Genomic DNA, 72,089 nt, shown 5'->3' with positions numbered 1-72,089 from the left:
CCTCCGCCGGCGCTAGTGGTCAGGAGGCCCCGACACAACAGCAACGGGCCACCCGGACCCCACCCCCTGCAGAACAAGAACCACCCGCAAGAAAGGCCTGAGATCTAGGAAGAAGACAGAGTAGTATGTCAAGACCCCCGCCATGCACGGATCCCCCCGGATGTCATCCCACTGTCCCACTTGTTCACCCTGTCCAACCTTGAACTGCCCCTGCTCCACCTTCCACAGGCATATGGACAATGCACCTGTGCGAACGAGAGTCTGGACTCTGCCATGGACATCCCTCCACCATCACCCATCACCCTTTTTGAACTATACACCAATTTTTGCACTTCAATAAACACAATTATTGCACAAAAACCATCTGGAGTCTGCTATTTATTTTTTTAAACCAAATGTATTCGATATAACTAACCAAAAATGTCAGAGGGCACTCCGTGGGGACCAGATCACTGAAATAGGAAGGCAAATTCACAACTAAGTTACCATACATTGGGGTGAAAGGTCAGACAGTAGAGAGCCAGTACTGTTACAGATATAATAAAATGCAGGAGTAGATTCTTACCTGTGTGTTACTGGAAATACTGCAGTATCACTCTGTCCCTGTTGTCTGTGTCGTCCTCTTCGTCTTCCTCCTGTTCACTCTCCGCAGGCTCTACAGCGGCCACAACACCACCATCTGGACCATCCTCCTGCAGGAAAGGCACCTGGCGTCGCAAAGCCAGGTTGTGAAGCATGCAGCAGGCCACGATGATATGACACACCTTCTTTGGTGAGTACATCAGGGATCCACCTGTCATATGCAGGCACCTAAACCTGGCCTTCAGGAGGCCGAAGGTCCGCTCGATCACCCTCCTAGTACGACCATGGGCCTCATTGTACCGTTCCTCTGCCCTTGTCCTGGGATTCCTCACTGGGGTCAATAGCCAAGGCAGGTTGGGGTAACCAGAGTCACCAATTATCCACACACGCTGTCTCTGTAGCTGTTCCATCACATAAGGGATGCTGCTATTTCGCATGACGTACGCGTCATGCACTGACCCTGGGAACTTGGCATTTAAATGGGAGATGTACTGGTCAGCCAAACAGACCACCTGGACATTCATCGAATGATAACTTTTTCGGTTCCTGTACACCTGTTCATTGTCTTTTGGGGGGACCAAAGCCACATGGGTACCATCAATGGCACCAATGATATTGGGAATGTGTCCAAGGGCATAGAAATCACCCTTCACTGTAGGCAAGTCACCCACCTCAGGGAAAATGATGTAGCTCCGCATGTATTTCATCAGGACGACAACACTCTGGACAATACCCTTAAAAACATAGGCTGAGACATCCCAGATGAAATGGCCACTGTAGTTTGAAATGATCCACTAGCCAAAAAATGGAGTACTGACAGCACCTGCACTAGAGGCGGAATCCCTGTGGGTTGGCGGATGGGTGACATCAGGTCTGGCTCCAGCTGGGCACAGAGTTCCTGTATAGTGGCACTGTTGAGTCTGTAGGTGAGTATGACATGTCGTTCTTCCATTGTCGACAGGTCCACCAGCGATCTGTACACGGGAACATTCCTCCATCTCCTCGCAAGTCCCAGCGGACGGTGCCTAGGAAGGACAACATGGAGCACAGAGTCAATCAACCCACAGGTAAGTTCCCACAGCCTGCACAGTACACGAATCTCTCTGGATTGAATGGCTTGTATGAGTGTCGATGCAAGGCCTAGCCATGTGTGACGCAGTAGGAATTAAGCCATGTGGGCCCTTGAAATGGCGGCTGCCTGACCTGTGAAGTGTGACAATGTGAAGTGAGGTCATTGCGCTGGCGTGGCACACCGTGGCGGTAGGCGGTCGAAGACCGCGGCGCAAAGCAGCATTGGTTAACATTGAACCCTATGGGTTTCAGGAGCCAATGACGATGTGCGCCGGCGGTCGCGGTACGCACCGCCGCGGTACGCACCGCCACGGGCGTGATGGCGATTTTCTCTCTGCTTAATCACACGAGACCTGAGCATCCACAGGAGAGGACCTATACTGCAAGTGCTGCTGTGACCTCGGTCTGGAAGTGACAATGGCAGCTGCGACTGGGGAAAGGGCCCCCGCTTTCAGTTCCGAAGAGTTGGAGAAGCTCGTGGACGGGGTCCTCCCCCAGTATGCGCTACTCTACGGTCCTCCAGACCAACAGGTGAGTACACAGGGGCCAATGCATAGTGGGCAATGCCTGTGATGAGTGGGGTGGATGTACGATGGAGGGGAGGGGAGCGAATTACGAATGCATGGCACGACAGATGAGAGCATGTGCCACATGGCAAGTTTGGGGAGGGGGGGCCACTCACATCGAGCATGCAGAAAAGTGATGATGTTTCTTTTCCCCCCCTGTACATGTCACATAGGTCAGCGCCCATCAGAAGATCGATATTTGGCGTGCCATCGCCAAGGACGTCCGGGCCCTGGGGGTCCACAACAGACGGGGCACCCACTGCCGCAAGAGGTGGGAGGACATCCGCCGCGGGAGCAGGAAGACCGCCGAGGCTCTGCTGGGGATGGCCTCCCAACCTAGGAGGGGTGCCAGTCGTACCTTGACCCCCCTGATGTCCTGGATCCTGGCAGTGGCCTACCCCGATTTAGATGGGTGCTTGAGGACATCACAGCAGACACAAGGGGGTGAGTACCAGCACATTCAGCTATATTTGCGCGCAGTGGAGGTGCCTGGGTGGGGGAGGAGGGCTGTGGGTATCCCTAGGCCAGGGTGATTTCTGTAGGCTAGGCCCGTCCGTGAGGTATGGTCCTGTGCCCCCGCCCCCCACCTCTGTAGGGTGCCTAGTAACGCTATTCATGGACCTGTGTATTCTGTGTGGGCAGTTGTCGCCCATAGGCTTGTAGGGCATGTCCCAGTGAATGAGTAGTGTACCCCAAGTGCGCAGCGTAGTGCAGGGGGCTTCTGTGTCTGGCCTCTCCGCCAACAGTGTCCCCAATGCATGCACTCAACTTGTCTTTATTTCTCCACCCCCCCCATTTTCTTTGTTTTTCTGTGAATGTGTGCATTAGCATCATCAGGCGGAGGAGAAGTGGCATTGGCGCAAGAGGGAGCTGCATCTCACATGGCCCCGGAGGGCCATGCAACGGACTCCGACATGACCAGTGAGACGGAGGGCGAGGGGGACCCGTGCAGACGTCAGTGACACCGACACGTCCTCGGATGGGAGCTCCCTTGCGGTGGCGGCAACATCCGTGCCCACCGATACTACAGGTACAGCCGCCACCCAGCGCACCAGCTCCGCCTTCCCAGCAGCCCCTCGGCCTTCGGCCCGTGCCCGCACGGCCAGGAAGGCGGCCATCTCCTTCGCCCCGGCACCTCAGGCCCTGCCCCAGTCACCCCTGCTGCCCTCAGTGAGGAGGTCATTGACCTCCTGAGGACCATCATTGTTGGGCAGTCTACCCTTTTGAATGCCATCCAGGGTGTGGAGAGGGAGGTGCATCAAAGCAATGCATACCTGGAGGGCCTTCATTCGGGTCAGGCTGCCCAGCAGCGATCGTTCAACGCTCTGGCCTCAGCACTGACGGCAGCGATTGTCCCTGTCTCCAGCCTCCCTCTTCTAACTCCCTCCACCCAGTCCCACTCCCCTGTTCCTCTGCCTATCCCATCCACACCTACAGACCAGCCTGCACACACCTCAACACCCAAGGGAAGCTCATCCAGACATAAGCACCACAGAACACACAAGCATTCACCCAAGCAACATACAGATGCAGACATGCCAACAGCCACTACCTCCTCTGTGTCCCCCACCTCCTCGTCTCCCTCCTCCCTCCCTGTGACGTCTACACTCACACCTGCATGCACACCACCATCAGCCAGTACACCCATCACCAGCACACCCTCCAGACCAGTCCGCACACGTGCAGTCACCACCCCCACTGCCATGTACACGTCCCCTGTGTCCTCTCCCAGTGTGGCTGTCACCCCCGCTTCCAAACCACACAAACGCAGGCAGGCACCCAACCAACAGCCATCCACCTCACTACAGCCTCCAGCCCAAGCACCTGCACCCAAAGACACCAGACTTGACTCTCCTACAACCACATCCTCTTCCTCCACTCCCATACCCACTCCAGCTACCCTTCCCGTTGCTCCTAAAAAACTATTCCTCTCTAAACTGAACCTCTTTTCCTCACCTGACCCACCCCCTCCATCTCGTAAGAGTTCCAAAAACACCTCAGCCACCACCAGCCCAGCAACTCCCAAGAACGTCGTGCCTGGTTTTTGGAGTCCGCCCTTTCCTTGGGCAGGGACATCGGCCAGCAGCAAAGGCACAGCCAGCCCCTCCCCCTGGGAAGAGGAGCAAAAAACTGAAGTGCAGGCGCAACAGGCCTGATACGCCTGCCCCCAAGGAGGGTAGCCTTGCACCGTCACCTGCCACATCGGGTAAGGGAGCCAAGGGCCACGGAGAGTCTGCCAAGGAGGGCAAGGGCAGCAAAGCGCAAAAGGCAGGGAGCAGCCGACCTGGCCATGAGGGCCCCACCAGCCCCATTCCGGGGGTATCGGAGGAGACCCAGGGCCCCAGGACTCCATCACAGGAGGGCCCTGCAACGGAAAGGTCTGATGCTGACTGAGCGGGAAGTATTGGCCAGGTGTGGTTCACTCGAAACACAAGACAGGCACCGCTGACCAGGGGCCGCTGTGAGAAGCACCGCTGACCAGGGGCCGCTGTGAGAAGCACCGCTGAACAGGGCCCCGCCGTGAGGAGCACCGCTGAACAGGGCCCCGCCGTGAGAAGCACCGCTGAACAGGGCCCCGCCGTGAGGAGCACCGCTGAACAGGGCCCCGCTGTGAGAAGCACCGCTGAACAGGGCCCCGCCGTGAGGAGCACCGCTGAACAGGGCCCCGCCGTGAGGAGCACCGCTGACCAGGGGCCGCTGTGAGAAGCACCGCTGAACAGGGCCCCGCCGTGAGGAGCACCGCTGAACAGGGCCCCGCCGTGAGAAGCACCGCTGAACAGGGCCCCGCCGTGAGGAGCACCGCTGAACAGGGCCCCGCCGTGAGGAGCACTGCTGACCAGGGGCCGCTGTGAGAAGCACCGCTGAACAGGGCCCCGCCGTGAGGAGCACCGCTGACCAGGGGCCGCTGTGAGAAGCACCGCTGAACAGGGCCCCGCCGTGAGGAGCACCGCTAAACAGGGCCCCGCCATGAGGAGCACCGCTGACCAGGGACCGCTGTGAGAAGCACCGCTGAACAGGGCCCCGCCGTGAGGAGCACCGCTGAACAGGGCCCCGCCAAGACAGGCACCGGTGAACAGGGCCCCGCCCTGAGGAGCACCGCTGAACAGGGCCCCTCCTGTCAAGCACCACTCCGCTGGGCCCTCCTGTCAAGCACCGCTCCGCTGGGCCCTCATCTCAAGCACCGCTCCGCTGGGCCCTCCTGTCAAGCACCGCTCCGCTGGGCCCTCATCTCTAGCACCGCTCCGCTGGGCCCTCCTGTCAAGCACCGCTCCGCTGGGCCCTCATCTCAAGCACCGCTCCGCTGGGCCCTCCTGTCAAGCACCGCTCCGCTGGGCACTCATCTCAAGCACCGCTCCGCTGGGCCCTCCTGTCAAGCACCGCTCCGCTGGGCCCTCATCTCAAGCACCGCTCCGCTGGGCCCTCCTGTCAAGCACCGCTCTGCTGGGCCCTCCTATCAAGCACCGCTCCACTGGGCCCTCATCTCAAGCACCGCTCCGCTGGGCCCTCCTGTCAAGCACCGCTGGCCCATTGGCAGGCCCGGATCTGTGTCGGGCAGGGCTTCACGAGGCACTCTGCCCACCATGCCTCCTCCATGACCAGTGGACTCTGTAATCCACCTGATGGACTGTGGCTTTGCACCCCCCAGGATGGCACAGTGGGCATGGAGGCCCTTCGTGGATCTGGCGTCGTGGACTCATGTGGCTGAGGTGCCCCCCCTTCCCTTCCCCCTGAGGTGCCTGTATTTTATTTTTGTGATGCCCCAGCAGTGTTCTCTCCAATGGACTCGATCTCGTGTGTGGGCTTTGCCCATGTGTTGCTGCACATTGGCCCACGGACATTTGAACTTTGCAATACTGTGCCGGACTTTTGCTACTTGTATATATAGAGTTCTAGATGTGTAATAATTCTTTATATATTGCTAAGTTCGCTATACTTAATTATTGCTATAATATAGTTCTATTTTTACAATCATTGCCTTTTGTCTTTGCATTTTTGTTTTGGGGGTTTGGGGGTGTAACTCTGACTTTTTAATCTGCATTGGTGTGTAGGTATTTCGGTGGGGGTGAGGGTGGGGGTAGGTGTGTGGCGTATGTGTGTGCCCGTAACCTTTCCTCCTCCCCCCTCCCCTGTGTCGTAGGTGCAGTACTCACCGTTGTCGTCTGCGGCGACGTTCGTGATCCTGGAAGAAGAGCAGGAAGGCAATGGCTGGGAGCATGTGGAGTTCCGGTTCCATGCTGTCCCAATTCCGCGTGGAGTGTGTCGAGGTGAGCGTTTTCCATTTGAAATGTCTGTTTCCGCCGTGTTTTGATCGGCGGGGCTCCCGCCCCGGAAAAGGTGGCGGATTGGTGAGTCGTGATAGGGTGGGCGGTACATTGTCTGCCGCCTGGCTGTTGGCGGTGACCGCCGCGCCGTTTGTTTGAGCCGCCGTGGCGGTCGGAGTGTTAAAGCGGCGGCCTGTGTTGGCGGTTCCCGCCAGGGTCAGAATTCCATTTTTTGGACCGCCAGCGTGTTGGCGGGTTGGCCGCCGCTTTAACACTGACCGCCAGGGTCGGAATGACCCCCTAAGTCCCAGATCAGGTGACAGAATATCAGAACTAAGACAAATGGAAATCAAAATGATACTATTTTTAGAAACAGAGAACCCTTGGGGACATAATCTGGATGCTGAATTACATGTACAATTATAAACAATCAGTGATACACATTTGAATTATGGAACAGGATAGATTCATATTTAGCTGCTGTTATGTACATACTTCTTTTTAAATCCTTTGAGTTTTCCAGACGCTTGTCAGATTAAGCAAGGATTATTGGCAGTGCCTTATTATAGTATTGATGAGTTACAATGAAGAAACAAGGAGACAAAATCCCCCATGAGGGAGATAGGATATACAAGGGGGTTTTCTTCACAAAATTGTTTGCACTGTTAGGTCTGCTTAGTAACCATCTTGTGCTCTTTTAAATCACTTGTTTCACTCTTTGCACTTTCTGCACCTGATACTTTAGGGGTTTGCTTATCTCTACATGATACACAAAAAAAGTTCCTAACCCAGCCAATATAGGCCTTAGTTTTTCAATACAGCGTTTTGGAGGCTCACTATTGTTGATGTGAGGATCAACAATGAGCATATAATCTTTATGATATACAATAGGCTATTTTTAGTTGAATGCCATAAATCAATTGGGTGGACAGGATTCACTTGAATACAGACTTAGAAACATAATTGATTTCAATGGATATGGGATGTAATAATGTGAATATAGATAAACTTACATCTTTTTCTATAGATTAGATATATGTTAAGATATGAACTCCAAAATGTGAGTAGATGCTTATGTTGCACAAATACGCCATTGCCCGAATTGATTTTTTTCCCCTGTACTTTTTTATTTTTTTCATTCTTAGCCACTTATTGGAGTTTACAACTCTGAAAGATATGGGGAAATATAGAATAATATTTAGGTCATACATGTATATCATATGCCACAATGATGGAAATGTTTGAGAAACATTTTTAGAATTACAGCATATACTTGATAGTTGACAATTGAGACAACAAATCAACAAGGAAGTTATATGCGTACTTGTGCAGTATTTTACATAGAGGGTTTGCTGGTGTCCATGTACATACAAGTTTGAATAGAATCATGATATATCTTTCAAATTGTGATCAATATGTGTATATTTATGAGTAGTGCTACAGTTACCATTTTCATTAGCTGGGGGTCTCAATATATGTGGGTCATTTTATTCCGCATTCAGGATATATATATATGGAAAATTATGTTTATATACGTTTAACATAATAATGAAACACTTCTTTATTGATCCACACTTTTATATTCAAGAGTACTGCCACATTAACTATTTAAATCATTTTGAGGCTTGAAGATGCACATGTCACTTTAACAGAATGAGATATTTAGTTCAATAGTTTTAATATGATCATGACGTATTTGGACCTAATCAAGGCAGCGACATACCCCTCTCTTGGGCATTACACTACGCAGAATTGAATATTGAGATCAATATATCATTAGGATGACATTTTCCTTTTGGATAAAATTGAATTGATGTGGAATGTATGACATTTGATTATGCATCATAACATTTGAAACGTTAGAAGATGGCCGCCAATTGCATAGGTATCACTCAGTCACTAACATTGATGAGGGACTAGTGAGGGACTAGTAAATGTATTTGTAGAGATGGCATTGTGGGGTGGAAATGTCCAGTAGAAGGTGTTAGCTGAAACGCGTAGACATTTTCTGTTTTGACGGCAGAAACTCTGCATCACAACTTCATTAAACAGATGAGCACTTTTTGGATTGAGGCTATTTGCATTTTATAATTTTTCATTGGGCGGATTCCTTGATTATCTTGTTTGGTTTGATGCCCCCGAACGATGAGTAGGCTCTCATCGCTAAGGATTATATATATATATATATATATATATATATATATAGCTCTCTTCTGCTGCCGGTGACCATGACGAAGTGGACCACTCTCGACTTAATGTTTCAAATATGAAGAGATTCACTGCACACTCTATGAATGAGTTCGTTTTTTTAACCATTCGGAGGTCGGGAAGTTTTGGTGTATCGGCGATGGCAGCGTCTCCTGGCTATATTGCAGGCTATTGGGTCATGTGGTGATATTTGGGTGTTTGAAATTTTAAAAACGGATTACACCCCACGTTTAGGCGATTGTTATTCTTGAAAAAAGAGTTTGTTCCAGCCTAATGATGTAATGTTGAGAGCAGCCCTGGTGAGGAAAATTAAGGCTGGGCAAAATATATTAAAGCAAATTACACGAACCATATGGCGAGGAAAATTAAGGCTGAGCAAAATATATGAAAGCAAATTACACGGACCATATTTTGAATAGATGGACATCATTGTTATAGCTGGCACTGTATGCCACATTTAATTCCAACTGGAATATATGGAAATATGTGGAAAGAAAGGATGGCGGGAACATCAAATGTGTTTAGTAAATTGCTTTTGAACTTTGATGAGGTCATCAACCAAAGGAGATATAAGAATTTATATTTCAGTTTATTGAGACTTATGTTGGAGAATAATGCTGAGAGACTCCAATGAGTATATTATAAACTAAAGACTCTAATAAGCAAATGGTTGGAGAACATTGGATTAGGAAGTCTCATTATTTAGAATTTAAATTTGCAAGTATTGTATTTTGATGTAGTCGGCTTTGTGATGTTAGGATTTGAAATTGTTGTATCTGTTCTTTTATGTGAATTGTCCTTGAGTTTTTGAGTGGTGTCCCTGTTTTTTGTGTGTGTTTTTTATGTCTTATGTTGAAGTTATTAAGGGGGTGATTCTAATCCTGGCGGGCGGCGGAGGCCGCCCGCCAGAATTCCGCCCCCATAATACCGCTCCGCGGTCAGAAGACTGCGGAGGGTATTATGAGTTTTTCCCTGGGCTGGCGGGCGGTCTCCAAAAGACCGCCCGCCAGCCCAGGGAAAAACTCCCTTCCCACGAGGATGCCGGCTCGTAATCGAGCCGGCGGAGTGGGAAGGTGCGACGGGTGCAGTAGCACCCGTCGCGTATTTCAGTGTCTGCAAGGCAGACACTGAAATACCTTGCGGGGCCCTCTTACGGGGGCCCCTGCCGTGCCCATGCCATTGGCATGGGCACGGCAGGGGCCCCCAGGGGGCCCGCGACCCCCCCTACTGCCATCCTGCCATGGCGGTAGGGGGGGTCAGAATCCCCCATGGCGGCGCAGCAAGCTGCGCCGCCATGGGGGATTCTGAGGGCAGCGGTAAACCGGCGGGAGACCGCCGGTTTACCCTTTCTGACCGCGGCCAAAGCGCCGCGGTCAGAATGCCCTGCGGGGCACCGCCGGCCTGTCGGCGGTGCTCCCGCCGACCCTCGCCCCGGCGGTCGAAGACCGCCGGGGTTAGAATCAGGGCCTAAGTCTTTTGTATTATTTTCAATAAAAATAATTACAAGTACAAGGTATGTCTTTTGAGATGTATTTGTCTGTTGATTATGTATAGTTGGTTCAATATGTGACAAAAAAAAGAAAGAGAGGCATTTTGTATTAAGAATATATGAGATTCACCACACTCCAAAAGGCTCCCAAAATCCAGTCTTTATTCAGAAGGTTTATCAACTACCAAGTGTTTCAACTCTAAAAGAGTCTTGTTCACGGTCAGTGAGTCCTTCCACTATTTCCCTTAACTACTGATGATCCAAATTGCCCATAATGAGGCATTCTGGATATCGTAGTCAGTATGGACATAAAAGCTTTTACAAAAATAATGATTTGATTAAAAACGTACAATGGATATGTTTTAAATGCCAATTTTTGAATAGAAATGAATTCTTCCTATAACTATTTGTTTGTTCTTAAAACAGAAGAGAGAAAAAAGACAGCAACATTTGACATGAAAATGAATAAATAATTGTGATAAATTATTAAATAACAATATAAATGTATTTTAACTCATTGTGTTTAGCTTTCAGCCCTTTTTGGTGAACTGATATATTATTAGGATCAAGGCTAAGGGGGTCATTCCGACCCTGGCGGTCCATGACCGCCAGGGCCGGGGACCGCGGAAGCACCGCCAACAGGCTGGCGGTGCTTCCTGGGCCATTCTGACCGCGGCGGTAAAGCCGCGGTCAGAAAAGGGCAACCGGCGGTTTGCCGCCGGTTTCCCGCCGGTCTCCCGCCGGTTTCCCGCCGGTTTACCCCTGGCCCAGGGAATCCTCCATGGCGGCGCTGCTTGCAGCGCCGCCATGGGGAATCAGACCCCCTTCCCTCCATCCTGTTCCTGGCGGTTTTTACCGCCAGGAACAGGATGGCGGGAACCGGTGTTGTGGGGCCCCTGGGGGCCCCTGCACTGCCCATGCCACTGGCATGGGCAATGCAGGGGCCCCCTAAGAGGGCCCCATAAAGATTCTCAGTGTCTGCTTTGCAGACACTGAAAATCGCGATGGGTGCCACTGCACCCGTCGCACCCCTTCAACTCCGCCGGCTCCATTCGGAGCCGGCTTCATTGTTGAAGGGGGTTTCCCGCTGGGCCGGCGGGCGGCCTTCTGGCGGTCGCCCGCCGGCCCAGCGGGAAAGCCAGAATGGCCGCCGCGGTCTTTTGACCGCGGTGCGGTCATTCGGCGGTGACCGCATGGCGGGCGGCGGACCGCCTAAGTGCCTTATGATTTTATACCCATCATAGTTTATATTGAAATGTCTCATTGTCAAATCCTTTCTCTCAATATATAATCAAACTCAATTATCAGTTAATAATATAACAAATATATAATACAATGAGTTATGATCATATATATTCTATATCAGTGAGACTGGTTGTATTTTTATCATGCTAATGATAATGTCATTTCTACACTACTGACCCCCAATCAACCCTACTTCAACCAACCTCTACTGTATTAACTGTTATAAATTAACAAAAGGTTCTTCATCCATGTTCAATCCATAAAGCGTCTTTATTTGAAGCCAGATAATATATTTACTTTCCAATTGTCACAATTTTAGAGTTCTATCTCCACCTCATTCATCTTTATTTACCTGAGCTAGACAAAAGAATCTAATGCTCCTTCAATCACTAGTGTGGTGTTTATTATGATGTCTCACAATAGCATAACTTTGTTCCTGATGTTGAATTGCTCACACATGTTCTAGTATTCTTTTTTCAGGGGACAGGTTGTGCTACCTATAAATTGTAAGCCACACTCACATTCAATTAAATAGACAACATATTGGCTGTTGCATGTTATCCTTTGTGAGATACCTATTTCTCTCCCTTTGTAATCTTTTAGAGTTTTCACTTTTTTGGCTACTTGACAGGCCTTACAGTTATTACATTTGTAAAATCCCAATGATCCTTTCTCCAGCCAATTTTTTGTCAATCGTGAGGTGAAATGGCTTTTTACGAGTATATCCCTAATAAAACGTGATTTCCTGTACATTACTTGAGGTCTTTTACCTATCAGTTGTCCTATATCATGATCACTTCTTCATAATTTCCAATGTTTCTTGAAAATATTAACAATGTCCTTGCTTTCCTTACTATAAGTGAGTATTAATCGTGGACTCTCTTTGTCTTCCTGTAGGGTAATTGGTGTTTTGTCAATTAAAGTTTGATGGCAAGTTCTATTTCTTGCTTTTTGAGCTCCTAATGAGTTCTAGGATATCCTCTTTGAAAGAACCTTTGCCTCACATCCATGAACCGGATTTCCATTTCTTTTTCATCCGAACAATTTCTCCTTGTTCATAAAAAAAAAACAAATGGGATACTTTTGAGTAATGATTTAGGATGGAAACCTTGGCCATGTAAAATGTTATTTGTTGCAGTTTCTTTTCTATACATAGTTGTGTGTACTTGATTATTCTCCACATAAACTTTGAAGTCCAAAAACATTGATTTGTGTGGCATTGATGTTAAAGGTGCATTGCAACCCACTGTCATTATGATTTAACTTGTCAAAGTATGTTTTGAATTCTTAATTTGAACCATTCCATATGATGAATAAGTCATCAATATACCGGAGCCACAAAACAGTTTTCTCAAGGTACATATGATAATTTTCCTGCCAGGCAATTTCCCTCTCCCACCATCCCATAGTAAGGTTTGCATAACTTGGAGATGAAGAAACACCCATGGCAGTTCCGCAAAGTTGTTTGTAAATCTGATGGTTGAATAAAAGATATTATTTTGAAGAAACATTTCAACCACTGAGTGTTTTGTCTCTTCAATATTGTGTTGAATGGATGTATAAAGTGACAGTACATCTGTAGTCACTAGAAAATAGTTAGGTTGCCATGTTATATTTGAAATTATTCTCAAAAAGTCTCTAGTATCTTTAATGTATGAACTTAATGACATTACCATGGGGGAAAGGTAAAAATCCACGTACTTTGAGAAATTTTCAAACACTGAACCACAACCGGAAACAATTGGCCTACCAGGAGGTTTAGTAAGTGTTTTGTGATTTTGGGAAGAAAATATATATTGAGAATGGTAGGATGTTCTTTTTTTAAACATTTATATTCTTCTTCATTAATTAATGCTTCTTGATACCAGCCAATTAATGCTTCTTGATACCAGCCCTTCGATTTAACCTCAACATTATGTAGTATCTCATTAGTGGGATTATAGTTCAACTTCTGATAATTATGTGTGTTGTTGCTTCCCCAACATAATCCTCACGATTTTGAATAACTATATTCCCTCCTTTATCTGCTGGTTTTATAATGATCTTATCATTCAGAGTTAACTTGTTTAGTGTCCTTCTTTCTTCTAACGTCAGATTTTCCCTGTCTTTATGTTTTTGATATTTCACACTTTCCAGATCATTTGTAACGGCCTCATAAAACAAATCAATTTTATTATCTGGATTCAACACACGACAAAGGCCCTCATTAAAACCCTGGCGGTAAAGTCCACTGACCGCCGTGCTGACGGCCACCAACATACAGGGGATGATTCTAACCCTGGCGGTCAGTGTTAAAGCGGCGGCCAACCCGCCAACAGGCTGGCGGTAAAAAAAATGGGATTCTGAGCCTGGCGGGAACCGCCAACACAGACAGCCACCTTAACACTCCGACCGCCACGGCGGTACAAACAAACAGCGCGGCGGTCACCGCCAACAGACAGGCGGCAGACAATGTACCGCCCACACTATTCCAACTCACCAATACGCCACCTTTTCCGGGGCGGGAGCACCGCCGATAAAAACACGGCGGAAACAGACTACGGACGGGAAAACGCTCACCACTACGCACTCCAGGAGGAAGGAGGACAGCATGGAACCCGAATTAAACATCCTACCTGCTCTCGTCTACCTTCTCATCTACCACGAGTACGAAGTCCGGCGCAGACGACAACGGTGAGTACTGCACCTACGACACACGGGAGGGGGAGGACGAAAGGTTACGGGCACACACATATGCGACCCCCCCCCCCAACTATGTACTCACCAATGCAGAGCACCAAGTCACAGTGACACCACCCAAACACCCCTGAAAAATGCTACGACATAATCATATTTGGAATAAATATTTATGTACCAAAAAGCTCCAGAAAATTATTGTACAACCATGAAAAATATTCACAACAAAACTAATGACATACACATCAGTGTATAACTGAAGTACCAAGTCCTGCACATCCTACGAATTCAGCATGTCCGTGGGCCAAAGTCTTGAGAAATAAGGCCAAAGCCCACACAGGAGACCTGAGTCCTTTGGAGAGAACACTGCAGGGGCATCAGATGTAAAAACTACAGGCACCTCAGGGGGAAGGGAAGGGGGGGGCACCACAGCCACATGAGTCCACGACGCCAGATCCACGAGGAGCCACCATGCCCACTGGACCATCCTGGGGAGTGCAAAGCCACAGTCTCTCAATGTCTCTACAGTGGGTGGGCTGCCCACTGGACCATCCTGGGGAGTGCAAAGCCATAGTCTCTCAATGTCTCTACAGTGGGTGGGCTGCCCACTGGACCATCCTGGGGAGTGCAAAGCCACAGTCTCTCAATGTCTCTACAGTGGGTGGGCTGCCCACTGGACCATCCTGGGGAGTGCAAATCCACAGTCCATCAGGTGGATGACAGTCTCCACTGGTCAAGGAGGAGGCATGGTGGGCACAGTGAACCATAAACGGTGCTTGAGACGGCGGTGCCCAGCGGAGCGGTGCTTGAGATGGCGGTGCCCAGCGGAGCGGTGCTTGAGAGGAAGGGCCCAGCGGAGCGGTGCTTGAGATGAAGGGCCCAGCGGAGCGGTGCTTGAGACGGCGGTGCCCAGCGGAGCGGTGCTTGAGAGGAAGGGCCCAGCGGAGCGGTGCTTGAGAGGAAGGGCCCAGCGGAGCGGTGCTTGAGAGGAAGGGCCCAGCGGAGCGGTGCTTGAGAGGAAGGGCCCAGCGGAGCGGTGCTTGAGACGGCGGTGCCCAGCGGAGCGGTGCTTGAGAGGAAGGGCCCAGCGGAGCGGTGCTTGAGATGAAGGGCCCAGCGGAGCGGTGCTTGAGACGGCGGTGCCCAGCAGAGCGGTGCTTGAGAGGAATGGCCCAGCGTAGCGGTGCTTGAGAGGAAGGGCCCAGCGGAGCGGTGCTTGAGACGGCGGTGCCCAGCGGAGCAGTGCTTGAGAGGAAGGGCCCAGCGGAGCGGTGCTTGAGAGGAAGGGCCCAGCGGAGCGGTGCTTGAGAGGAAGGGCCCAGCGGAGCGGTGCTTGAGACGGCGGTGCCCAGAGGAGCGGTGCTTGAGAGGAAGGGCCCAGCGGAGCGGTGCTTGAGAGGAAGGGCCCAGCGGAGCAGTGCTTGAGATGAAGGGCCCAGCGGAGCGGTGCTTGAGACGGCGGTGCCCAGCATAGCGGTGCTTGAGAGGAATGGCCCAGCGGAGCGGTGCTTGAGACGGCGGTGCCCAGCAGAGCGGTGCTTGAGAGGAAGGGCCCAGCGGAGCGGTGCTTGAGACGGCGATGCCCAGCGGAGCGGTGCTTGAGAGGAAGGGCCCAGCGGAGCGGTGCTTGAGATGAAGGGCCCAGCGGAGCGGTGCTTGAGACGGCGGTGCCCAGCGTAGCGGTGCTTGAGAGGAATGGCCCAGCGGAGCGGTGCTTGAGACGGCGGTGCCCAGCGGAGTGGTGCTTGAGAGGAAGGGCCCAGCGGAGCGGTGCTTGAGAGGAAGGGCCCAGCGGAGCGGTGCTTGAGATGAAGGGCCCAGCGGAGCGGTGCTTGAGACGGCGGTGCCCAGCGTAGCGGTGCTTGAGAGGAATGGCCCAGCGGAGCGGTGCTTGAGACGGCGGTGCCCAGCGGAGCGGTGCTTGAGAGGAAGGGCCCAGCGGAGCGGTGCTTGAGACGGCGATGCCCAGCGGAGCGGTGCTTGAGAGGAAGGGCCCAGCGGAGCGGTGCTTGAGATGAAGGGCCCAGCGGAGCGGTGCTTGAGACGGCGGTGCCCAGCGTAGCGGTGCTTGAGAGGAATGGCCCAGCGGAGCGGTGCTTGAGACGGCAGTGCCCAGCGGAGCGGTGCTTGAGAGGAAGGGCCCAGCGGAGAGGTGCTTTAGACGGCGATGCCCAGCGGAGCGGTGCTTGAGAGGAAGGGCCCAGCGGAGCGGTGCTTGAGAGGAAGGGCCCAGCGGAGCGGTGCTCTTCTCCACGGCGGGGCCCTGTTCAGCGGTGCTCTTCTCCACGGCGGGGCCCTGTTCAGCGGTGCTCTTCTGCACCGCGGGCCCTGTTCAGCGGTGCCTATCTCCACGGCGGGCCCTGTTCAGCGGTGCTCTTCTGCACCGCAGGCCCTGTTCAGCGGTGCTCTTCTTCACGGCGGGCCCTGTTCAGCGGTGCTCTTCTGCACCGCGGGCCCTGTTCAGCGGTGCCTATCTCCACGGCGGGCCCTGTTCAGCGGTGCTCTTCTGCACCGCGGGCCCTGTTCAGCGGTGCCTATCTCCACGGCGGGCCCTGTTCAGCGGTGCTCTTCTGCACCGCGGGCCCTGTTCAGCGGTGCTCTTCTCCACGGCGGGCCCTGTTCAGCGGTGCTCTTCTGCACCGTGGGCCCTGTTCAGCGGTGCTCTACTCCACGGCGGGCCCTGTTCAGCGGTGCTCTTCTGCACCGCGGGCCCTGTTCAGCGGTGCCTATCTCCACGGCGGGCCCTGTTCAGCGGTGCTCTTCTGCACCGTGGGCCCTGTTCAGCGGTGCTCATCCAGCAGGTCAAGGGAGCCAGACCTGGCCTGGACTCCCTGCTCAGTCGCCCTCGGACCGTGACGTTTCTGGACCCTTCGGGGACGGACTCCTGGCCTCCTTAGTGTCCTCCTTCCCAGCTGGGATGTGGCATGTGGGGTCCACCTTCTCCGCGCTCCTGCTGCCCTTCCACTCCTTTGATGGGGCTCTCGGGCCCTTGCCTCCCCTAGATGGTGTGGGTGGTGAAGTGGCCGCACATTGCTCCTTGGGGGCAGCCCTGTCGGTCCTCGCACGGCGGCCCTTGTTTTTGCGGGTCCTCTTGCCGGGGGGGGGGCTGGACGTGTTCTTGCTGCTGATCGATGTGTCACTGCTGGCAAAGGGTGGGCTCCAGAACCCAGGCACAACAGTGACACCCGAAGCTGGGCTGGTGGTGGCTGCGGTGCTCTTGGGACTCTTTGAAGATGGATGGGGGAGCTCATCGGGGGGAAAGAGGTTAAGGTTAGCCAGGAAAAGTTTTTTAGGTCCAAGGTAAAGGGTAGGAGAAGTGGAGATGGAAGTGGAGGTAGAGGAGGTGGTTGTAGGAGAGTCAGGTGTGCTGTCATTGGGTGAAGGTGCTGGTGCTGTAGGCTGTCGTGAGGTGGATGGCTGTTGGGTGGGTGTCTGCCTGCCTTTGTGTGTCTTGGAAGAGGGGGTGACAGACACAGTGGGAGAGGACACAGGGGACGTGTAAATGGCAGTGGGGTGGTGACTGCACGAGTGTGGACTGTACTGGAGGGTGAGGTGGTGATGGAAGCACTGGCTGATGTTGGGGTGCATGCAGGTGTGAGTGTAGACGTCACAGGGAGGGAGGAGGGAGACGAGGAGGAGGGGGACACAGGGGTGGCAGTGGCTGTTGGCATGTCTGCATCTGGGTGTTGCTTGGGTGAGTGTTTGTGGGATCTGTGGTGCTTGTGTTTGGATGAGCTGCTCTTGGGTGTTGAGATGTGTGCAGGCTGGTCTGATGGTGTGGATGGGATAGGCTGAGGAACAGGAGACAGAGAAAGGCTGGAGGCAGTAAGAAGAGGGAGGCTGGAAACAGGGACAATGGCTGCCGTCAGTGCTGAGGCCAGAGCAGTGAACGCTCGTTGATGGGCAGCCTGACCCGAATGAATGCCCTCCAGGTACGCATTGCTCTGTTGCACCTCCCTTTGCACACCCTGGATGGCATTCAAAAGGGTCGTCTGCCCAACAATGAGCGTCCTTACCAGGTCAATGAGCTCCGCACTGAGGGCAGCAGGGGCAACAGGGGCAGGGGCTGAGGTGCCTGGGGCGAAGGAGACGCGCGCCTTCCTGGGCGAACCGGCACGGAGCGAAGACTGAGGGGCTGCTGGGAGGGCAGGGCTGGTGCGCTGGGTGGCGGCTGTACCTGTAGAGGCGGGGGGCACGGATGTTGCCGCCACCCCTAGGGAGCTCCCATCCGAGGACGTGTCGCTTTCGCTGCTCTCACCAGCGGTCCCCGTCGTGGTGCTCCCCTCGCCCTCCGGATCACTGGTGCCCTCGGTGTCTGTTCCTGGGCCCACCGGGGCCTTGTGTCCTGCAGCTCCCTCGTGCTCCGATGCCAAATCTCCTCCGCCTGATGATGCTAATGCACACATGCACAAGAAGATGAAGAGAAAGGGTGGGGGGAGAAAAAAGAAGACCAGGTTGAGTGCATGCAATGTCAACACCGTTGGCGGAGAGGACAGACACAGGTGCCTAATGCACTAAGCCGCGCATTCGGGGTACACTACTCAGTACTACTGACTAAGACAACAGGCCAAGAGACGTCAAACGCGCACATGGGAGATGCTGGACCTTCAATGGCTGTACTTGTCACCCTACCGAGGTGGGGGCCGGGGGCACAGGGCCATGCCTAAGGGAGAGGACTACACTACAGAAAGCGCCCTGGCCTAATGTCACCCACAGCCCTCCTCCCCCACCCAGACGCCTCCACTGCGCAGAAAGATAGGAGAATGTGCTGATACTCACCCCCTTGTGTCTGCTATGATGTCTTAAAGCGCCCATCCAATTCAGGGTAGGCCACCGCCAGGATCCGGGACATCAGGGGGGTCATGGTGCGACTGGCACCCCTCCTAGGTTGGGAGGCCATCCCCAGCAGTGTTTCTGCGGTCTTCCTTGTTCCGCGGCGGATGTCCTCCCACCTCTTGGGCAGTGGGTGCCCCGTCTGTTGTGGACCCCCAAGTTCCGGACTTCCTTGGCGATGGCACGCCAAATCTCGATCTTCTGATGGGCGCTGACCTATTTGACATGTACAGGGTGGAAAGGAGGAAATCATGAATGACCTGCATGTTAGATGTGATTGGACCCCCCCACCAACTTTGCCATATGGCACATGCTCTCATCTGTCGGGCGTTGCACTCCTCATTCGCCCCCCACCCCACCAACTTACATCCACCCCAATCCACACAGGCATAGCCCATTCCATGTGCACCCGGTGTACTCACTTGTTGGTCTGGAGGACCGTAGAGTAGCGCATACTGGGGGAGGACCCCATCCACGAGCTTCTCCAACTCTTCAGACGTGAAGGCAGGGGCCCTTTCCCCAGTCGCAGCAGCCATTGTATCTTCCAGACCGAGGTCACAGCAGCACTTGCAGTATAGGTCCTCTCCTGTGGATGATCAGGTCTCGAGTGATTAAGCAGATAGAAAATGGCGGTCAAGCCCGCGGCGGTGCGTACCGCGGCGGTGCGTACCGCGACCGCCGGCGCACTTCGTCATTGGCTCCTGAAACCCATAGGCTTCAATGTTAACCAATGCGGCTTTGCGCCGCGGTCTTCGACCGCCTACCGCCACGGTGTGCCCCGCCAGCGCATTGACCTCACATCCCATTGTCCCACTTCACAGGTCAGGCAGCCGCCATTTCAAGGGCCTACATGGCTTAATTTTGACTGCGACACACAGGCCTAGGCCTTGCATTGCCACACATACACGCCTTTCAACCCATTGCCATTCTTTAACTGTGCAAGCTGTCTGTACGTACCTGTGGTTTGGCTGACTCTCTGCTCCATGTTGTCCTTCCTAGGCACCGTCCGCTGGGACTTGCGATGAGAAGGAGGAATCCTCGCGTGTACCGACCGCTGGTGGACCTGTCGACAATGGAAGAACGCCATATATTACTTCGATACAGACTTGACCGTGCCACTATCCATGAACTGTGTGCCCAGCTGGAGCCAGCCCTGATGTCCCCCATCCGCCAACCCACAGGGTTTCCCCCTCTGGTGCAGGTTTTGTCAGTCCTCCATTTTTTGGCCAGTGGGTCATTCCAGACCACAGTGGCCATGTCATCTGGAATGTCTCAGCCTATGTTTTCTAAGATTTTGAGCAGAGTGTTGTCTGCCCTGATGAAACTCATGCGGAGCTACATCATTTTCCCAGAGGAGGGTGACTTGCCTACAGTGAAGGGTGATTTCTATGCCCTTGGACATATCCCCAACATCATTGGTGCCACTGATGGGACCCATGTGGCTTTGGTACCCCCAAAAGACGATGAGCAGGTGTACCGAAACAGAAAAAGTTATCATTCGATGAATGTCCAGGTGGTCTGTTTGGCTGACCAGTACATCTCCCATGTAAATGCCAAGTTCCCAGGGTCAGTGCATGACACGTATGTGATGCGAAATAGCAGCATCCCCTATGTGATGGAGCAGCTACAGAGACAACGTGTGTGGCTAATAGGTGACTCTGGTTACCCCAACCTGCCGTGGCTACTGACCCCAGTGAGGAATCCCCGGACAAGGGCAGAGGAACGGTACAATGAGGCCCATGGGCGTACTAGGAGGGTGATTGAGCGAACCTTTGGCCTCCTGAAGGCCAGGTTTAGGTGCCTGCATATGACAGGTGGATCCCTAATGTACTCACCAAAGAAGGTGTGCCATATCATCGTGGCGTGCTGTATGCTTCACAACCTGGCTTTGCGACGCCAGGTGCCTTTCCTGCAGGAGGATGGTCCAGATGGTGGTGTTGTAGAAGCCGTGGAGCCTGTGGAGAGTGAAGAGGAGGAAGACTCAGAGGACGACACAGACAATAGGGACAGAGTGATACAACAGTATTTCCAGTAACACCCAGGTAAGAATCACCCACGCCATTTCACAATTGGTTCTAGCCTCCTGCATCTGTACTTTCTGTAGTTCCCACCAGATCTTTTTGGGTAATTTTTGTTTTTCCCTTCCCTTCTCAGTGCTGTATGACTCAGTGCCTGACTTCTGCTTGGTTTGCCCATGAACTACAGCGTATTGACATTGGTATGTTGTCATCACTAATTGACAGAACAGATATTGAACAGTAATATGTAATACATTTGCTAATAATACAGCATGACTCCAAACTGATTTGTGTGCAATATGTGATTTATTTACAGGGCTAGATATTGGTACATGTGATTATAAGGGTGATGGGTGGGGGTGGAGTAATGTCCATGGCAGAGTCCAGTTCTCAGTCTCACAGGTGCATTGTCCTTTTGCCTGTGGAAGGATGGAGCAGAGGCAGTTCATGTTTGGACAGGGTGGCAATGTGGGACAGTGGGAAGAGTTCAGGGGGTATGTCCTGCTGGCGGGGGTCTTGACATCCTACTCTGTCTTTTTTTTGGATCTCAGGCTCCTCTTACGGGGTGGTTGTTCTTCAGCAGGAGGTGGGGTTCTGGTGGCCTGCCGTGGTGTTGGGGCCTCCTGTCCACTAGCGCCGGCGGAGGTGGTAGGCTGTTCCTGGTCCGGGCTAGTGACAGGGGCCCTGTGTGGTGCCACATGGTCCCGCAACGCGTCTTCTATCCTGTTGAGGGCCAGGACGATGGTCCCCATTGCGGTCCCGATGATTCTCAGCTCCTCCCTGAACCCCATGTAAGGTTCCTCCTGCTGTGCCTGGATCTCCGTGAACCTGGCCAGTACCGTCGCCATCGTCTCTTGGGAGTGGTGGTAGGCCCCCATGATGGTGGTGAGGGCCTCTTGGAGAGTTGGTTCCCTGGGCCTCTCCTCCCCCCCCTGTCGCACAGCAGCCCTCCGAGCTGCCTGGTTTCCCCCGGCCTCTGTCTCCTGGACGGTGTGCCCGCTCCCACTGCCCCCAGGTCCCTGTTGTTGTTGGGGTGTTGGGTTAGCCTGGGTGCCCTGTAGTGGCAGACACACCGCTGATTGACGTGTCCTAGAGACAGAGGCATGGGCCCGCTGGGTGGGAGCTGTGCTGGTGTTGGCAGAGGGGGTCGGGTCTGGTGTGGCCTGTGTCTGGGTGAGGGGAAGTGACTGCCCAGAGGTCCCCGATGGTCCGGGCTGGTCATCAGGTTCAGTGTCGACAGAGCTGCTGTCCTCACTGTGGGCCTGTTCCGGGGGTGGGATGGACATTTCTGGACCCTCCTGGCTGGTGTTTTGGCGTTCGGGTCCTGCATCGGGTAAGAGAGTTTGGTTATTGTTTCTGTGTGTGCAATAGCGTGCGTGTTATGGGTGCCCTCGTCCCCCAGTGCAGGCATTCCCTTGAGGGAGGTGTTGTGAGGGTAGTTAGTGGGGGGGGGGGTAAGTGCAGTGGTCATGCTTGGGTGATGGGTGTCCATGGATTGTGTTGGCATGCAGGAGTTGGTGTTGGGATGGGTGGGTTGTGCTGGTGAGACATTGTCAGGGAGGATGTGTGCTGGGGGGTTGGGGGTGAGGGTGGGGGTGTGGGTTGGCATGCTGGTGGGGTGAGGGGGATCTAGTAGTTGAGATTGGACTTACCAGAGTCCATTCCTCCGGCTACTCCTGCGAGGCCCTGAGGATGCAGGATGTTGAAGACCTCTTGCTCCCATGATGTAAATTCGGGAGGGGTGGGTGGGGGTCCGCCGCCAGTCTTCTGGACCGCGATGTTGTGCCTGGAGACCATCGATCGGACCTTCCAAGTAGGTCGTTTGCGGATGTCCTCCCTATTCCTGGGATGCTGTCCCACCGCGTTGACCCTGTCCACGATCCGCTGCCATAGCTCCGCCTTCCTAGCTATACTGGTGTGCTGCACCTGTGAGCCGAAGAGCTGGGGTTCCACTCTTAGGATTTCCTCCACCATGACCCGGAGTTCTTGGTCCGAAAAGCGTGGGTGCCTTTGGGGTGCCATGGGGTGGTGTGGGTGAGGTGTGGGGTGGTGTATGTGATGATGAGTATGTTGGTGTGTGGTGCTTTGTGCTACTATGTGGTGTGTGTGATGGTGTAGTGTGCCTCAGTGTGTATTGCTATGGATTGTCTGCTGTGTCTCTCTCTCCTTCTCTCAGTAATTGTGGTTGTAGGGGTTTGTGGGTGATGTGGGGGTGTGTTTTATAGTTGATTGATTGTGTGGGAGTGGGTTGTGTATGTGTATCAGGTGTGTGTATTTGTAATTGTCCAATGTGCCTGTGTTTTGGTGCTGTGTGTGTATTTTGACCGCGGCGGTGTGTACTGCCAATGGTATACCGCGTTGGAAAGCCCGCCGCGTTGATTCGTGGGTCGTAATGGCATGGGCGTTTTTCTGTTGGCGTGACGGTGGAGGTTTGGTCATCTCCAGTTTATCGCTGCCCGCTGATGTGGCGGCCTGCAGTGGAGGTCGGATTTTTGGAGGTTTGGCCGTTGTGGGTCAGAATGACCGTGGCGGCTTTCCGCGGCCTGCGGCGGTGTTATGGCGGTCTTCTGACCGGCGGTAAGCGCCTTTTACCGCCGAGGTCAGAATGACCCCCACAGTGTCCACGGCGGAAATCCGCTACAGGTATTATGACCCACACTTAGAAATCCTCCACAATACAGACACCCACACAAGTCCGCCACACCAAAGGTCAGTGATAAACTGGCGATAGCAAAACCCACACCGTCACCCCAACAGGAATACGCCCACACTATCACGACCCACAAATCAACGCGGCGGTCATTCAAGCATGGTAATCCATTGGCGGTATACACCGCTGTAGTGAATCCTAAGTTTGTTTTAATGGGATAACAGGAGTTAGCTTAGCCTTTGGCTTGCAGACTCGTGCCCCCGTCACCAAATGACTTTTAACCTAGTGACTTTTAACCTACTTAGCTTGCTCTGTCTTAGCCCATTTAATTATTTAATTCTTCTAAGATGGCTGCCTTGTTTATAGTTAGGCCACTTGTTATGATTTGCATTATCAGTGCCACTGCGTTAAGGCTTCAAGATCAAGTGACAAAGACAAACAAACAGTAGGTGTTCACACTTAGGGACATTCCCTCTCCATGTTTTCGAGGAAATTGTTTATATTAATTTCCACCCCAAGCATGCCTGTTATCTATTGTTTGGGAACACACCTATGTCAGGGGTCCAAGTAGATCTGTATAAATACATCACACTTTAGACAGATATTCAGGGGGATTCCGACCAGAGGGCATCGCCACCATTGCTAATATTGATGCTGCACTTCGCCTTGACGCTGAACCAGTCTTCGTGTCCCTACAGAGTCTGAGATAGAGACCTCATTCCAAGGTAACGCGGGTTGGGGGGCTCCACTCATGGACATGGCATTGGCAGATTAGGTTTAACATACCCAGCTCTCCTTTAGGTAGGAGGTTAGGCCTATCATGATAGGGTATTAGGACATATTACACACCTTATGTCTTTTCATGTTGCAAGATTCTGGGGGTCTTTGTAATAATGACTCTTGTCTTTACTATTCTGATTCTTGCACTGTTCAGTATCCTAATCATTGCAGCCCATGCAACATATCACAAATTGCAGTTGTGTTAAATAAAAACTATTGAAACTTCACTGAATCTTTGTTATTTCCTGTGTTTGGATGAGACATGATATATTTGTGAGAAAGGGTAGTTTCCGGTTAACCACAACACTACCTGAGATGTCATACTCTCAAGTCCATGCGTAAAGGCTGCCACAAATCACCTTTTACTATTTGTTTTTTTGTTGAGGTGCTGCTAGTGAGCCGGAAGGGTTGGGACGACAGCTGTGACTTGTTGTAGGATAGGCATAGTCGCCTACAAACATAAGTACTGTCATCCTTAAACCAGCAAACTACGACACCGCTGTGCTCAAAATACACACACACTTACAAAACGAAACCACATTGGACAATTTAAACTACACACACCTGAAACACATACACACACCACACCCACATACCCACACCACAAAAAAAAAAAAACACACCCACATTACCCACAACCCCTTACAACAACACTTTTGGAAGAAGCAGAGAGAGAGAATAGCAAAGACACCAGCATCCAGAGGCACACAACACCACACTCCCCAACACATCACCCCATACATCACATCTACTATCACCTCACACATCACTCACACAACATCATGGCACCTCAAAGACACCCCAGGTTTTCTGAGGAGGAGATCAGGGTCATGGTGGAGGAAATCATCCGGGTAGAGCCACAGCTATTCGGATCACAGGTGCAACAGAAATCCATAGCAAGGAAAATGGAGCTATGGTGGAGAATTGTTGACAGGGTCAATGCAGTGGGACAGTATCCAAGAACACATGATGACATCAGGAAGAGGTGGAATGACCCACAGGGAAAGGTGCGTTCCGTGGTTTCAAGAAACCAGATAGCAGTACATCTGGACTGGCGGTGGACCCCCACCTCCTCCCCCACAACTAACAACATGGGAGGAGCATGTCTTGGCGATCATGCATCCTGAGGGCCTCGCAGGAGTAGCAGGAGGACTGGACTCTGGTAAGTCATATGTCTACTATGATATCCTCCCCATCCAACGTGCATGCCATCACAAACCCCTACCCTCACACCCATCACCCCAACACCTCACATATATGCCACTATCACAACCCACACATCCCAATACCAAGCCCTGCATGCAACACCAAAGCATGGACACCCAACACAGACCTGCATGGACACCCATCACCACAGCATGCCCAGTAGAGACACTCACCCAGCCCACAAAATCACCTCTCACTCAAGGCCAAGCTGACAGGAAAATCACAACCATACAGGTAAACATACCCATGCACAAGATGGCACATGCAGATACAATAACAATGAATTTACACCCCAACAGGACCCCTACATAATGTCACCAGACAGGAGGTGACAGCCACATTCAGTTCCCCCACAGAAGAGGCCCACAGTGATGACAGCAGCTCTGCACGCCTGGATCAAGATGACCAGCCCGGCACATCAGGCACCTCTGGACAGTTGGTTCCCCTGCACAGTCCCAAACCACCACTGAACCTCCCCATCAGGAAACACCAGCACAGCACCCACCCAGTGGGACCATCCCTCTTTCCCCAGGACACGTCAATCGGCAGTGTGTCCACCACTACAGGGACCTCAGGCAACACCACTTACACAGGACGATCAGGGACCTGGGGGCAGTGGGCACACTGGATGCAGGATGCATGTTTGCCAAGACTTCCTCCTCCCATGTTGTTAGTTGTGGAGGAGGAGGTGGGAGTCCACCGCCAGTCCTCTGTACAGCTACTTGGTGTCTTGCTGCCATGGAATGCACCTTCCCCTGTAGGTCGTTCCACCTCTTCCTGATGTCATCCCTTGTTCTGGGGAACTGTCCAATGGCGTTGACCCTGTCCGTGATTCTCCGCCATAGCTCCATCTTCCTAGCAATGGATGTCTGCTGCACCTGTGATCTAAATATCTGTGGCTCTACGCGGATGATTTCCTTCACCATGACCCTTGGCTTCTCCTCAGAGAACCTGGGGTGTCGTTATGTTGCCATGGGTGTAGTGTGAATGGTGTGGGTGAGGGTGTGTGGGGTGATATGTTGGGGTATGTGATGTAAGGTGTGTGGGTGGTGTATAGGTGATGGTGGTGTGTGTCTCTGGTCTTGTCTGTGGTCGTGGTGTCTCTGTTGGCAATTGTTTGTAGTCATGAAGGTTTGTGGGTTATGTGGTTGTGTGTTTTATAGTGGTGTGTGTGTGGTGTGTGTATGCGTGTCAGGTGTGTGTAGTTTGAATTGTCCAATGTGGTGTAGTTTTGTTTGAGAGTGCGTATTTTGAGCACAGTGGTATGTACTGCCAATGGTTTACTGCCTTTGAATGTTCGTGTGGTGATTCGTCAGTCATAATGCCGTGGGTGTAGTTCTGTTGGCGTAACGGTGTGAGTTTGGATACCGCCAGTTTATCACCGACCTTTGGGCTGGCGGACTTGTGTGTGTGGCTGTATAGTGACGGATTGGTATGTGTGTGTCATAATATGCTTGGCTGCTATCTGCCGCGGCGGTGGTATGTTGGCGGCAGTCGGCATGGCGGTAAGTTCCTCTTGGCATAATGAGGGCAATAATGTAGAAGGACATTGGCTTTAATATATGATATTGATGTGCTTTAAATGATGGGAAGTACATATACTCATTGAATTTAATTCTTTTTTTAATTATTATATCTTACGGTCCCCGTAGGTAGTTGGATGTGGGATTTAAATATTGTATACTAATTATTCGATTTTCGTACATCATTACTTGAATTGCTCTATTGACATTAGCAGCTTATTCCATCTTTACATTGCTATACCTGCATACATTTAGGTATAAGGGTGCTACATCTTGAACCTTAGGATATATGCTAAACATGTGCTGACTGTTATTATTTTTTGTCTAATATTCAGAATTTCATTATACTTTTTCTGTAAAATTAATCATTGGAATCTGATTCAGCATCTAAACGCTTTGTGACGGCGTTCATTGTCTTTTAAATTGAATCCACTGGATGAGCGTTATAAATGATGACGGAAGTTGCAATACTTGCTCTTTTAGTGAAGAGAGAGAACTACAACGATACTAATGTAAATTAAATGTTAAATAACTTTGTATCGCTATTTGGAGTAGAAATGGTGGACGTATGGTTGCACAGTGATAATTTGGAGTTATAGCTCTAGCTAGTATGTGTGGGAAAGTGTAATGGACGAAAGACTTTATAAGTGAAGCCTATTGGGAGGTCCTGTGAGGCCCGGTTGAAGGTGTAAGCCGAAACACGTAGGCCGCTTTATTTCTTTTTAGATGTGTTTTACACTTTTTAAAAATAATATTATGATACCCAAAAAAGAACAATAAAAATTGTGTGACGTGTCGAATTAAACTGGGGTGCCATCTGTACCTGTGCTGCCATGTTACTGGTCCGGGGTAGTGGTTGAGAAGAGACCTGTCTGTTTTGAGTATATATATATATACAGTATATATATATTTCAAATACGAAGAGATTCACAGCACTCCAAAAGGCTCTCAAATTACAGTCTTTATTCACAAGGTTCAGCAACTACAATGGAAATAATGGATGAATTGGGTATTTCCATCAACAATCATGCATATAGTCATTTTAAATCTAAATAAAAATGTTGGCCCTCATTACAACCCTGGCAGTCGGTGATAAAGCGGCAGTAATACCGCTAACAGGCTGGCGGTCAAAAAAATTGAATTACGACCATGGCGGAAACCGCCAACACAGACAGCCACTTTAACACACCGACCGCCATGGCGGTAGAAACAAACCCCACGGCGATAACCACCAACAGACAGGTGGAACTCAATGTACCGCTCACACTGTTACATGGCAACAATCCGCCATCTTTTCCGGGGTAGGACCAACGCCATCGAAAGCACGGCGGAAACAGGAATTGGAAGGGAAACCACTCACCTCTCAACACCCAACGAGGAACCAGGACGCCATGGAGCCCAAACTACAGGTGTTACCAATGTTGGTGTATCTTCTCATCTACCAGGAGTACGAAGGACGGCGGCTACGACCACGGTGAGTACTGCACCTAGCACACAGGGGAGGGGAGGAGGGAAAAGAGGGTGACACACACACACCAACACCCCCACCCACAACAACACACACACATATCCAATCACATCACAGCTACACCCCGTCACCCCCTGGAAGAACGCAAGGACCAAACGAAATGAGTTTAACAAGTGTAATATTCGAACAAACAGATAGCCCAAGAGAAAAGTAAATAATCAGTATATACAAACATTTACAGCAAGTACACAAGTCCGTACACTGTCCCAATAAATGTCCATGGACCAGTGGTCCCAAAAAGCATGGGCGAAGCCCACGCATGACACCTGCCTCAAAACGGAGAGAACACTGCAGGGGCATCAGGTCGAAAAAAAACAGGCACCTCAGGGGGAAGGGGAGGGGGGCACCTCAGCCGGATGATGGGACGACACCACTGCTCCTCGAGGGGGCTCCATGGCCACTGTCTGGTCCTGGGGAGTGCAAAGCCACAGTCTCTCAAGAGGGTGGTTTGCGCACTGTCTGGTCCTGGGGAGTGCAAAGCCATTGTCTCTCAAGTGGGTGGTTTGCCCACTGCCTGCTCCTGGGAAGTGCAAAGCCACAGTCTCTCAAGTGGGTGGTTTGCCCAATGCCTGCTCCTGGGGAGTACAAAGCCACAGTCTCTCAAGTGGGTGGTTTGCCCACTGCCTGCTCCTGAGGAGTGCAAAGCCACAGTCTCTCAAGTGGGTGGTTTGCCCACTGCCTGCTCCTGGGGGGAAACACCCTGAATGCCGACTCCGTAACAACGAAGTCGTGGGCAACGAAAGCTGAACAACGCTTTCATTAACCACGACTTTGTTGATTTGTGCCTTAACCACGCATGTGCTGAACAATGCACATGCGTCGTTAAGGCACAGAAGAAGGGAGTCGGCTGAGGAGGACGACGCAATGAGTCAGGTAACTGGGGCGGGGGTGAGGGGTTGGGGTTTTAGTTTTAGGGGCGGGGTGGGGGGGTAGGGGTATTTTTAGTTTTAGGGGCGGGGTATTTTTAGTTTTAGGGGCAGGAGTGGGGGGTTGGGGTTTTAGTTTTAGGGGACGGGGTGTCGGGGCGGTTTAGGTTTGGGGGCGGGGAGGGAGGGGAAGGGTAATTTTAGTTTTAGGGGTTGAGGGTTGGGGTTTTAGTTTTAGGGGCAGGGGTGGGTGGTTGGGTATTTTTAGTTTTAGGGGCAGGGTGGGGGGTCAGGGGGTTTTAGTTTTAGGGGTGGCTTTGGGGTTTTAGTTTTAGGGGCGGGGGTCGGGGTATTTTTAGTTTTAGGGGCAGGGTGGGGGTTGGGTTTTAGTTTTAGGGCGGGGTGGGGGTTGGGGTTTTAGCTTTAGGGGATTGGGCATCGGGTGGTTTAGGGGTGGGGAAGGAAGGGGAGGGGTATTTTTAGTTTTAGGGGTGAGGGTGGGGGGGTCGGGGTATTTTTTGTTTTAGGGGTGGGGGTCAGGCGGTTTAGGTTTGGGGAGGGGTATTTTTAGTTATAGGGGCGGGGTGGGGGGTTGGGTATTTTTAGTATTTGGGGGTGGGGGGTCGGGTGGTTTAGGTTTTTAGGGGTGGGGTGGGGGATTGGTGTGGTTTTGGATTTAGGGGTGGGGGGCTGGGGTGGTTTTAGATTTTAAGGGGCGGGGTGAGGGGTTGCGGTAATTTTACGGGTGGGGGTTTGGGTGGTTTTAGGGGTGGGTTGGGTGGTCGGGCAATTTTAGGGTCAGGGTAGGGGGGTTGGGGGATTTAGGTTTTAGGGGCGGGGTGGGGGTCTCAGGGGTAGTTTTATTGGCGGGGGTGTTTGGGTGGTTTTAGGTTTTAGGGGTGGGGGTTGGGGTAGTTTAGGTTTTAGGGATGGGATGGGGGTTGGGGTTGTTTTAGGGGTGGGGATTGGGGTGGTTTTAGGTTTTAGGGGTGGGTTAGGGGCTCGGGTAGTTTTAGGGGTGGGGTTGTTTTAGGGGTGGGGGTTGGGGTACTTTAGGTTTCAGGGATGGGGTGGGGGTTGGGGTTGTTTTAGGGGCAGGGTGGGGGTCGCAGTAATTTTAGGGACGAGGTGGGGGGTTGGGGTAGTTTTAGGGGCAATGGTGGGGGGTTAGCGTGGTTTTAGGGGAGGGGAGGGGGTCGCGGTAATTTTTAGGGGTGGGAGGCTAGGAGGGACGCATGCTGGAACCATGCATGCCTATCACTAATGCCTTTACCAGGAATGCCTTTGCAACGAAAAAATTGTTGTTAAGGCATTCGTGGTAAAGGCATTAGTGGTAACAACGCGGTTGTTGTTCCGACCTCGTTGTTCAGGCATGCGTTGTTCAAGCATGCGTTGTTCTGACATACATTCGCTCCTGGGGAGTGCAAAGCCACAGTCTCTCAAGTGGGTGGTTCGCTCACTGCCTGCTCCTCGGGAGTGCATATCCACAGTGTCTCAAGTGGGTGGTTTGCCCACTGCCTGCTTCTGGAGAGTGCAAAGCCACAGTCTCTCAAGTTGGTGGTTTGCCCACTGCTTGGTCCTGGGGAGTACAAAGCCACAGTCTCTCAAGTCGGTGGCATGTCCCACTGGTTCTGGAGGGGGCTAGGTGCCCAGAGTGCTTCACCCTGCCAAGGACTGCGTTAGTGGATGCTTTTCTCCACTGGTTCTGGAGGGGGCTTTGTGCCCAGAGTGCTTCATCCTGCCAAGGGCTGCGTTAGTGGATGCTTTTCTCCACTGGTTCTGGAGGGGCTTGGTGCCAAAGTGCTTCATCCTGCCAAGGACTGTGTTAGTGGATGCTTTTCTCCACTGGTTCTGGAGGGGGCTTGGTGCCCAGAGTGCTTCATCCTGCCAAGGACTGTGTTAGTGGATGCTTTTTTCCACTGGTTCTGGAGGGGGCTTGGTGCTCAGTGATGCTGCACCTGGGGTGTGGCAGTTCCCATTCCCTCACCTGGGTGTCTGAGCCACGAGAGTTTCAGGGAACAGGTAGCATGATACTCCATGGAGGCCGAGCCAAACTCTACCTTGCGGCGACTTAGGCTGCAAACAGCTTGTAGTGCCAGTGCTGGTGTCTCATGTAGTGTGTGCAGGGTCCAGGATGTCTCCTGCAGCCTCGGATGGCTGCCCACTGGGGATGCTGCTGATGTCCGCTGTACTGGCACTGGCTGGGCACATCACAGGGCAGGTGGCGGTGTCTCCGGCGGTGTCTGCGGCGGAGATGCAGGCGGTGCTGCCCGTGGTGCAGGTGTCTGTAGTAGTAGAAGGAGACACCAGGCCGTCTCCAGCAGCCTCAGACAGCTGCCCACTGGGGATGATGCTGGTGACTGTAGTTGTGGCAGCTGCCATGCAGATGGCGGTGCAGGTGGCGGTCGTTGCAGCGGTGCTCACCATGGTCCAGGTTGCTGGCCTGTCATGAGAAGCGGGGTCACCAGTCCCTCACCAGGAGGCTCCGTGCCCTGAGGTGACTTTCCTTTGATTTTGTGTCCCTTCCCCACCTTGGTAGTCACTGCTGGCACCTTGGCACTGTCCTCTTTGGTTCTGGATGAGGCCTTGCTGGGTGGGTGGTGTAGCTTTTTCCTTCTGCATGCTGGACCCTTCTTTACCTTGGCAGGTGGCGGAATCGGGTGGTCCTTAGTTTCAGTAGTTTGCACACTGGCAGCCCTGATGGGTGCCCCTTCGATCCTCCTGGACTTGCAGGGACCGTAGTGGATGACGATTTGGTGGCTGAGGTGCTGGTATGGGCTCTAGACATCCTGGCCCTAGGGGAAGGACAGGGGGGGAGGTGTAGAGAAGAGGTCAATGTTAGCTAGGAAAAGTTTTTTAGACACACTGGGACAGGAAGATGGAGGGGGTTTGGGAGTGGAGGAAGAGGTAGTGGTTGTAGGATGTGTACGTCTGCTGAGTTTGGGTGAAGGTGCATGGGCTGGAGGCTGTTGTGAGGTGGATGGCTGTTGAGTGGGTGTGTGCCGGCATTTGGGTACTTTTAGGAGGAGGGCTCACAGGCACACTGGGAGAGGACACAGGGGACATGTGAATGGTTGTGGGGGTGGTGATTGCACGTGAGTGGTGTGTTGTGATGGGCGTGCTGGTGATGGAGGTAGTGTCTGAGGATGTAGTGCATGCAGGTGTGAGTGGAGACGAGACTGGGAGGGAGGGAGGTGGAGGGTGGAGGAGGGGGACACAGTGGAGGCAGTGGATGTTGGTGTGTCTGCATGGGTATGGTGCTCATGTGAGTGCCTGTGGGATGTGTGGTGCTTGTGTTTTCCTGAGCCACTTTTGTGTGTTGATGTGTGTGCATGCTGGTCTGATTGGGATAGGCTGGGGTAGAGGGTATTGGGTCTGGGCAGTGGAGGTTGGAGGGGGGAGGCTTGACACAGGGACAATGGCTGACATCAGTGCTGAGGCCAGAGCCTGAAATGCTCTCTGTTGGGCCGCCACGCCAGAATGAATGCTCTCCAGGTATGCATTTGTTTGTTGCAAATGCCTCTCTACACCCTGGATGGCATTCAAAATGGTTGACGGTACGCACCGCCGCGACATGACCGTCATTTTCTATCTGTTCCCTCACTTGCTACCTGACCTTCAACAGGAGAGGACCTACACTGCATGTGCTGCTGTGACCTGTGTCTGGAACTGACCATGGCTCGTGTCACTGGAGAAAGGGCCCCTTGCCTTCACCTCGGCGGAGTTGGAGAGACTGGTGGATTGGGTCCTACCACAGTACCGACTGCTGTATGGGCCTCCAGAACAACAGGTGAGTATACTGTGAGCATGATGCATGTGGCATGAATGCATGGAGTGGTGTGTGTGAAGGCCTCATGTACGGGGGTTGGTGGATGTCCCCTGGGCAGTGTGCATCATGTATGCTGGGCTATGTCTGTGTGTAAGGGGATGGGAAGGGTTATGGTGCGCCATGAGTGTAACAGGCAGCACGGTCGGACTAATACCTTTCCCTGTGTCCTTTTCCCTGAAGGTCAGAGCCCATCAGAAAAAGGGTATATGGTGTGCCATCGCCAAGGACGTGCGGACCCTGGGGTCTACGGCAGGCAGAGCACCCACTGTCAGAAACGGTGGGAGGATCTGAGATGCTGGGCACGGAAGACAGCGGAGGCCCAGCTGGGGATGGCTTCCCAACGAGGAAGGGGTGCCCGTCAGACCCTGACCCCCCTGATGGCCCGCATACTGGTGGTGGCCTATCCAGAGCTGGATGGGTGCTTGGGGGCATCACAGCAGCCACAAGGTGGTGAGTACAGTGCTCCAATATACAACTTAAGTGTGGTGGGGGGGTCCCCGGTGGTGGGGTATGTGGGCCTGTGGGTGTGCCTGGGCCAGGCCTGACATTGCAGAGTAGGTCCCATGTTGGGCAGGGTTCTGATGTGAAAGTCTTCCAACCAAGCTAGTAGTCATCCACTACTGGGCAGTGGTCTCTGGGTCTCAGGTATTCTGAAATTGGCGTTAGGTGTCCCTATCCATGGCCTGGTGACTAGCATTTTGACTGGTAGTGCATTGCCTAGTCCGTAGGGCTGTTCCCTGTGTGTGTGTGTTGTGTAAGCCAATGGCGGTGTTGGTGCCGCCATTGGCCAAGTGCATCCTTTGTCTCTTCCCCCCTTTTTGTTTTGTCACCCGGTCCTTCTGTGCATTAGCATCATCTGGCAGAGGATCAGAAGCACCGGTGACAGAGGGAGCTGCATCCCACAGAACCCAGGATGCCGAATCCGCCGACGATGAGGGCACCGGTGGGATGGAGAGCGAGGGGGGCACCACAGCGGAGACTGGAGGGGACAGTTCTGACAGTGAAACCTCCTCTGATGGAAGGTCCCTGGTGGTGGAGGACACCTCTGTGCCCACCCAAACTACAGGTACAGCATCCACCCCCGTACCAGCACCGCCCTCCCAGCAGCCCCTCAGCGTGCATCCCGTGCCCGCTCACCCAGGAGGGTGGGCATCTTCTTCGCTCCAGGCACCTCAGGCTCTGCCCCAGTTAGCCCTGCTGCCCGGAGTGAGGAGGCTATTGACCTCCATCTCTGTTGGGCAGTCAACCATTGTGAATGCCATCCAGGGGCTGGCAGTCCAAAAACAACAGACAAATTCATTCCTGGAGGGCATTCACACTGGCATGGCGGCCCAACATAGATCAAACCAGGCTCTGGCCTCCTCTCTGATGGCAGCCATTGTCCTTGTTTCTAGCCTCCCCCGCCAACTTCCTCTACCCAATCCCATTCCCCTGAACCCCAACCTATCCCAAGCACACAGTCAGATGAGCAGGCACCTAGGACAACACGCAAGAGTGGACGTGGCAAACACAATTACCACACTTCATCTCACAGGCACTCACACAAACATCATCCAGAATCAGACATACCAACATCCACTGCCTCCACTGTGCCCCCTTCCTCCTCGTCGTTCACCTCCCTCCCAGTTTCCTCTCCACACACACCTGCATGCACTACATCCTCATCCACTACCTCCATCACCAGAACACCTATCAGGACACACCCCTCACTGGCAGTCACCACCCCAATATCCATGCACATGTCCCCTGTGAGCTCTTCCACTTTGTCTGTGCCCCTCCTCCCAAAGTACACAAACACAAGCACTCAGACACCCAACAGCCATCCACCTCACAACAGCATCCAGCCCATGCACCTTCACCCAAACACAGCAGACAGACACCTCCTACAACCACTTCCTGTTCCTCCACTCCCAAACCATCTCCCTCTTCCCACCCCAATGTCCCTAAGAAGTTTCCTCTCCACTGTTGTCCTCTTCCCTACCCCTCCCCCCCATTCTTCACGTCAGGCCAGGGTGGTCAGAACCCAGGCGAGCACCTCAGCCACACAGTCCACAAGCACAGTAGTGTCCACAGCTACTCCAGGTGGGAGAGGATCCTGTCACAAGGCAGCCACACCGAAAGGATGCCTGCACCAAGTGCTGCAAAGAAGGACAAGGAGACAACCCCAGCTGCTGCACGGAAGAGCAAGGAGGCAGCCCCAGCTGCTACAAGGAAGTGCAAGGAGGCACCCACAGCTGCTAAAAGGCAAGGAGCAATCCCTGGCTGCTGACAGAAAGGGCAAGGAGCAATCCCCAGCTGCTGGCAGGAAGGGCAAGGGGCCTGCACCATCAAGCAGGAAGGACAAAAGGCCTGGTGCTGGGACTCAGTCGGAGTCCCCACCATCAACCTTGGTGATTCAGCCGTCCGAGGCTGCAGGGGATGAGCTGGAGCCTCCCCCCCACTGCCAGCACCTCCACCAACACCACTGCCAGCAGCGGCAGCCCCAGTGTGCAGCCGTCCGAGGCTGCAGGGATGGGCTGGAGCCTCCCCCCACCACTGCCAGCACATCTACCAGCACCACTGCTAGCAGCAGCAGCCCCAATGGGCAGCCGTCCGAGGCTGCAGGGGAAGGGCTGGAGCCTCCCCCACCACTGCTAGCACCTCCACCTGCTTCACCACCAGCACCGCCACCAGCACCACTGCCAGCAACAGCAGCGCCAGTGGGCACCCGTCCAAGGATGCAGGGGATGGGCTGGAGCCTCCCTCAACCACTGCCAGCTCCTCCACCAGCAGCACCACCACTGCCACCACTGAGGAGCTGTCACCGCTGGCGGACAGTGTGTAGTCCTGCGTCCATGGACTGTTGTGCGGCCTGGCCCCTGCAAATCCTGTGGGTCTGACACCCGGGTGAGAGACTGTGACCTTGCACTCCCCAATATCTGCTTCACTGGGCACAATGCCCCCTCCAGATCCAGTGGGGAAGCCATCCACTCACCCCATCCTTCCCAGGATGATGTTCACTGGGCACAATGCCCCCTCTAGAACCAGTGGAGAAGCCATCCACTCACCCCATCCTTCCCAAGATGAAGCTCACTGGGCACAATGCCCCCTCCAGAACCAGTGGAGAAGCCATCCACTCACCCCAGCCTTCACAGGATAAAGCTCACTGGGCACAATGCCCCCTCCAGAACCAGTGGAAGTAGTCACCCACTTGAGAGACTGTGGCCTTGCACTCCCCAGGACTAAGCAGTGGGCAGATCACCCACATGAGAGACTGTGGCCTTGCACTCCCCAGGACCAAGCAGTGGACAAATCACCCACTTGAGAGACTGTGGCCTTGCAGTCCCCAGGTCCAAGCAGTGGGCAAATCACCCACTTGAGAAACTGTGGCCTTGCACTCCCCAGGGCCAAGCACAGGGCAAATCACAAGCTTGAGAGACTGTGGCCTTGCACTCCCCAGGACCAAACAGTGGGGAAATCACCCACTTGAGAGACTGTGGCCTTGCATTCCCCAGGACCAAGCAGTGGGCAAATGACCCACTTGAGACACTATGGCTGTGCACTCCCCAGGACCAAGCACAGGGCATGTTGCCCCCTCCAGGAGCAGTGGTGTTGTTCCTTCGGCCGTCGGCTGAGGTGCCCCTGTTTCCCATCTCCCTGAGGTGCCTGGCTATTTTCACCCTGATGCCCCTGCAGTGTTCTCTCCGTGTTGTTGCAGGAGTGAGGTGGGCCCTTGGACTATGTGAAGTGGCCCAGTGGCCCACGGACATTGAGGACTGGGCAGTGTCCCTACATTTGTAAATATGTATATACTTTTTGATTTGGATGCATGTATTTGTACTATTTTATCGTATTACACTCACTTTAATCTCTTGGGGTTGTCCTTGCATTATTCCTGAGGGGTATGGGGTAAATACGTTAAGTTGCTGCATCTGCTTGTGTGTATGGTGTTGCAATGTGTGTGTTGCGTGCGTGTGTCTCTCTCTTTTTCCTGCTCCCTGCCACTGTGTGCTAGGCGGAAGTACTCACCGTGGTCGTCTTCCCCGGCGTTCGTAATAGAGCAGAAGGTAGACGAAAATGAGGAAGATATGCAGCTCGGGCTCCATGGTGGCGTGGTTCTTCCCTGAGTTTCCAGAGGTGAGTTGTTTCCCTTCTGCGTTCTGTTTCCGCCAGGCTTTTGATGTTGTTGGTATTGCCCCGGAAAAGGTGGTAGTTTTCTGTGTCTTAATACAGTGGGCTGACCGTTGTCTTCCTCCTGGCTGTTGGCGGTTACCACCATGGTGCTTTTTGATTCCGCCCTGGTGGTCGGTGTGTTAAAGTGGCTGGCTATCTGAGTGGTTTCCGCAGTGGTCATAATTCCATATTTATTACCGCCAGCCTGTTGGCAGTATTACCGCCGCTTTATCACTGACCGCCAGGGTTGTAATGAGGGCCTATGTGCTAATTAATACATTCAAACTCAATTCCATATCCAGGAATTGTGAACCAATATATTTGTGCCAAGAATAAGCTACATCTGCTCTAAAGTGCTTCAGACAGTGCAAGTCATGCAATAAAGTGCCAGGAATCAGGTACATCAGTGCTAAGATGGCCAAGACAGTACAAATCAAGCAATGAGGTGACGAGAATCAGTTACATCAGTACTAAGATGGCTTAGACAGTACAAATCAATCAATGAAGTGCCAAGAGTCAGGTATATCAATACTAAAGCTGTCCAAGCAATGAAATCAAACAATAAAGTGCAGAGAATCAGGTACACCGGTACTGGAGTGGCCTAGACAGTGCAAATCAAGCAATAAAGTGTAATAGTTTATGTCATCATAAATGTACATGTAGTTCAGCATCCAAATCATGCTCATAAGGGGCTTCGGTCCCCAACAATAGTATTAATCTGGATTCCTCCCTTCATAACATTTTATTCCTATCACCTCCTCTTGGATGCACCCTAACATGCTTTAAACCAAAGTACTTGTGGGTGTTCAGGAATTGAGTATGATATCTCTCAAAATGAACTGCCAAGGAGTAGCTTTTATCACCATTCACAATTGCTCCCATATGTTGGAGAATCCTGACCTTTAACTTTTTGGTGGTACTCCCTACATATAATATATTACATCCACATTTTAGGGTATAGACCACATGATCAGTACTACAGGCAATTTTTTTCTGAATCAACACAATCCATCCCCCAAAAGTTTGATAACTTTTACAATCTAAGACATATTGACAAGCTTTACAAGAGGGGCATCTATGAAAACCCTGAGTTTTAGTCAACCATTTTTCACCTCTAATATTCATATCTAGGAAGGTTGATGTTAAAATATCCCCCAACGATTTGGCCTTCTTAAAAGTTATCTGTGTCCCTGCTTGCACTATTGCTTTTAAATGTTCATCTCTGTTCAATACATGCCAGTTCTTATGTAGTATTCTCTTGATACTTGACCGTGCTAAATCATATTTGACAAACAATCTTTTCAGTTTGCATCTATGTTCATTTAAACCTACTTCAAATGAATCTAATAGCTGTTCTCTTGATTTTCTATCCAGTCTTCGTTTTGCATCATTAAGCACACTCCCGGGTTACCCTTGCTCTAAACATCTATTTATCATATCTGATACTTCCTTATTATACTCATCATTAGTAGAGCAGACTCTCTTGGCTCTCAACGACTGGCCATAAGGAATGCTCCACTTCAAAGCATCAGGGTGCCCAATATTGCCATGCAACAGTGCATTAGTGGCAGTTGGCTTTCTATATATCTTAGTCACCAGTTGATTGTTAAGAACCAGCATTTGAACATCCAGGAATTCACAATGCATTAGTGAATCCTAGTTTGTTTTAACGGGATAACAGGAGTTAGCTTAGCCGTAGGCTTGTAAACTCGTGCCCCCGTCACCTAGTGACTTTTAACCTACTTAGTTTGCTCTGTCTTAGCTCATTTAATTATTTATTTCCTTTAAGATGGCTGCCTTGTTTATAGTTCGGCCACTTGTTATGAGTTTTGTTATCAGTGTCACTGCGCCAAGGCGTCAAGATCAAGCACAAAAGACAAACAAACAGTATGTGTTCACACTTAGGGATTTTCCCTCTCTAAACTTTCGAGAGATGTTGATATTAATTGACGTCCCAAGCATGCCTGGTATCTATTGTTTTGGAATACACCTACGTCAGGGGACCTTGAAGATCTGTATAAATACATCACACTTCAGACAGATAATCAGAGGGATTCCGACCAGAGGGCATTGCCACCATCGCTGATACCGATGCTGCAGTCGTCTTGACACTGACCCAGTCTTCGTGTCCCTACGGAGTCTGAGATAGAGACCTCATTCCAAGGTAACGAGGGTTGGGGGCTCCTCTCATGGACATGGCTTTGGCAGATTAGGTTTAGCAAACCCAGCTCTCCTTTAGGTAGGAGGTTAGGCCTATTCTCATTAGGATATTAGGGCATATTCCATCTCATACACATATATATATATTTCTTTCATATATTGAAAACATGGTGGGAGTCTTTATAACCATGACTCTGTTCTTCACAATACTGTTGCTTGGTATATTCATTATCCTAATCATTGCAGTTCATGCAACTTATCACAAATGGCAGTTATGTTAAATAAAAACTATTATAACTTCACTGCATCTGTGTTATTGCCTTTGTTTGTATGAGACATAATAAATCTGTGAGAAAAGGGTAACTTCCGTTTAACCACGACAACCCTGAGATATCTTACTTTGAGTCCATGCGTAAGCGACTTCTACAAATCACTTTTTACTATTGTGTTTCTGGTGAGGTACTGCTAGTGAGCCGGTAAGGTTTGGACAACAGTTACAACTAGTTGTAGGAAGAAACGTAGTCACCTACAAAAGAAAGTACTGTCATCCTGAGACCAGCAGTCTTGCTTAGAGCAAGAGTCCAAACAACGACATGGCGCCACCAACGATGGTGTTTAGGCACTAATTTACGGATACCCTGACTATCACTGTCTCACAGACAACAGGTACCCTAAGTACCATTAAGCGGAGACGTCCGTGGTCTTTGGGAGAATCCTCCTCAGCTGAACAGGTAACACCTGATTAAGCTGTAGGTTGTTCGAGCTCGAACTCATAAAAAGGAAAAACTTCCCCTATTTGGTGTTCCGTTTCTCTAAACTAATATGGCTAATACCATAGATATTCCTGCAAATGCTAGACATGCACTTACACAACATTTATTAGCGCATGGCCTTACAGAAGAGGGCGGGGATTTTACTCTGATAATAGAAGCAACTGAAGCATACCAAACAGAAACGTTCTACTGTTGGGTCGCCTTTCCTGAGGCTGACCAAAGAACGCGCACATTTCACACATATGACATTGCGAACGTACCTGTGCGGTACGAAGCATACCAGTATCATGAAATATCGCTCACATATCAAGAGCATAAGAACTGGTTTGAAGGCGCCCTACCACATGTACTACGAAGAGTGAGGCTAGGTCCTTTAAGTAATGAGGGACCTACATGGCCTATGTTTGCCACATATACACCTCACCCAGGCATACAGAATATGCCGATCGCAGATTTACGAGTACTATATAATGAATTAGTGGCATTATATAGAAGATTGGTTCAGTTTGTAATGCAAACATTGAACACGACACCAGCGCGTCCAGCACCGCCAGTAGCTGGTGGTTATCAATTGGCTACTGGGATTAATCCACAAACAGTGCATACTATTATGGGTAAAGTGCCCACGGAACAGGACAAAATACCGTTCTGGATTGCCCAGAAAACAAATCAGCTGTAAGCTGTGTTCCCCCATACGGGGCCACAGGAAAAACATAGACTGCTCACTATGTGCTTGCCGTTTGGGATGGTTCCCTCGGTGGATGAATGTGCCACATGGGGTACAGTCTTCGCTGCCGTTTATACCACCACACATGGTACCCCTACACTTGCCAATTTACCGGAAGTATTAAAACAAATACAAAATGAGCATGGGGCTGCACCGGCCCTGGATCTAGGGATGAAATTGATGCGTAACTTTGACGCTGTCTCCTCGATAATACTAAGTAATATTAAAGGGGAAGCGGTGGCACTGGCAATATGCCAGCGTCTCCGGGAAACTCCAAATATGGAACAAGAGAGACAGCTACCGAAAATAATTTCCGATACTTATACTAGTATAGGATGGGACAGTTTGGGAGACAAGCCTAAAAAATTGGAATTACCAAGTACCACCCATAAGGAAGGTACAAAGCCGGCACAGGAGGGCTCTAAAAAGCGCTGGGACAAACAAACAGATTTCAAGGACAGGAGAAATAAACAAGCTGATTCTCAACATCCGGAGTACTCCGAAAGGAGGTATAATCTCAGAAATAGGGATAACATTAGAACTCCAGACAGATATACTGATTCACGTCCTTCTCGTTCCTTTCAGGACGCACCGGATAAACGTAGCGAGAGAGGGGGCCATCAAGATCGACGTCCGGAATACGTGAAAGAAAAGAAAGACTCGCCACAGTCTACCATTAAAAAAGAAGAAAAGACTACTCAGCAAAAGCCACAATTTAAAAAGAAAAAAGTGGCAGCACTGACAGTTAAAAATGCCAGTAGTATTGAGAACACTGTTGAGGAACAAGAAGTGGGCCGTGACTCTGTTGGACAGCGCGGCAGAGGTCACGATATGTCGCCAGAGTCTGAAAGATCATCTGGATGCGACAGCAACTAGCGATTACATCGCAGTTGAGACAGCGGATGGCCGCATTCTCCCACCGATCGGGTTTATGATTTAACAATTCAGATAGAGGGAGACGTGGAACGCATTATTAGTGTGATATTTTGGGATGAACTTACTAGTGATATCCTGTTGGCCGAGAGAGACTGGCCACCTGAACATGTCCGCAAGCTCCCACATGGGGAAGATGTAATTTTGCCTTCTTTTTCCGATCTTGTTCCGGAGGCAGACAAAAAAGGCTATGCTGCTGAATGGGCTTTAGCGCAGGCACCTGCACTATACCGTAATCATGTAGGGTGGGACAAGGACTCTCCTTGTCATGTTATTCCCGTTAGGTCTACACCCCACCCGCAGCCACAATACCCTGTTAAGCATGAAGCAAAAGCTCCGGTGACGGAGATACTGTCACAACTTGAGTACCAGGGAGTGATTGAGCCCTGTACATCGGCGATGAATAATCCATTGTTTCCTGTTGCAAAACCAGATCATTCATATAGAATAGTGGTTGATTATAGGCACTGATAAACAATATAGTGCGTAAAAAATATAAAACTACATTGGATATATCTAATGGGTTTTTCTGCCAGAATTTAGCACATCAGAGTAGGGACCTAAGTGCATTTTCATTTGCCTCTCAGAAACTCTTTTGTCGTTTACCCCAAGGCTATAAGAATAGCCCAGGACTGTTTTCAGCCCGTGTGACATCAATTTTGCACGAGCTTGATTCCGAAGCATTGTCCTATGTGGATGATATCTATCTCACTGACGACGCCCTCGACATTCATCTTGCGAGGGTCGATCGGATCATTTTGGGATTTGCAGACCTCGGTTATAAATTTAATTTTAAGAAAAGCAAGATAGCCTTTCTTAGTGTATTGTTCCTGGGATATGAACTATCAAACGAGGGGAAGAGCCTGGCCCGCACTTCCTAGAAAAAGTGTGCTCAGCTACAGCCTCCGAACATGCTTAACAAATTACAGTCATTACTGGGTTACTTTAATTTTGGCAGTACATACATTCCAGATTATGCAGAACGCATCAAACCACTTTATGACTTAATTCAGCCCAACTTTTCTAGCCGACGATGGACGATTGAACACACACACATCCTTAGGGACATACAATGGGACATGCTAGAAGCTAGACACTTATATACACGTGACAATAAAACACATTTGGTCATCAGAATAATTGCTGGTGCCCTTGGGTTTACCTATGTCACCTTTAATGAGGGTGACACGGTGCCGATAGCATACAAATCACACTTATACTCCAATGCTGAAAAACGTTTTTCACCTACAGAAAAGATTCTGACAGCTGTTCAGATGGCCGTCATAAAGGAGAGGCCACTTGCCCAGGGGAAACGTATTATTGTTGTCTCCCCGGTGCCGGCCTTAGAGGCTGTCACTAAAGCGAGCGTTCCAAACGCTAAGGCATTACATCCACGCTGGATTCAATGGGCAACGTCTCTGACCACCACAGATGTTGATTATGTGTTTGACCCCAGGCTTCAGACACAAGAATTTCTCCAGTATGAACAGGAGTACCCCACCCCTCTACATATCTTGCCAATAGACAGTTATAATACCATCATTTATACTGACGGGTCGGCACAACCGGCTGTAGGTACTAAACATCAATACTCGGCGGCTTGCGCAGCCGTGTGTGGGATAATGGAAGACGGAGTTTTCCATCCTCACAATACCTACACGCAGACCTCAGGGGACTGCACAGCCCAGTTGGCCGAGCTTAAGGCTCTTCTTCTAGCGCTCGAACATACTGAGCCGGGAACACGGACTTTGATCATCTGTGATTCATATTACTGCGTCCAGTCATACAATGAATATCTCAATCATTGGAAACTGAACGGGTTTAGAGATTCTAAAGGGAACACCATTAAACACAAAATGTAGTGGGGAAGGGTGGCTGATCTTAAGGATAGGCTACCATGTGTCCATGTAGTTCATACATTAGGACACCAACGTGTAGGAATACACGTTGCCGGCAATACATTGGCTGATGAAGCAGCCAAAGCATCAGTAGCTACGGCTTCTGTGGCTGCAGTGACTCGTTCTCGGACGAGGTTGGATAATGAAATACTGATTGCCGTTAAAGCTTTGGCTGCAGGCAAGACTCTTCCGAAAGGATACCCTACGAACTATACTTACCACATCAGTGCACAGAATATTGCTTATACAACAATTCCTGGGGTAGGTGATCGTGTAATCCCCAATGAAGACCAGCGATTAGAGCTGATTACAGCAGCACACGAGGGTGTCGCTTCTGCACATGCTGGTATACAGGCCACTATTACGATTCTACAACAACGATACTGGTGGCCTGGTCTATGCAGACGGACTAAACAGTATGTCCTTTGCTGTGACATTTGTCAGCAGATTAAGGGCTCAAATATCAAACGCCCTCCGCAGACATCCCTCTTAGTGTCAGACAAGCCACTCCAATGTGTGTACCTGGACCATTCTGGTCCCTTACAGCCAGATGGTGCATACAAATACATTTTAGTGGCTGTGGATTCCTGTTCTAGATTCCTGTGGGTATGGCCACAGCGGTCGGCTGACGCTCGGACTGTTATAAAAGATTTGCTGATCTTTATCTGTACATATGCAGTTGCAGCATTCCATTCGGACCAGGGCCCTGCATTTGCCTCTAAGGCATTTAGGGACACCATGGGGACGATGGGTGTTGAACTCCATTACTCCTCACCATACCATCCCGAGGGAAATTCGGTCGTGGAGAGGCGGAATCGTGATCTAAAGCAGTCCTTAACAGCTCGAGTATTAGGTTCAGGCCGCAGTTGGTTACATCACCTATATGGGGTCCAGAGAGCACTAAATAATCTGCCAAAACGGTCCTTGGGGGGAAAGTCTCCATATGAGGTTCTCTTTGGGATACCTATGTATGTCCCTGATCTTGATGCCCCTGGTATGGTGGCAGCAGAAACACCATTTGACATAAAAGAACGTCTCACTGTTTTACAGGAGCTTCAACAATTTCGGGATGATAAATCATCTGCAAGTGCTGCCACCTTAGGAATAAGGGAACTGGCGAAAACTTCGACTGGCTAGATTCCTAACATTGGGGATCTGGTTCGTGAGAAGATCGCTGTGAAAAAAGAGTTCTGTCCATCATACAGAGCACCTGTACCGGTCTTGGGAATAAAAGGAACGAGGACTGTCATCCTTCTACCATTGTCTGGTTCTAAATCGAACAGATTCATCTCCATTGATGACATCAAATTACACTATGTGGCCGATTCTTCACTGTAGACCAGGAGGTCCCTTGGGTAGTTCCCGATCCCCTCTCACTACCCAACAGGACATCCATCTACATAGTAGGATGAACATCACTACTACTGACTATGCACCTGTGTCAACTGCTGTTCCTGACCCTTCCCCGACCATGGGGAGGGCAGAGAATGAGCTTTTGTTGGTTCCAGTAACAACTTCGGGGACCACCCCGCTTCAGGATTTGGCTGTATTTTACACGAACACTTCCACGACTAATGACATTGTCTATCAAGTACCTCCACGAACGGTGGATCAGAATTTAGCGGGTCCTGTGTTTGCAGAGACTTCCTCTGGCTATTTCATTGACATTGATGACTTTTCTTCGGATTCATCCTCAACGATGGCTGAGGAACTTTCGATAAGTAGTAAGCTGTATCGATGGCTTAAGAAGAACTATTTGATTTACCCATGGAACTATCTATGGTTCTGTCTGACATTTATTGCATTGTTTTTATGGATTGCTTTTGTGACTGTTTTCTTTTTACTGATTAATGGTCACTATATTGCTGATTGCTCCTCTGTGGAGCCTGTTGATGAAATTTTAACACCACAGCATTCTTCCCATAAGGTCCGACGAGACTTGTAAATATCACAGCTATACCAATTTCCGATGGGATTGTGTGGGACAAAGTTCCATTCGATATATATGGGCCTACAGAGATTATTCAAATACCGTATGTGTTCAAAATTTCAATGTCTGATGTTATTACACCTAATGTTGTCTCTGATGATTGGGATGTCCAAACAGTTGATTCTATGCTGACTGAAATGAAGGACTATTCCGCTTTTGGAAGTGATGATGTACATGATTATACAATGAATTATGGGGAAATGTTCTGCTATGACAATTGGGGACATCACTACCTACACCGTGCAACTAGATATAGGCCTCTCTTGAACTACACACAATGGGAACACTGTTCAACACCACAGGTGGGGAGTCCAAAGTATTACAGCGATAAATGTATATACTTTTCTGGACATGATACAAAGAAACCAGAGTCGTATTATTTTAAAATACCTCCGACACAAATTAGAAAACTTTTGCTAACAGATACGAAACTGATTTATTCAGATCCCTTTGTTTCCCGGCTCTCGTTTGAGGGTTTCGAATATTGGAAAGATACTATTGATTTGAAAAGTGTATGGGGGACACAAGATTGGCAGATACAGGGTAGGGAGGCTTTGTTTCGAGCTTGCCTGATTCCTGTGCAAATGATTTTATTGAATGACACTATTGAGCAGACATCATGTCTGGGTCTAGCGAAAATCAAAGACCTGAACACGCCCAATATCCCTACTCCGACAAAGTTTCAAGATTGGCAACACTTTCTCAATGTCTCAGAAGACAAGCTAGATGCAATGGTTGCGGCTGGTACATATAATTCTTCACTTTCCCGTCCCGGCGAGTGGTTGGTTTGGCCCTCCGACACTGATGAGTGTAGTAAGCGTTTTTTGAACTCTTCAGGGGGTTTTTCCATTCACAGGCCTGACCCTCGCTTTATATCAGGTCAACATACAGGTATAATTGCAACATACAGTGTGGGTAAGCTGTGCCAGCAATGGGTGCAGACAAACACGTTAACAGCGGTTAAGCAACACCTGAACTCTCTTTCTAACAGTATAGACTTACAGGATTTTCTGTTAGGTCCTAGGAAACAACGCTCTAAACGTTTTTTATATGCTATGTATAATGAAATTTGGAAACTTTCCCAGATTGAGGCTGCTGAACGTTTAAGGCAACTAGATAGGGAGAATTTGGAAAAAACATTAGCTGTTGTCGACAATGGCATGAACACGCTGTCCAACAGGATTTATTCACTATCAAATATAGTGTTGTCTGCTATTGATATCACTCAGACTGACTTGTCCCAGTTATATCATGGGCAAACGCAGCTACGTTCCATCATGCAGCTGGGTTGGACATTACAGACACTTAAAAGTGGCCACATTCCATGGAAGTACATTAATGGGAGTGAACTATTCACTGGTTTTAATTTTTCCAGGGAACAAGAGACAATGGCTAAAAGGGAGGCTCGTTTCACCCTGCTTCAAGTAGAGAAATTAGATAAGTTGCCCTTCACAGTAGCAGAGAGTCCTTCAACTATCTGGCTCTTGCACAGCATTATTAATTTACCTATTTCAACCTTTCGTTTCTCGAGCTGCCTGAAACATCTTGCAGTGGGACGATATGAGCAGCTAGGAGATAGCTTTATTAAGGAAGTGTGGGAGTTGCCCTTTGACTACAAATGTCTGAACGGTGAACAGGAGGTCTTTCTTAGCGGAAGTGAATGTGAGACTGATGTTCGTCACTCTATGATATGCAAACAGGTGTCCCTTCACGGTCTTTGCAATGCGGGGGTCGCAAATTTGGCCTGTTTTTTGAAGGGTACTCCCGTCCCCATGATTCGTCCAGTGTTTCATGTACTTTCCAATGGAAGTTATGTTCTACTGAACGATGAAAGCTGTTGCGGCTTGCGACCTGGAATTGCCTACGCAATTTCAGTCACGAAGGTCGTTACGTGTTGTGGACATGTTTTGTTTCCCCCCACACAAGAGATACAAGTATCTGAAATGTGGCCCCACATAGATACTATTAATATGAACTATGACAAGTTGAGTAGACTAAAGGCGCTATTGTTTCAGAAACAGGTCGCCTTCACATCCGCAAAAGAGACGTATGCTCTCCAGATTGCGAGGTCATCAGCCTAGATACAATCCCTTTTAAATACCGATTTCCCCAAACACTTTGGAGAGTTGGTATCGAGAATATTCAATGCTTCAAGCACCAGTGGGATTGTGCATTTCTTTAAGGTTGTCGGGTCTGGTTTCGTGTCCATCTTCCAGACTGTCTTCAGAGTCCTCCCATCAGCCATCCATTCTCTCTTTTCAAGTGTGTTTGGTGGCTTTCCAATTATTTTGGCTTTAATTGGCAGACTACTACTGCTATTTCTTCTGATTCGCTGTGGTTGTTTCTTTCCAGCAACACAGAGCAATGGAGCCGCTCCCGCCAACTCCGCTGTGCCGTGAGCGCATGATTTGGATCTTCGGTACACCTTTGCTGGTGGAACTGGAGCTTGACTGGTCGTTGTCATTCCGGCCTCTTCTCTGGTGTGTTCAACCGGTCTTCCGCTGCATATGATGTCTCTTTGAGCATCTGCCTATGGTCTGTCTTGCTGTTGCACCGACATCTCCTGTGGACCACGAACTGCTGATGTCCCCGATGAGGGTTCATTCACGGTCATGCCCCTTGAGACTGAGGTTGCTCTGCGAGGCCACCTATGAGCCTTCCGTTATAAGATCTGACATGGATGAGGACACTGCAGCAAGTATCGATGCACCAATGAATATGGCTCACTTGTGCTCTGTGGATCCGTTTGTCCGCCCAGCACTGGACTTCACTTCGGACGATGTTGACTCATTTTTGAGGTCCTTAACTGGTGACTTCTATGACATTCTTCAAGATCCTGCGTATAACACATAATTTGATGAATTTGCTTACCATTCCCGATTCCAAATTATGAAACTATAGTAGACGTTTGCTGTACTTGTCATGGTTGATATTAACATCTCTGTATGTGTTTTTAGAATGATTTGTTTTAATGTGTTTTCACCCGCAACAATTTTTATTATTAGCTTTTTATTAGCTGGTTTTTTGCCTTTGGCTTTTTTTGTTCAGAAGCAGCTTTTTTAGCATTTTGGGTTCCTGTACCTTCATCATACCTGTTACGGCAATGGGGAGGGTGTAGTGAATCCTAGTTTGTTTTAATGGGATAACAGGAGTTAGCTCAGCCGTAGGCTTGTAAACTCGTGCCCCCGTCACCTAGTGACTTTTAACCTACTTAGCTTGCTCTGTCTTAGCTCATTTAATTATTTATTTCCTTTAAGATGGCTGCCTTGTTTATAGTTCGGCCACTTGTTATGAGTTTTATTATCAGTGTCACTGCGCCAAGGCGTCAAGATCAAGCACAAAAGACAAAGAAACAGTATGTATTCACACTTAGGGATTTTCCCTCTCTATACTTTCGAGGGATGTTGATATTAATTGCCGTCCCAAGCATGCCTGTTATCAATTGTTTTGGAATACACCTACGTCAGGGGACCTTGTAGATCTGTATACATACATCACACTTCAGACAGATAATCAGAGGGATTCCGACCAGAGGGCATCGCCACCATCGCTGATACCGATGCTGCAGTCGTCTTGACACTGACCCAGTCTTCGTGTCCCTACGGAGTCTGAGATAGAGACCTCATTCCAAGGTAACGAGGGTTGGGGGCTCCTCTCATGGACATGGCTTTGGCAGATTAGGTTTAGCAAACCCAGCTCTCCTTTAGGTAGGAGGTTAGGCCTATTCTCATTAGGGTATTAGGGCATATTCCATCTCATACACATATATATATTTCTTTCATATATTGCAAACATGGTGGGGGTCTTTATAACCATGACTCTCTTCTTCACAATACTGTTGCTTGGTATATTCATTATCCTAATCATTGCAGTTCATGCAACTTATCGCAAATGGCAGTTATGTTAAATAAAAACTATTAGAACTTCAGTGCATCTGTGTTATTGCCTTTGTTTTTATGAGACATAATAAATCTGTGAGAAAAGGGTAACTTCCGTTTAACCACGACAACCCTGAGATATCTTACTTTGAGTCCATTCGTAAGCGACTGCTACAAATCACCTTTTACTATTGTGTTTCTGGTGAGGTACTGCTAGTGAGCCGGTAAGGTTTGGACAACAGTTACAACTAGTTGTAGGAAGAAACTTAGTCACCTACAAACAAAAGTACTGTCATCCTGAGACCAGCAGTCTTGCTTAGAGCAAGAGTCCAAACTACGACACCTTGCTCTAAACATCTATTTATCATATCTGATACTTCCTTATTATACTCATCATTAGTAGAGCAGACTCTTTTAGCTCTCAACGACTGGCCATAAGAAATGCTCCACTTCAAAGCATCAGGGTGCCCACTATTGCCATGCAACAGTGCATTAGTGGCAGTTGGCTTCCTATATATCTTAGTCACCAGTTGATTGTTAAGAACCAGCATTTGAACATCCAGGAATTCACAATGCATTTTACTATATGAACTTGTAATCTGTAAATTATTCTCATTTCGATTTAGCTTTTCAATGAAGGAGCACAATTCCACTTCATCACCTTCTCAAATCATGAAGAGGTCATCAATAAAGCGTGCCCATATTCCAACTTTCTGCTTATATTTTTCATTCTCTTCAGTCCAGGCCACCTCCTTCTCCCACCACCCAATGAACAAGTTTGCGAAGGTGGGGGCAAAGGAGGCACCCATCACTGTTCCTTGTTCCTGTAAGTAATATTTATTTTCAAAGAGAAATACAATGTAATAAGTCAATACCTAAGCATATCCAGTAGCATCTGTGTGTGTTGGGACACCCTACCGGTCTATCTCTTGAGAAATGTTCACAAGCTTGCATCCCCTGGCTATGGTCTATAGACATATACAGTGATGTAACATCAAGTGTAACCATGATGTACTCCTCTTTCCATGGTATACCATTAATTTTTTCAGAAATTCTGTAGAGTCTTTTAAATATGAGGAAAGATTAGTAACATACTCCTGTAAAAATAGATCTAAAACCTGGATGCATTTTCCAACAAATCCTTACAATAGGCCTACCGGGGGGGGTTCTTATTTTTATGAATTTTTGGGAAAATGTAGATAATTGCCATACCTGCATGCTCTACTTTTAAAAATGTATACCCCTCCCAATCCAACAATCCATGATCAAACCAAGCCTTTATTTTATGTGATATTCCTCCTCCATTTGCTTGATAGGATTTCCAGGAAGGCAGCTATAATGTGTGGTATTGCCTAACTGTCTCCTTGATTCCAATTTTTATTGAACTTAGGTCCATCAGAACAATGTTACCCCCTTTGTCAGAGGGTTTAATCATAAAGAAAGGATTGTTCCTTAGTTCGAGATTATCTTTCCAATCGTTAGTCGAGAAATTGCTCTTTCCTTCCCCATTGTACCATTCCTTCCTGAGATTATTAAGTTGGCCAACCACTAATTCTTGAAACAAGTCAATGTGGTTTCCAGGTGGTAACGGAGGACAAAATTTGCTCTTAGATTTTATCCCACTTGATACCTGGTTATCTAATCTAAATCCTATATCCTTTAAGTCACCCATTCATGAAATCATACTATTCATTTCAAGATCTTCCCCATCTGGAGCTGATGCCATTTCCTCAATACTGAGTTGTATTTCATTCTCATTCACATCCATTGCCAAACCACGGATCTCCAATAAGTCAGGGATATCTGATATCTTAAAAGATGAGTACCTATCCAATGTAGACCTTTTTCCAGTTTAATTCACAGTTCTCATATGATGATTTTTATGAAGTCTGAGTTTACAAGTATCCTTATAGAGTTCAATTATTGTATCTACAAAGTCAGGACACGTTGTAGGGCAAAAGGTGAGTCCCAGATTAAGAAACCTCTGTTGGTTCTCATTTAAGGTGATCAATGATATATTTACAACTAGAGGCTGTTTTAAAGGGCATCGACTGCACTCATCAATTCTGTTGCTGCCCCCCGCTCCTTCCCTGTCCCCCTCCTCTTCCCCCTCCTCACCCTACATTTCCTCTTCTGAGGTACCTCTGCTGTCCAGTTATTCCTCCCCGACGCATGTTATGTGTACAAAGCGAAGTTCCCTCTGAAAATCAATTTTTCCCACTACTGCTTCATTATCACTGAAGCTGGGATCCGAGCTAATGCCACTTTCACTCAGCAATGGGCTTTTTGATGTATCCAATTTCTCCTTTGATCTCGATCCATCATATTTATTCGGTAAAGTATGTACTCGGCCATATTGGTAATCCAATCTACCTCTCGTGAACTTTCTTGCCTTCTGTTCCATAATCTCCTTTCATATTTTTGACTAATGCCAATGAGGTACAACAAACAAGTGGGGAAAAGATGATACCATCCCCGCTCCAAATTGCGGATATTGAGACACTTCAAACTATGGGACAGTTAATAGGTGATAGTGGATGGGTTACTGACCCAATACTTAGTTTGGAAAGGGAAGGTTTTCAAACTAATTTAGACTGTGCAGACACTAATAGATTTAAAGTTAAATCTACATTCTATCCTCAAGTAAAGTGTGCAGCAATTGATGTGTTTGAGAAATGTGTTATTAGGGAGTATAAGAAATTGAATGTGAGTAGGAATAAAAGATGTGGCCATCAAAATTTGAATTTTGATCAGCTTCAATTGATCCAGGAGTTGAGTAGGAATGCGAACATAGTTATCAAACCCTCAGACAAAGGGGCATTGTGGTCATTTGGCCTACATCTAAATATTTGGAGGAAGGCTTGAAACAATTGAGAGATAGCAGCAAATATGAGAAAACCTGTAAACAGAGATATCATGAAGCTAATGAGAAGTACACTGAGAAACTAACTATGTGGGTAAGCAACAAGATTATAGTGAAGGAAGAATTTTTATATCTAAGGTGTCCTCATCTGAAATTACCAGTGTTATACCTCTTACCTAAATTACATAAGGATTATAATAATCCACCTGGTAGACCTATAGTCTCTTCGAGGGGCAGTGCATTGAAAAATACTTCTAAATATATTGACTTTTTCTTGAGACCTTTTGTAGAAGCGCTGCCATCATATATTAAGGACACACGGGACTTTCTAAAAAGGATTACCTTGGGAAGAGCAATTTTTATTATTAACATTAGATGTGGAGAGTTTGTATACCTGTATCCCGAACAACACAGGTATCTTGGCATGTAAAATTTTTTTTAGAGCAAGATCACTTTCCCACTTTCAGCACACTGAAATATTACTGGAGATGATGCAAATTTGCCTAATCAATAACTTCTTTATATTTAGCCATCAAGTGTACCGACAAGTGCAAGGGACCGCAATGGGGACTTGCTTTGCTCCAAGCTATGCAGGTCTTTTTCTAGGCTGGTGGGAGGAGCAGGTGGTGTATAACATGCCTATGTTTGATGAACATGTAGTGTTATGGGTCCGGTACATTGATGACATCTTCTGTAGTTGGAAAGGGAGTGAAGAACAGGCGGGCGAATTTGTCAAACAACTTAATATTAATGAGATGAATTTGAAATTAACATCACACGTACATCGCTCTGAAATTGAATTTTTGGATTTGAAATTATGTGTCAAGAATACTAAATTAACTAGTACCCTATTTCGTAAGAAGATAGCTGGAAATAGTCTCTTACATGCTAGCAGTTGTCATCCAAAAAATTTGATTCATAGTGTCCCTTATGGTGAACTTTTAAGAGCCAGAAGGAATTCTAGTGAAGACAGTGACTTAGTGAAGGAAATGCGAGTGATGAAAAAGAGGTTTCTTGAGAGAGGATACTCGAGGAAATTGATTGACAGTACTTGTAACAAAGTACTCTCGTTAGATCGTGAGAAACTTTTGGTATCGCAGAAAAGTCTGGATCTGCTCGATAGCCTGACAATGAGATATATTACTACATACAGCACTCAGGCCTGGGAAGTTAAACGTGTCTTATTGAAGAGTTGGGATATTCTCAGAAGTGACGAGGTGGTAGCTGAGTTTATTGGTCAACAACCACAAGTGACCTTTAGGAGGTGCGCTTCTCTCAAAGATCGGTTATGTAAGAGCTTAATGCAATCACCTCAGGCAAGAAAAGATACTCATGCTCAGGGTTTCTTTATATGTGGGAGATGCAAAGTATGTAAAGGCAGTAGTAGTTGTTGTAAGATCCAGTTATCCAGAAATTCAAACCCCTTTATTATCAAAAAGTATCTTAATTGCAACACAGATTATTGTGTTAGTGCCCTTAGCTGCCTGTGCAACAAGTATTACATCGGCAGCACGATACATAGGGAAAAGAAAAGAGTTCTGGAACATATGAGAGCTATCACGAATGTGGATAAAAGTTACCCAATGGCAAGACATTTTGCTGAGGTCCATGGTAAAAGCAGAGATTTGTTAAAATTCTGTGTACTTGATAATATTCCACCAGGTATAAGAGAAGGTAATAGGGAATTGGAACTGAGACAATTGGAATCTAAGTTTATTATTAAGTATTCCACCAATACACCTGATGGATTTAATCAAGATGAGGAACTTTTTGTTCATCTGAAGTCTGTGTAGTATAGAGTAGTAGAGATGTCATTTTTTATTTTTATTTTTATATTTATATTTTTGTAAGAGGGTCTAGAGCTAATGAATTATATCGTGTATAGGTTATATTTGATCTTGGGTATATAGTTCTAATATTAATTATGTGATTGTTTGTTTAAGGTTGTAAAGAGATGGAGCAGCAAGAAACGCAAGGAACTATTATATCTTGGCCAATATACTCTACATATGAAATGAGTACTAGACCTGTTTATTTCCTTATTTGTGTTGAGACATAATATTATATACACTTAATGATTATTAGGGATGATATAGATGATTAGGCATCCTAAAATGAAATTAATTGAGTACGGTGTTTTGGTTAAAGAAGACAAGTATTTAGATTGACCAAAATGTATTTATTTATTATTTTTCTCATTGTCCTCCTTGTTTTCATTTGGAAATAGCAGGGAATTGGTTCTGATTAAGTTATAATAAGGCTCAGTATACTAAATATATTGGTATAAATATGATATCATTGTAGAGATGTTAGTAATATATGAAGTCTGCTCCACTCTAAAATGGCTGACATTAGTACAAGCATGGTTGTTAGTCCTTCTTTTGTGTTGTTAATATAAATACATGCACGAGTGAGTAGGGTTTGTTGAAACTGTGATCAAGGAGCGGGTTCTCCGAAACGCATCAGGAATCCTTTGTCAATAAACAACGCTTTTGCTGTCACGGCTGTTTGTTCCTTGTCGAGGGATTCTCTTTTCCTTTGAAGAGGGATCGACATTGTATTTATGTGTGAAGGGGTTGCCGCCCTGCTGTGACACCGTGAGTAAGTGGCTGGAGCAGTGGCATTACCTTGATGTTATATATATATATATATATATATATATATATATATATATATATATATATATATAGTTATATCATATATGTTTTGCACAAAGTGGTCTTTAAAAAGTCACGTGCTCTGACTGCTGGTGCTGGCATATGGAGATCAACCATAATCACAACGTAATTGTTCCACAAAAGAAAGAAACACAGTACTCCCAGGGGCCTTCTTGTTACCAAATTTTATTTGATGATTCTCAACCACTGCACAGCAAATAATGCCTATGCATTTCCACTGTTATCGAGTCCCTTAGCAGTTTCTATTTATAGTCTTATCCCTCTCCATTAAAGGGTGTAATGGGAGTTGGTTTTCAAACTAAAGCAATTGCTCAGTATATACATTGATGCCATGGGACACAACACACCTTCTGCTGTCATTTTTCAAATGTAACTCAGAGAGATGTAATACATGGGAGTCTTGCACCCAACATTGTGACGCACCTTTAAATCTGAATGATAATATTTTGAATAGTTCTCTCATTCAGAAAGATGCTAAGTGTCCTCTGTCCTCTCTTACACTCTGAGTATACATTTTAAAACTGTTCTTTCATGACCCGCTTTTTCAATTATGTGCCTATTCTTACAAAGAAATCTCACATTACACAGTTATTGAGGCTGGGGGGCTAGGACTTCACCTTCCAGGAGCACTGTGGCAGGAGGACCACCTCACGCCATCACATGCACCTGGAGGTGCATAGAGTCAACTTGTTGGTCCCGCTGTGGGAACGCTGTTATTGGGGTCAGGGCAGCCAGGACTGACTCACATCATCACACAGGAATGGAGGTGCATGAAGTAAACTTGATCCTGCTGTGTAGGATGCTGGTATTGAGGTCAGGGGGGCAGGACTTCACCTCCAAGGAGCAATGCAGCAGGAGGGCTGCCCCACATTAATACACGTGCCCAGAGGCACATAAAGTGAACTTGTTGATAGCCCTGGGCAGGACACAAACAGGACGCACCCAGGCACATGCCCTCACAAAGACCGGGTCAAATGAGGCCCATCTTAGCCCATCAAAGCCCGTCAGAGACCGGGCAGGGCTTATTCTCTTGGCAGTAAGCCTTCTTTTCCATTGTCTCATGAGGATGCAGGGTTAATTGCAGGTTTGCTGTTTAGTTACATTTTTGCTTTTAAGTATTCATAACTTTTGTTCCTAGGCAATAATGGCAAAGGAAGGCAAATGTGACAGGTGCATTAGACACTCACCAGCTGCACTCAAATTAACACACAACTATTGATGAATTTTTTGTGAGGGTGGTGTCGTAGTTTGGACTCTTGCTCTGAGCAAGACTGCTGGTTTAAGGATGACAGTACTTTTGTTTGTAGGCGACTACGCCTTTCCTACAACAAGTCGCAACTGTTGTCCCAACCTTACCGGCTCACTAGCAGCACCTCACCAGAAACACAATAGTAAAAAGTGATTTATGGCAGCCTTTACGCATGGACTCGAGAATAAGATATCTCAGGGAGTGTCGTTGTTAAAAGGAGATTACCCTTTTCTCACAGATATATCATGTCACATACAAACACAGGCAATGACAAAAATGCAGTAGAGTTTCAATAGTTTTTTATTTAACATAACTGCAGTTTGCGATAAGTTGCATGGGCTGCAATGATTAGGATAATGAATAATGCAAGAAACAGAATTGTGAAGACAAGAGTCATTATTACAAAGACTCCCACCATCTTGCAATACGTAGAAAAGATAAATGAGATGTAATATGCCCTAATACCCTAATGTGAAAGGCCTAACCTCCTACATAAAGGAGAGCTGGGTTTGTTAATCCTAATCTGCCAAGACCATGCCCATGAGAGGAGCCCCCAACCCTCGTTACCTTGGAATGAGGTCTCTATCTCAGACTCCGCAGGGACACGAAGACTGGGTCAGCGTCAAGACGACTGCAGCATCGGTATCAGCGATGGTGGCGATGCCCTCTGGTCGGAATCCCTCTGATTATCTGTCTAAAGTGTGATGTATTTATACAGATCTACAAGGTCCCCTGACGTAGGTGTGTTGCTAAACAATAGATAACAGACATGCTTGGGACGGCAATTAATATCATCAATCCCTCGAAAGTATAGAGAGGGAAAATCCCTAAGTGTGAACACCTACTGTTTGTTTGTCTTTGGTGCTTGATCTTGACGCCTTGGCGCGGTGACACTGATAATGTTACCCATAACAAGTGGCCTAACTACAAACAAGGCAGCCATCTTAGAAGAAATAAATAATTAAATGGGCTAAGACAGAGCAAGCTAAGTAGGTTAAAAGTCCCTAGGTGACGGGGGCACAAGTCTACAAGCCAGAGGCTAAGCTAACTCCTGTTCTCCCATTAAAATAAACTAGGATTTACTACACCCACCCCATTGCCGTAACAGGTATGACAAAGGTATATGAACCCAAATGCTAAAACTTGCTTCTGAACTAAAAGCTAAAAACAAAAAACAAGCAAAAAAGCTCTAGCATTTGTTAAAAACATGGTAAAACAAATCTGTTAAAATACATACAGAGATGTTATTGTCAACCATGACAAGCACAGCGTGCAACAGCAAATGTCAATTTAAATGCATAATTTGGAATCGGGAATGGCAAGTCAATTCATCAAATTATTTGTTATACGCATGATCTTGAAGAATGTCATTGAAGTCACCGACCAAGGACCTCAAAAAGGAGTCAACATCGTCCGATGTTAAGTCGAGTGCTGGGCGGACAAACGGATCCACAGAGCAGAAGTGAGCCGTACTTCCTGGTGCATCGTTATCCGTTGCAGTGTTCTCATCCATGGTAGATCTCACAACGGAAGGCTCATAGGTGGCCTCGCGGAGCAACCTCAGTCTCAAGGGGCATGACCGTGTATGAACCCTCATTGGGGACATCAGCAGTTCGTGGTCCACAGGAGATGTCGGTGCAACAGCAAGACAGACCATAGGCAGATGTTCAAAGGAACACCATATGCAGCGGAAGACTGGTAGTACACACCAGAGAAGGGGCCGAAATGACAACGACCAGTCAAGCTCCAGTTCCACCAACAAAGGTGCACTAAAGATCCAAACCATGCGCTCACGGCACAGTGGAGTTGGCGGGAGCGGATCCATTGCTCTGCGTTGCTGGAAAGAAACAACCACTGCGAATCAGAAGAAATAGCAGTAGTAGTCCGCCAATCAAAGCCAAAATAATTGGAAAGCCACCAAACACACTTGAAAAGAGAGAATGGATGGCTGATGGGATAACTAAGAAGACAGTCTGGAAGATGGACACGAAACCAGACCCGACAGCCTTAAAGAAATGAACAATCCCAGTGGTGCTCGAAGCATTGAATATTCTGGATACCAGCTCTCCAAAGTGTTTGGGGAAATTGGTATTTAAAAGGGATTGTATCTCGGCTGATGATCTTGCAATCTGGAGAGCATACGTCTCTTATGCGGATGTCAAGGCGACCTGTTTCGTAAACAATAGCGCCTTTAGCATACTCAGATTGTCATAGTTCACATTAATAGTATCTATGTGGGGCCACATGTCAGATACTTTTATCTCTTGTGTGGGGGGAAACAAAACATGTCCACAACATGTAACGACCTTTGTGACCGAGATTGCGTAGGCAATTCCAGGTCACATGCTGCAACAACTTTGATCGTTCAGTACCACATAACTTCCATTGGAAAGTACATGAAATACCGGGCGAATCAAAGGGACGGGAGTACCCTTCAGAAAACAGGCCAGATTTGCGACCCCCGCATTGCAAAGACCGTGAAGAGACACCTGCTTGCATATCATAGAATGACGAACAGCAGTCTCACATTCACTTCCGCTAAGAAAGACTTCTGTCTCGACGTTCAGATATCTATAGTCAAAGGGCAACTCCCACTCTTCCTTAATAAAGCTATCTCCTAGTTGCTCATATCTTCCCACTGCAAGATGTTTCAGGCAGCTCGAGAAACGAAAGGTCGAGATCGGTAAATTAATAATGCCATGTAGGAGCCAGATAGTTGAAGGACTCTCTGCTACCGTGAAGGACAACTTATCTAACTTCTCTACTTGAAGCAGGGTGAAACTAGACTCTCTTTTAGCCATTGTCACTTGCTCCTTGGAAAAATTTAAAGCAGTGAAGAATTTACTCCCATTAATATACTTCCATGGAATGTGGCCACTTTTCAGTGTCTGTAATGTCCAACCTAGCTGCATGATGGAACGTAGCTGTGTTTGCCCATGATATAACCGGGACAAGTCTGTCTGAGTGATATCAATAGCAGACAACACTATATTCGATAGTGAATAAATCCTGTTGGACAGTGTATTGATGCCATTGTCGACAACAGCTAATGTTTTTTCTAAATTTTCTTTATCTAGTTGCCTTAAACGCGCAGCAGCCTCAATCTGGGAAAGTTTCCAAATTTCATTGTACATAGCATATAAAAACCTTTTCGAGTGCTGTTTCCTAGGACCCAGCAGAAAATCCTGCAAGTCTATATTTTCAGAAAGAGTGTTCAGGTGTTTCTTAACTGCGGCTAACGTGTTCGTTTGAACCCATTGCTGGCACAGCATACCCACACTGTATGTTGTAACTATACCTGTATGTTGACCCAAAATGAAGCAAGGGTCTTGGCTGTTAATTGAAAACCCCCCTGAAGAGTAAAAAAAACACGCTTGACACTCATTAGTGTCGATAGGCCATATTAACCACCCGCCGGGACTGGAAAGTGAAGAATTATAGGTACAAGCCTTAACCATTGCGTCTAGCCTTTCCTCTGTGATATTAAGGAAGTGTCGCCAATCTTTAAACTTTGCCGGAGTAGGAATACTAGGCGTGTTCAGATCTTTAATTTTTGCTACCCCAGACAGGATGTCTGCTGAATAGTGTCATTTAAGAAAATCATTTGCACAGGAATCAGGCATGCTCGAAATAAAGCCTCCCCATCCTGTATTTGCCAATCTTGTGTTCCCCATACACTTTTTAAGTCAATAGTGTTCTTCCAGTATTCGTAACCCTCAATTGCGAGCCGGGAAACAAAGGGATCTGAATAAATCAATTTTGTATCAGTTAGCAAAAAAGTTTTTATTTGTGCCGGAGGTATTTTAAAATAATATGACTCTGCTTTTCTTGTATCCTGCCCAGAAAAGTATGTAAATTTATCGCTATAATACTTTGGACTGCCCACCTGTGGTGTAGAACAGTGTTCCCACTGTGTGTAGTTCAATACTGGCCTGTATCTAGTGGCACGGTGTAGGTAGTGATGTCCCCAATTGTTGTAGCAGAACATTTCCCCATAATTCATTGTATAATCATATACATCATCACTTTCAAAAGCTGAATAGTCCTTCATTTCAGTTAGCATGGAATCAACTGTTTGGACATCCCAATCATCAGAGACAACGTCAGGTGTAATTACATCAGTCATTGAAATTTTGAACATGTATGGTATTTGAATAATTTCTGTAGGCCCGTATATATTGAATGGAACTTTGTCCCACACAATCCCATCAGTAATCTGTATTGCTGTAATATTTACAGGGGACAAATCACTTCGGACCTTATGTGAAGAATGATGTGGTGTTAAAACTTCAGCAACAGGCTCCACAGAGGAGCGATCAGGAATATAGTGACCATTTATAAGTAAAAAGAAAACAGTCACAAAACCAATCCATAAAAATAATGCAATAAATGTCAAACAGAACCACAAGTAGTTCCATGGATATATCAAATAGTTCTTTTTAAGCCATCGATACAGCTTACTACTGTTTGAAACATTGTCAATCACAGTAGAGGATGAATCCGAAGAAAAATCATCAATGTCAATGAAATAGCCAGAGGTAGTCTCTGCAAACACAGGAGTCGGTGTACTCTGATCCACTGCACGTGGAGGCTCTTGGTAGACAACGTCATTAGTCTTTGAAGTGTTCGTATAAAATACAGCTAAATCTTGAAGTGGGGTGGTCACCGAAGATGTGACTGGAACCAATAATAGTTCATTTTCTGCCCTCCCCATGGTCGAGAGGTGTCTGGAACTGCAGTTGACATTGTTGCATAGTCTGTAGTAGTGATGTTCATCCTACTATGTAGATGGATGTCCTGTTGGGTAGTGAGAGGGGATCGGGAACCACCCAAGAGACCTCCTGGTCTACTGTGAAGGATCGGCCACATGGTGTAATTTGATGTCATCAATGGAGATGAATCTGTTCCTCTTAGAACCAGACAGCGGTGGTAAGATGACAGTCCTGGTGCCTTGTATTCCCAAGACTGGTACAGGTGCTCTGTATGATGGACCGAACTCCTTCTTCACAGCGATCTTCTCACAAACCAGATCCCCAACTTTAGGAATCCAGCCAGTTGAAGTTTTCGCCAAATCCCTTATTCCTGAGGTGGCAGCACTTGCAGATGATTTATCATCACAAAATTGTTGAAGCTCCTGTAAAACAGTGAGACGTTCTTTTATGTCAAACGGTGTTTCTGCTGCCACCATACCAGGGGCATCAAGATCTGGGACATACATAGGCATCCCAAAGAGAACCTCATAAGGTGAGCGTCCCCCCATGGACCGTCTTGGCAGATTATTCAGTGCTCTCTGGACCCCATATAGGTGATGCAACCAACTGTGGCCTGAACCTAATACTCGAGCTGTTAAGGACTGCTTTAGATCACGATTCCGCCTCTCCACGACCGAATTTCCCTCGGGATAGTATGGTGAGGAGTAATGGAGTTCAACACCCATCCTCCCCATGGGTCCCTGAACGCCTTAGAGGCAAATGCAGGGCCCTGGTCCGAATGGAATGCTGCAACCGCATATGTACCGATAAAGATCAGCAAGTCTTTTATAACAGTCCGGGCATCAGCCGACCGCTGTGGCCATACCCACAGGAATCTAGAACAGGAATCTACAGCTACTAAAATGTATTTGTATGCACCATCAGGCTGTAAGGGACCACAATGGTCCAGGTACGCACACTGTAGTGGCTTGTTGGACACTAAGAGGGATGTCTGCGGTGGGCGTTTGATATTAGAGCCCTTGATCTGCTGGCAAATGTCGCAGCAAAGGACATACTGCTTTGTTCGTCTGCATAGACCAGGCCACCAGTAGCGTTGCAGTAGGAGTGTTATTGTGGCCTGTATACCAGCATGTGCAGAAGCGACACTCTCATGAGCTGCTTTAATGAGATCTAATCTCTGGTCATCATTGGGGATCACTAGATCTCCAACTCCAGGAATCGTTGTGTAAGCAACATTCTGTGCACTGATATGGTAAGTATAGTTTGTAGGGTATCCTTTCGGAAGGGGCTTGCCTGCAGCCGAAGCTTTAACGGCAATCAGTATTTCATTATCCAATCTCGTCTGAGAATGAGTTACTGCAGCCACAGAAGCCATAGCTACTGAGGCTTTGGCCGCTTCATCAGCCAATGTATTACCAGTAACGTGTACTCCTACACGTTGTTGTCCCAATGTATGGACTACATGGACACACAGTAGCTTATCCTTAAGATCAGCCACCCTCCCCCACAAAGTTTTGTGTTTAATGGTGTTCCCTTTAGACTCTCTAAACTCGTTCAGTTTCCAATGATTGAGATATTCATTGTGACTGGACGCAGTAATATGAGTCACAGACTATCTAAGTCTGGCTTCCTGTTTCAATATGTTCGAGCGCTAGAATAAGAGCCTTAAGCTCAGCCAACTGTGCCGTGCAGTCCCCTAAAGTCTGCGTGTAGGTATTGTGAGGGTGGAAAACTCCATCTTCTATCACTCCGCTCACGGCTGCGCAAGCTGCCGAGTATTGATGTTTAGTACCTACAGCCGGTTGTGCTGAACAGTCAGTGTATATGACAGTATGGTAGCTGTCTAATGGCAAGATATTTAGAGGAGCGGGGTACTCTTGTTCATACTGGAGGAATTCTTGTGTCTGAAGTTTTGGATCAAATATATAATCGACATCAGTGGCGGTCAGAGACGTTGCCCATTGGATCCAACGCGGATGTAATGCTTTTGCGTTAGGAACGCTTGCTTTGGTGACAGCCTCTAAGGCCGGAACCGGGGAGACTACAATTATACGTTTCCCCTGGGCAAGTGGCCTCTCCTTTATGACGGCCATCTGAACAGCCATTAGAATCTTTTCTGTATGTGCAAAACGCTGTTCAGCATTTGAGTATAGATGTGATTTATATGATATGGGTACCTTGTCATCCTCATTGAAGGTGACATAAGTAAATCTAAGGGCACCAGCAATTATTCTGATGACCAAGTTTGTTTTATTGTCACGTGTGTGTAAGTGTTTAGCTTCTAGCATGTCCCGTTGCATGTCTCTAAGGAGGTGCGTGTGTTCAATTGTCCAGTATCTGCTAGAAAAGTTAGGCTGAACTAAGTCGTGAAGTGGCTTGATGCGTTCTGCATAATCTGGAATGTATGTTCTGCCAAAATTGAAGAAACCCAGTAATGACTACAATTTCTTAAGTGTGTTTGGAGGCTGTAGTTGAGCACACTTCTCTAGAAAGTGCGGGGCCAGGCTCTTCCCCTTGTTCGATAGCTCATATCCCAGGAATAATACACTAAGAAAGGCTATCTTGCTTTTCTTAAAATTGAATTTATAACCGAGGTCTGCAAATCCCAAAATGATCCGATCGACCCTAGCAAGATGAATGTCGAGGACGTCGTCTGTGAGATATATGTCATCCACATAGGACAATGCCTCGGAATCAATATCATGTAATATTGATGTTACACGGGCTGAAAACAGGCCTGGGCTATTTTTATAGTCTTGAGGTAAACGACAAAAGCGTTTCTGAGAACCAAATGAAAATGCACTTAGGTCCCGACTTTCATGTGCTAAATTCTGGCATAAGAATCCATTAGATATGTCTAATGTTGTTTTATATCTTTTACGCACTATATTGTTTATCAGTGCTGTGCTGTGTGAATTTTGTATAGTATACGTGCCTGTGTGACTATTTAAGTGTCTATAATCAACGACTATTCTATATGAATGGTCTGGCTTTGTAACAGGGAATAACGGATTATTCATTGCAGATGTACAGGGCTCAATTACTCCCTGGTACTCAAGTTGTGATAGGATCTCCTTCACCGGAGCTTTTGCTTCATGTTTAACAGGGTATTGTGGCTGCGGTTGGGGTGTAGACCTAACTGGAATAATATGACAAGGAGACTCCTTGTCCCAACCTACATGATTGCGATATAGTGCAGGTGCCTGAGCTAAAGCCCATTCAGAAGCATAGGCTTCTTTATCTGCTTCTGGAACAAGTTCGGAGAAAGAAGGCAAAATGACATCTTCCCCATGCGGGAGCTTGCGGACGTGTTCAGGTGGCCAGTCTCTTTCGGCCAATAGGTCATCCCAAAATATCACACTAATAGTGCGCTCCTCGTCTCCCTCTATCTGAATGTTTAAATCATAAACCCTATGGGGGGGAAAACGCAGCCATCCGCCGTTTCAACTGGGATGCAATTGCTAGTTGCTGTCGCATCCAGATGATCTTTCAAACTCAGGCGACATATCGTGACTTCTGCCGCACTGTCTAACAGAGTCACTGCCCACGTCTTGATCCTCAACAGCGTTCTAAATTTTACTGGCATTTTTAACTGTCAGAGCCGCCACTTTTTCTTTTTAAACTGTGGCTTTTGCTGAGGAGTCTTTTCTTCCTTTTTAATGGTAGACTGCGGCGAGTCTTTCTTCTCTTTCACGTAGTCCGGACATTGATCTTGACGGCCCCCTCTCTTGCTACGTCTATCCGGTGCGTCCTGAAAGAAACGAGAGGGACGTGAATCAGTATATCTGTCTGGAGTTTTAATGTTCTCCCTATTTCTGAGATTATATCTCCTTTCGGAGTTCTCCGGGTGTGGAGAATCAGCTCTCTTATTTCGTCTTTCTTTGAAATCTTTTTGTTTGTCCCAGCGCTTCTTTGAGCCCTCTTGTGCCTGCTTTGTACCCTCCTTGTGGGCAGTACCTTGTATTTCCAATTTTTTAGGTTTGGCGCCCAAACTATCCCATCCTAAACTAGTATAGGTATCTGAAATTATTTTCGGTAGCTGTCTCTCTTGTTCCTGGTGTGGAGTTTTCCGGAGACGCTGGTGAATTGCCAGTGCTACTGCTTCCCCTTTGATATTACTGAGTATTATTGAGGATACGGCGTCAAAGTTACGCATTAATTTCATCCCCAAATCCAGGGCTGGTGCAGCCCCGTGCTCATTTTGGTGGTCATTCCGACCTAGGCGGGCGGCGGTTGCCGCCCGGCCGTCGGAATCCGCCTGAATACCGCCCCGCGGTTAATTGACCGCGAGGGGTATTCTGACTTTCCACAAGGAAGCCGGCTCGGAATCGAGCCGGCGGAGTGGAAGGCGTGCGACGGGTGCAGCAGCACCCGTCGCCCTTTTCAGTGTCTGCATCGCAGACACTGAAAAGCCTAGTTGGGCCCTGTTAGGGGGCCCCTGCCGTGCCCATGCCATGGGCATGGGCACGGCAGGGGCCCCCAGGGGCCCCGCGACCCCCCCTACCGCCATCCTGTTCATGGCGGCTTTCCCGCCATGAACAGGATGGCGGTAGGGGGGGTCAGAATCCCCTCGGCGGCGCAGCGAGCTGCGCCGCCTTGGAGGATTCTAAGGGTCAGTGGAAAACCGGCGGGAGACCGCCGGTTTTCCCGTTCTGACCGCGGCCAAAGCGCCGCGGTCAGAATGACCAAGGGAGCACCGCCGGCCTTTCGGCGGTGCTCCCGCCCCCGTTGGCCCTGGCGGTAGGGAACCGCCAGGGTCAGAATGAGGGCCTTTGTATTTGTTTTAACACTTCTGGCAAGTTGGCAAGTGTCGGGGTACCATGTGTGGTTGTATATATGGCAGCGAAGACTGTACTCCATGTGGCACAGTCATCCACCGAGGGAACCATCCCAAAAGGCAAGCACATAGCGAGCAATCTATGTTTTTCCTGTGGTCCTGTATGGGGAAACACAGCTTCCAGCTGATTGTTTTCTGGGCAATCCAGAACGGTATTTTTTCCTGTTCCGTGGGCACTTTACCCATAATAGTATGCACTGTTTGCGGATTAATCCCAATAGCCAATTGATAACCACCAGCTACTGGTGGTGCTGGACGCGCTGGTGTTGTGTTCAATGTTCACATTACAAACTGGACTAATCGTCTATATAATGCCACTAATTCATTATATAAAACTCGTAAATCTACTATCGGCATATTTTGTAAGCCTGGGTGAGGTGTGTATGTGGCAAACATAGGCCACGTAGGTCCATCATTACTTAATGGACCTAACCTCACTCTTTGTAGTACATGTGGTAGGGCGCTTTCGAACCAGTTCTGATGCTCTTGGTATGTGAGCGATATTTCATGACACTGGCATGCTTGGTACCGTAAAGGTACGTTTGTAACTTCATATGTGTGAAATGTGTGCGTTCTCTGATCAACCTCAGGAAAGGTGACCCAACAGTAAAATGTTTCTGTTTGGTATGCTTCATCAGCTTCAATTATCATAGTAACATCCCCGCCCTCATCTGTAAGGCCATGCGTTAATAAATGTTGTATTAGTGCATGTCTAGCATTTTCAGGAATGTCTATGGCATCAGCCATATTTGTTTAGAGAAATGGAACACCAGATACGGAAAGTAATTTCCGTTTATTAGTTCAAGCTTGAACAACCTACAGCTTAATCAGGTGATACCTTTTCAGCTGAGGAGGATTCTCCCAAACACCACGAACATCTCCGTATAATGGTACTTAGGGTACCTGTTGTCTGTGAGACAGTGATAGTAAGGGTATCCGTAAATTAGTGCCTAAACACCATCATTGGTGGCGCCATGTCATAGTTTGGACTCTTGCTCTGAGCAAGACTGCTGGTTTAAGGATGACAGTACTTTTGTTTGTAGGCGACTACGCCTTTCATACAACAAGTCGCAACTGTTGTCCCAACCTTACCGGCTCACTAGCAGCACCTCAACAGAAACACAATAGTAAAAGGTGATTTATGGCAGCCTTTACGCATGGACTCGAGAATAAGATATCTCAGGGAGTGTCGTGGTTAAACGGAGATTACCCTTTTCTCACAGATATATCATGTCTCATACAAACACAGGCAATGACAAAGATGCAGTAGAGTTTCAATAGTTTTTTATTTAACATAACTGCAGTTTGCGATAAATTGCATGGGCTGCAATGATTAGGATAATGAATAATGCAAGAAACAGAATTGTGAAGACAAGAGTCATTATTACAAAGACCCCCACCATCTTACAATACGTAGAAAAGATATATAAGATGTAATATGCCCTAATATCCTAATGTGAAAGGCCTAACCTCCTACCCAAAGGAGAGCTGGGTTTGTTAATCCTAATCTGCCAAGACCATGCCCATGAGAGGAGCCCCCAACCCTTGTTACCTTGGAATGAGGTCTCTATCTCAGACTCCGCAGGGACACGAAAACTGGGTCAGCGTCAAAACGACTGCAGCATCGGTATCAGCGACGGTGGCAATGCCCTCTGGTCAGAATCCCTCTGATTATCTGTCTAAAGTGTGATGTGTTGATACAGATCTACAAGGTACCCTTTCGTAGGTGTATTCCTAAAAAATAGATAACAGACATGCTTGGGATGGCAATTAATATCAACAATCCCTCAAAAGTATAGAGAGGGAAAATCCCTAAGTGTGAACACCTACTGTTTGTTTGTCTTTGGTGCTTGACCTTGACGCCTTGGCACGGTGACACTGATAATGTTACCCATAACAAGTGGCCTAACTATAAACAAGGCAGCCATCTTAGAAGAAATAAATAATTAAATGGGCTAAGACAGAGCAAGCTAAGTAGGTTAAAAGTCACTAGGTGACGGGGGCACGAGTCTACAAGCCAGAAGCTAAGCTAACTCCTGTTCTCCCATTAAAACGAACTAGGATTTACTACAGTGGTGGATTTAGTATCCAATGAAATCAAACTTGCCTATTACCGTCCATACCTCTATGGTGGACAATGTTCCTGTTTTTTTTTCCAGAGTGCAACACAGGATTAATTTGCCTTCCTCTGGGCCACCAGAAGTGCACGTCTTGGACTCCGCAAGCGTTTGAGAGCGAATGGATAACTCTGCTATCTCTCAAGTCTCCTGAAGTATGGGTCCCTTGATAAAGCGTAGGAAAATGTCTTCTAAATAAAAAGCGGCCCAAAGAAAACTACTCCTAGACCCACTCAGACGCTGTGAAGGGGAGCGCATTCTACCTCTCACCAATTACTCCTTGGATGGAATTAAAATATTTTAAGGCACCTTCTTTAGTTTAAACTATCCCCTCTTTATGATTGCCTCTCTTCTACTTAATTTACATTATCCCAAATTGGTAAGTCTATAGAATGGGGCATCCAAAAATATGCTTCACGTCAGACCATTGTTAGAAATGGGGTCTCTAATTGGCAGTCAGTTTACACCTTGTGCAGGTAGGGACCCACACTCTAGTCAGGGTAAGCGAGATACACAGCTAAAATAACCCCTGCTTACCCCTTTCGTAGCTTAGGACAAGCAGTCAGGCTTATCTCAGAGTCAATGTGTAAAGTATTCGTCCATGCACACACAGTAACACAGTGAAACATCACAAAAGGACTCCACACCAATTTTGAAAAAAAGCCAATATTTATCTAAATAACACAAGACAAAAACAACAAAAATCTAACATACACAAGTAAAGATTTCATATTTTAAATTAAAAAGAGTATGAATCCATAAGAATCAATGGTTGCATTGTTTTAGCACAAAGAACATGGTATGCGTCACAAATAAAGCAGCCGAGGGTGCATCAGAAAAATAAGTGATGCATTAATTATTTCTCTGTTGGTTAAGTAATGCACTAATCCTTTCCTCACAGGGAAGGGATGCATTGACTCCTGGAAAGCAGCCTTGGCTCAGTCCAGTGATGTTGAAGATTTGACGCCAAGGGACAAGGGGTGAAAAATCCGGATGTACAGCAATGATAAATCTATGCTGAGCTGGCAATGTGCCAATTTTTGCAGCCGCGAGGCAGGCGCTGCATCGATATTACAGCTGCGAGACAGGTGCTGTGTCGATTTTTCTGCTGCTCAAATCTGGTGTGTGGATTTCCACTCAGGTTCTGGCAGCTTCTCCTTCCAGGGGCTCAGGAACTGGATGTGGCACCACTTGGCAAGTCAGGGGTCTCAGCATGGGAGTCCAGGTGCTGACAGATTAGGGGGGTCATTCTGACCCTGGCGGTCTTTGACCGCCAGGGTCGCGAATAACGGAAGCACTGCCAACAGGCTGGTGGTGCTTCCATGCCCATTCTGACCGCGGCGGTAAAGCCGCGGTCAGAAAACCGGGACCGGCGGTTTCCCGCCAGTTTTCCCCCAGCTGGGCGAATCCGCCATGGCAGCACTGCAAGCGGCGCTGCCATGGGGATTCTGACCCCCTTCCCGCCAGCCTGTTTCTGGCGGTTGTCACCGCCAGGAAGAGGCTGGCGGGAACGGGTGTCTTGGGGCCCCTGGGGGCCCCTGCACTGCCCATGCCACTGGCATGGGCAGTGCAGGGGCCCCCTAACGGGGCCCCGCCCGGCTTTTCACTGTCTGCCTAGCAGACAGTGAAAAGCGCGACAGGTGCAACTGCACCTGTCGCACGGCCGCAACACCGCCGGCTCCATTCGGAGCCGGCTTCTGTGTTGCAGTCCTCCTTCCCGCTGGGCCGGCGGGCACTAACATAGTTAGCGCCCGCCGGCCCAGCGGGAAGGTCAGAATGCCGGCAGCGGTCTTCTGACCGCGTAGCGGGCAAATGGCGGTTCCCGACTGGCGGGCGGCAACCGCCGCCCGCCAGAGTCGGAATGACCACCCAAGTCTGTGATGTCCCTGAGATTTCTTAACAGGGGGCAAGCTCAGTCCAAGCCCTTCAGGAAACTCCACAAGCAGGATACACAGCAAAGTCCAGTCTTTGTCCTCTGTGGGGCAGAAACAGCAACTGCAGGCCAACCCAGCAAAGCACACACAGCAAAGGGGCAGTACTCCTCCTCACAGTTCTCCATCTCTTCTCCTTGACAGAGGTTCCTCTTGATCCAGAAGTGTTCTAAAAGTTCTGGGTTTTAGGTCCACTACTCATTTCTGCCTTTGAAGTAGGCAAACTTCAAAGGAAAGTCTCTGTAGTGCACATGACCCTGCCTCTTCCTTGCCTTGCCCCAGCCACACTTTAGGGATTTGGAAACTATATTGTGTTAGGTCAGGCACAGCCATTTCAGGGGCAGGTGTCAGCTCCTCCTTTTCACTCTAGCCCAGGAAGACCCATCAGGATCTGCGGGACACAGCTCAGCTCCCTTTGTGTCACTGTCTAGAGTGAATTCACAAGCAGCTCAACTGTCAGTCTGACTCAGACATGGATTCAGCAGCCAAGAAGAGGCACAAAATGATTAAACAAGAAAATGCCCACTTTCTAAAAGTGTCATTTTCAAACAGACAGTCTAAAAAAACAACTTAACCAAAATATGCATTTTTAAATTGTGAATTCAGAGACCCCAAACTCCAAATCTCTGTCTGCTCCCAATGAGAATCTGAACTTAAAACATATATCATGGCAATCCCCATGTTAACCAATGGGAGATATAGGCCTCACAATAGAGAAAATCAAATTTGGCAATATTTCACTATCAAGACATGTAAAACACATCAGTACATGTTCTAATTTCTAAATACACTGCACCCTGCCCATGGGGATGCTTTGGACCTACCTTAGGGGTGACTTACATGTAGAAAAAGGGAAGGTTTGGGCTGCCAGGTCAACATGGCAGTTCAAAATTGCACACACAGGCACTGCAATGACAGGTGTGAGACATGTTTACAGGGCTACTCGTGTGGGTGGCACAATCAGTGTTGCAGGCCACTAGTAGCATTAGTTTTACAGACCCAATTTAGATAGAGAGCAAAGTCCAACACAGTCACAAATATAGGAAACAAAGGCAAAAAACAGGGGAAACCATGCCATGACACCCGGTCTAACAACTATCGACCCCCCTCCCTCAACAGATCATTGCAGCTCCAACAGCACAATCACCTGTCTTGTGGTATGCAGAGGGAGATGCAAATTGGAGGGATTACTACTGCAGACATGGTTGATAATCCTAATAGAGACACTAATTCAGCTGCTTCCTCGCATATTCTTGCCCACAATGAAAGGCCCTCAATTCTTTCCAGTCCCCTTAGCCAGGATGAGAAAGGTCCTCCAAGTCAGGCATCTTTGCCTGTTATAAACCTTCCTCCATCCTCACATCCTTATGTTTTAATTTTATCTAATGTGCCACGGTTGCAACCGGGTTTATTTGAATCCCAAAGGTCCCCTGGGAATAAGGTGATGAATTGGCTAAAAGGTTTTGTTAACTGCCAGTGGGATTTAAGTAGAGAAATTATTTTTGTTTGAAGGGTGGATAGAATTCTGCCTCTAGGAAAAACCTATGAAAGAGATACTGTTGTTATGTGTGACTGCAATCCAGTTGTAGCAAGCAATATTTTGGCTCAAGCAAGTGACGGTAGGGTGGAACCCAGTTCATTTAAAATACTGCTGCTAGGCTATTTTTGTAGGCATTTGCGACAGGCTCCCTCAACAGGCAACTGGCTCAGAGCTCCCAGTCACTTCTCTCCAGTTAACTGTACAAATTCACCCTAACCTTTAGCAATAGATTCATGCTGCTAGCTGGCATTGATGAGAATGATTGACTCTTGGAAGCCAATTCTGTACAGGCATTGAATCTTCTTAGCCCAGGAGGTAG

This window comes from Pleurodeles waltl, chromosome 12 (genome assembly GCF_031143425.1).
Source record: "Pleurodeles waltl isolate 20211129_DDA chromosome 12, aPleWal1.hap1.20221129, whole genome shotgun sequence".
Lineage (NCBI taxonomy): Eukaryota > Metazoa > Chordata > Amphibia > Caudata > Salamandridae > Pleurodeles > Pleurodeles waltl.
This window is presented reverse-complemented; position numbering follows the sequence as displayed.